The 72089-nt window shown below is 44.5% G+C and overlaps 1 protein-coding gene across 1 annotated transcript; it reads left to right on the forward strand.

Moving 5' to 3' along the window:
* Positions 1-2573: 2573 nt before the first annotated feature.
* On the forward strand, positions 2574-57120 carry LOC147706468 (solute carrier family 2, facilitated glucose transporter member 3-like). The gene is made up of 10 exons (XM_086932979.1): positions 2574-2745; positions 11978-12076; positions 35788-35948; positions 36066-36306; positions 46134-46296; positions 52574-52761; positions 53428-53532; positions 53854-53955; positions 54358-54561; positions 56386-57120. Exons 1-10 carry the CDS (start codon positions 2722-2724, stop codon positions 56620-56622), a joined length of 1524 nt encoding a protein of 507 aa, XP_086789105.1. The 5' UTR covers positions 2574-2721; the 3' UTR covers positions 56623-57120.
* Positions 57121-72089: the final 14969 nt, after the last annotated feature.

Below are 72089 nucleotides of genomic sequence, written 5' to 3' on the forward strand. Positions count from 1 at the left end.
AGGGGTCCTTGCGCTGGGCGCGGTCCAGGCGTGGACGGGCGCAGACGGGTTTGCCTTTGGCGCGCCTTCGGCGCACAATCAGCGGGCCTGCTTCGCATGACCGCTTCGCGTGACCACTGCGGGTTCGCGTGGTCCCCGCCATAAATGAAGAAGTGGGGAGGGAGGAGCAGCTGGGAGGCTGGAGCGGGGCGGCGAAAGGGAAGGGTGAACAGGGTACAGAATTAAAAAAGGGGCGGGGACGCAGGGGGAGCAGCGGCGGGGAGCACAAGGCGGGAAACCCGGTCCCAGAGCGGCGAAGGGGGAGAAATTGACAACAACAAGAGGTGGCACAACAGAGCACTGGGCAAAACAAGCAGGCGAGTACAAAAACTGGGCACAGAAAATATATCACAGGGCACAAATCATAGGGCACCAAATACAGAGCAGCAGAAAATACTTAAAAAGCGAGGAAGGGCGAACTCACGGTAGCAGCGGTGAGGCACTGGGCGCACTAGCGGGGGGCCGTGCGGTGCGTGGAGCGACCGGCCCTGAAACCAATAGAAAGAGGAAGGAAACTGAGTGTGCATGAGGGGATAGGAGAGCGAACAGATGAAAGGAAGTAAAAGATAAAGAGTGAGAGAGAAGGAGTCTGCAAAGAATGAAAGAAAGAGAGCTTGAAAGAAAGGTAGAGAAAGATGGGGGTGTTTTGTTTGTGAGAATATGCGTAAGAGAAAGGGAGTAGTGTGCGTGTGTGAGAGGGAAAGCACAGCAGAGACACAAAAAGAGAAAGCAAAAAAGAGAGGAAATAAAGAGTGTGTTTTTGTGTGAAACTCTGCGTATGTGAGAGAGAGAGGGAGACAAGGAAGAAGAGAGGAAACAGTACATGAAAGAGAGAGAGAGAGAGCGAGAGAGATAATATCCTATAAATCGTCCCCAAGCTTCCAGCAAGTCTATCTCCAGCGTCATTTCTCCTATTTAAGGTCAGCCTATGGATTCTTGAGTGTCCTACCTTGTTCCTACCACACTGCCAAGTGTCTCGGCAAAAGTTGGCTTGCTGCAAATTAAATAAATACAAGGAGAGGGAAGCAAACAGAACACAAGAGAGAGAGAGAGAGTGTGTTTGAGATTCTGTTTTCGTCTAAGAAATGGAGAGAAAAGTAGACCACAACAAAGAGGAAACCGTGTAAGAAAGGGAAGAAAGAGAGGGAGAGCCTATCTTTGCTGGACTCACAAAGCAATTTTCTGATTGACTTTTCCCTTGCACAACAGGGGGTGATGCCATGTGCTGCAGACAGACGGACAGACGCAGGGCTGGTTGTCTGCCTGGGGAGCTGTGCCAGAGTTTGGTGCTGAACTCCTGCCAAAAAAGGAGGTGTGCGAAACAAGAGAAGAAACAGAAGAACAAACAGGACCAAGCAGGGAGAGAAACACAAAGAGGGAGGCAGAAAGGAGACAGGATTGGGAAATGGAGTGCGTAGGGAGAGAGGTGGGAGGGGATACAGACAGAGCAGGACACGCCGTTGCACAAGTCTAAAGACACACATCACTTTCTCACAAAATCCCTGCAGCTGCACATCACAGCACCTGCTCGTGGAGACGACGTGCTCAGTGCTTGGCACTCTGATGTCACTGACACCTCCCAGCACACCACCCTACCCTGCTGGTACATAGGAGTGCAGGATGCTAGAGCAAACCGAGAGTGGCAGGAGAAGAAGTGGGAGTGACAGACATCAGCAACAGCCAAGACTCATCTGCAGCTAGCCAACACTCAGCTGCCATCAACCAAGACCCAATCAAGACCAGCCAATACTAACCTTAGGTCAACAACGAATCAAGCAGGAAAAAACAATACAAAACAGGTCTGTCTAACCCTCAACTGAGATCAAACAAGACACCGGTTCCAGCCAACAGTCAACTGAGACCAAGAAAGCCTGGACCAGGAACATTGAAGACACCACAGGGCCCTGCCAACACTCAACAATCAAGAGCGTACTCTAGACCGAACCAGGAAAACCCAATAGACACTATTCATCTAGGATCAACCAAGACAAAATCGAGGCGAGTCAACACACAACTGCAACAGCCAACTAAAACCCAATTAGAAAAAACAAAATAGAAAGAAAACTAACTAACTACCACTTACGTTTAACCAGGATTGAACCTGGCAAAGCTCACACAGAACAACGAACAGCAAACTGGCACCATCCAAGACATAAACACCAACAATCTGAGCTCATTGTGGCCATCCAACACTCAACTGGGACCAACCAAGACAACTGGATCCATTCAACACTCAACAGGCTCTAACCTACACTTATCTGCGGCCAACCAAGACATAACTGGCATCCGTGAGCACACAACCGGTGCAAACCATCACCCATTCCTGGACAACCAAAAACTCACTTGGGATCAACCAAGATACAACCGGGACCAGCCAACTGAACTGGGACGAATCAAAACAAAGTCATTATCAGTCTTGGACAACTGGAAGATAGGACAATATCCGGACTAACTGAGTCCTAATTTTCAGGACTTGTTGGCAATCAGAACATATTGACAGCAGCGTTGAAGCTTTTGGCCACTTAGCATCATCTAAATCACTATTACCAAAGAACACCAAAAACTAGAAGCATCAATCATTGGATTCAAATCTACTCTAAGAAGTCCAGGACCCACCGGTGACCCCCATAGTCAACCTGGACCTGAGACTGGTGTGATTACACCTGCAGACAAAAGGAGGCCATGACCCCCTTGGAGCCCAAGAAGGTATGGTAGTAGCAGCTTCCAGCAATGGGTCCTGTGGTCACTCTCTGCTCGTTCTCGCTCTCCCTTCAGCATTTACCCTTCTCCCTGATTCTCTGCTCCTTGTCGCATAAGAACCCCTGCTGTTTCTGATCCCCCACCCCTACTGAACTCGGCAGCTCCCACTCTCTCTGCATTTCCCATGTCTGACCCTCTATACCATGATTAGTTTTGCGTCTCCCTGCTCTCCTCTTTTGCCTCTGTTGGTTTCCTCAGCAGTTACTGCCCCCTCCCTGATCTCCTCTTCTGCCTCTGTTGCTTTCCTCAGCAGTTACTTCCCCCTCCCTTCTCACCTCTACTGCCTCTGTTGCATTTCTCAACAGTTACTGCCGCCTCCCTGGTCTTCTCTTTTGTCAGTAGGGGTGGGGGATCAGAAACAGCAGGGGTTCTTATGCTGCAAGGAGCAGAGATTCAGGGAGAAGGGTAAATGCTGAAGGGAGAGCGATACTGCCCCCTCCATGCTCTCCTTTTCTAATTCTGTTGCTTTCCTCAGCAGTTACTGCCCCCTCCCTGCTCTCACCTTCTGCCTCTGTTGCCTTCCTCAGCAGTTACCCCCTCCATTCTCTCCTCTTTTGCCTCTGTTGCCTTCCTCAGCAGTTACCCCCTCTGCTCTCCTCTTCTGCCTCTGTTGCTTTCCTCAGCAGTTACTGCCCCCTCCCTGATCTCCTCTTCTGTTTCTGTTGCTTTCCTCAGCAGTTACTGCCCCCTCCCTGCTCTCATCTTCTGCCTCTGTTGCCTATCTCAGCAGATACCCCGTCCCTTCTCTCCTCTTTTGCCTCTGTTGCCTTCCTCAGCAGTTACCCCCTTACTTCTCTCCTCTTTTGCCTCTGTTGCTTTCCTCAGCAGTTACCCCCACCTCCCTTCTCTTCTCTTCTGCCTCTGTTGTTTTCCTCAGCAGTTGCTACCCCTCCCTGCTCTCCTCTTCTACCTCTGTTGCTTTTCTCAGCAGATACTGCCCTCTCCCTGATCTCCTCTTCTGACTGTGTTGCTTTCCTAAGCAGTTACTGCCCCCTCCCTGCTCTTCTTCTCTGCATCTGTTGCTTTCCTCAGCAGTTGCTGCCCCCTCCCTTCTCTCCTCTTCTGCCTCTGTTGTTTTCCTCAGCAGTTGCTGCCCCCTCCCTGCTCTCCCCTTCTGCCTCTGTTGCTTTCCTCAGAAGTTACTGTCCCCTCCCTGCACTCCTCTTCTGTCTCTGTTGCCTTCCTCAGCAGTTGCTACCCCCTCCCTGCTCTCCTCTTCTACCTCTGTTTCTTTTCTCAGCAGATACTGCCCCCTCCCTGATCTCCTCTTCTGACTGTGTTGCTTTCCTCAGCATTACTGCCCCCTCCCTGCTCTGCTCTTCTGCCTCGGTTGCTTTCCTCAGCAATTGCTGCCCCCTCCTTTCTCTCCTCTATTGCCACTGTTGCCTTCCTCAGCAGTTACCCCCCCTTCTCTCCTCTTCTGCCTCTGTTGCCTTCCTCAGCAGTTGATGCCCCCTCCCTGCTCTCCTGTTCTACCTCTGTAGCTTTCCTCAGCAGTTACCCCTCCTCCCTTCTCTCCTCTTCGGCCTCTGTTGCCTTCCTCAGCAGTTGCTGCCCCCTCCCTTCTCTCCTCTTCTGTCTTAGTTGCTTTCCTCAGCAGTTACTGCCCCCTCCCTGCTCTCCTCTTCTGACTCTGTTGCTTTCCTCAGCATTACTGCCCCCTCCCTGTTCTCCTCTTCTGCCTCGGTTGCTTTCCTCAGCAGTTGCTGCCCCCTCCTTTCTCTCCTCTTTTGCCTCTGTTGCCTTCTTCAGCAGTTACCCCCCCCCTCCCTTCTCTCCTCTTCTGCCTCTGTTGCTTTCTTCAGCAGTTGCTGCCCCCTCCCTTCTCTCCTCTTCTGCCTCTGATGCCTTCCTCGGCAGTTGCTGCCCCCTCCCTTCTCTCCTCTTCTGCCTCTGTTGCTTTCCTCAGCAGTTAACCCCCCCTCCCTTCTCCCCTCTTCTGCCTCTGTTGCTTTCCTCAGCAGTTAACCCCCCCCCCCTGCTCTCCTCTTCTGCCTCGGCTGCTTTCCTCAGCAGTTGCTGCCCCCTCCTTTCTCTCCTCTTTTGCCTCTGTTGCCCTCCTCAGCAGTTGCTGCCCCCTCCCTTCTCTCCTCTTCTGCCTATGTTGCCTTCCTCAGCAGTTGCTGCCCCTCCCTTCTCTCCTCCTCTGCCTCTTTTGCTTTCCCCAGCAGTTGCTGCCCCCTCCCTTCTCTCCTCTTCTGGCTCTGTTGCCTTCCTCAGCAGTTGCTGCCCCCTCCCTTCTCCCCGCTTCTGCCTCTGTTGCTTTCCTCAGCAGTTGTTGCCCCATCCCTTCTCTCCTTTTCTGCCTCTGTTGCCTTCGTCAGCAGTTGCTGCCCCCTCCCTGCTCTCCTCTTCTGCCTCTGTTGCTTTCCTCAGCAGTTACCCCCTCCCTTCTCTCTTCTGCCTCTGTTGCTTTCCTCAGCAGTTACCCCCTCCCTTCTCTCTTCTGCCTCTGTTGCCTTCCTCAGCAGTTACCCCCTCCCTTCTCTCCTCTTCTGCCTCTGTTGCTTTCCTCAGTAGTTGCTGCCCCCTCCCTTCTCTCCTCTTCTGCCTCTGTTGCCTTCCTCAGCAGTTGCTGCCCCCTCCCTGCTCTCCTCTTCTGCCTCGGTTGCTTTCCTCAGCAGTTACTGCCCCCTCCCTGCTCTCCTCTTCTGCCTCTGTTGCTTTCCTCAGCAGTTGCTGCCCCTCCGTGCTCTCCTCTTCTGCCTCGGTTGCTTTCCTCAGCAGTTGCTGTCCCCTCCCTGATCTCCTCTACTGACTGGGTTGCTTTCTTCAGCAGTTACTCCCCTCCCTTCTCTCCTCTTCTGCCTCTGTTGCCTTCCTCAGCAGTTACCCCCCTCCCTTCTCTGCTCTTCTGCCTCTGTTGCTTTCCTCAGCAGTTACCCCCTCCCTTCTCTCCTCTTCTGCCTCTGTTGCTTTCCTCAGCAGTTGCTGTCCCCTACCCGATCTCCTCTTCTGCCTCTGTTGCCTTCCTCAGCAGTTGCTGCCCCCTCCCAGCTCTCCTCTTCTGCCTCGGTTGCTTTCCTCAGCAGTTGCTGCCCCCTCCCTGATCTCCTCTACTGACTGTGTTGCTTTCCTCAGCAGTTACCCCCCTCCCTTCTCTCCTCTTCTGCCTCTGTTGCCTTCCTCAGCAGTTACCCCCCTCCCTTCTCTCCTCTTCTGCCTCTGTTGCTTTCCTCAGCAGTTACTGCCCCTCCCTGCTCTCCTCTTCTCTGTAGGGCATGGCCCTGCTTTAGACTGAGCAGGCTGCCAGGGGAGGGGCGTAGCATGTGAACCCACCAGTCAGGTATTTACGGTATTATGCCTAATGAATATGTATGAGACAGTGTATGTGTAAACAATCTAAGTGGTTATAATTTTAGCACTAATGTTCTAAATAAAAACATTTTTTTCCCACGGTGGGTGTCTTCTTGTCCCCCCGCGCTATGAGAGGCAGCTGCCGGGCGTCTAATTTTGCCCTTTTGAATTCGCATTTTTGAATTTTTGGTCGTATTATAAAATTATATATTTAGCCCTTGTATTGTCAGTACAGCCACCTTTAAACGGGAGCATCTGGCAGCAGTTCATTGGCAATCTGAATCTGAGTTATTAGCAATAAATAAAGTGCATGCAAACTTTATTGCGGAGTCTGTCCTGCAGCGCTTCGAGTTATGGAAGGCGCTAGGAGAGGGCGTCAGGAAACTGAGGTGTCTGTATCCGTTTCCCCTGGCACCTTCAGCCAATCTTGGCCTGTTAGCCAACAGCACTTTGCATGCTGGGATTTTGTATCCCATATTTACTACGTCACAAAAGGCAACAACAGGAATGCCCCATAATGCCCAATAACAAAAACAAACAGGGAGAGTAGGGTCAAAGGGAAAACAAGTTTAAAGACCTACTACTGGTTCCCTTCCCCAGCAACATCACATGAATAACAAGCAAGAACCCAGGAGGTCTATAGGCCAAGCAAAATGCTGGCAACACTGGCAAGTCTATCTCTACGTCAGTGTGTGCTACAGTCACCATATAACAATGTGTAAAAAATGAAGAGAGAGCAAGAGACACATATGTGAGAAAAAGAGTGGTGATATCTAAATTTGAAAACTGGTCAAACCAGATCCAGTACACAATAATTGTGGATAACCATCAAACAAACCAAGTGATCGGTCCTATCATTTGGCCGTCCACACTATGACCTGGCGGGTCCTTCGATCATCTAGACCTCATGCCACACAGTAAGTAGTCAGTACTGGATTCGGTCCACAGTGAAATTTGAACCACTGAATTGCGGGTCAATTAATGATGGTTAGTGAAAAGAGGTGAAAATAAAGTGCAACATACAGTAAAGTGGTGCGTGTAAAATAGGGTGAAATGTCTAAACAAACGCTTTAATAGGAACCAGACACATCCCCTAATTAAAAAACAGGAACAGCGCAAACAACAGTATGAAACAAACGACTGTCGCGATTAGGGCCAACATGTTTCTGCCATTCGGGCAACACGTCCCTTGGCTTTCATCAGGGCCACTGCTCTAAAATAGTTGCTACTGTTATATGTGAAATAAATGATAATGCTGTCTTATCAGTGAAAAAGGATATAGATAATACGAAACAAGATGATAATCGTAGGCACGATACAACCTGTACCTACAGTTATAAACTCATCCTCCTTGTGCTCACTTCACCACCCCATGTCAGACCCAGCCATATGGAAATCAGTCTTCACCCTGTTCCTCATGGGACCAGTGTAGCCTGAATGGTCAAGTCAGGCCTTACCTGGACTAGAAACAAGCATCCTGGGACAAGTTTCAGGGTAACACCCCTCATCAGCCAGGCTAGCTTGAATACTCATCAATACGTGGCATATATCCTCTCCACCATATATCAAGAGAGGTAGAATTTAATGGATGTGTAATTCGGTAGCTGTCATAAAACTCTAAATAGGGCCCTCAATTTCTTATGCTTGGATTTCCAGACATTTCTGCGGTGCCACCTTCTTGTGCAATTAAACATTTCCAAGTATATCATATCATCTATCATATCTAATATTGTATCATATTGTGTTGTATTATGTCATATCATATCATATCATACAATATCATATATCATATCATATCATATCAATCATATCATATCATATCATACCATATCATATATCATATCATATCAATCATATCATATCATGTCACCTCACATCACAGCAGATTTCGGCGTTCGACAGCAGCCAGTTCTCACCTTTGCATAATGGAGTTTTTTTCAAATGGAGTGACCAATGAATGAGCAGCGAGTAGACTATATATATAATCTTTTCAACAATACATATGTAATCTATAAATATATGTCCATCTGTAAATGTGTGTATATGTGTGTGTGTCATCTGTGTTGGGCCTAATACGTACAAGTAGCTACTTCGGTCATTTTAAAGAACACACTTGTCATGGAAACCTCCCCAGTAAATTTTATTGCATCCTATCCCCTCTCCCGTGCTAATTATCCCTGATAAGTGGGTTTTCATCCTCTTAAACCTGCTTGGACTCTTGTGTGTTGGACCTTTTTCTTCATCTCAGTGTTTAGGCCTCCAGAGTCTCCACCAATCAATTCATGTTCTTGCACCTTGCTGAGGATGTGATGTCATGCTTAGGGGGTCAAAGGGCGCTCATTGCAGAGGCTCTAGGAAAATGCTACTTGCATGAAGCGGCCATCTTTTCGTTTCCTAGTGTCCCATGGCAATGACAAGATGGCCGCCTCCTGCAGGGCGGGTCCTTCTTTATTCATGTTCTTGCACCTTGCTGAGGATGTGATGTCATGCTTAGGGGGTCAAAGGGCGCACATTGCAGAGGCTCTAAAAAAATGCTCCTTGCATGAAGCGGCCATCTTGTCGTTTCCTAGTGTCCCATGGCAATGACAAGATGGCCGCCTCCTGCAGGCCGGGTCCTTCTTTATACTCTTTTCTGACTGATAAACTGCCAGGGACCTACCATGGCTTACTTCCCACTGAGTTCACTATCAACCCAGTCACATAGAAGGGAAGACCCTCCGATCTTACCCCCCCCCCTCTCCCCCCCCGGGCTGCTGAGACTACTTGTAGAATCTCCAGTGGAAGATCTTGATTGAAAGTGCCAAGCCTTGGTCCAAGATTGGCCCTTTAGCCACCTTGGAACCCTCAGTGATTTGAAAAGGAAGATGTAATTGGTGGCAGCACACAGGTTCTACCGTATCATTTTCACTGTAAATGTCAATTAACCCCTTCGATGCTGATGACGAGCTCAGCTCGTCATCAGCCACGGTGGGCGTGTGCGGATGACGAGCTGAGCTCGTCATCTAACGCGGCTTTTAGAAACAAGCAGCGTAGCGAAAAAATAACCACCGCAGCGATGCGGTTAAAAAGGCAATCAACGCTGGGTACAAGAACTTGCCTGAAAAAAAGGACCCACCTGGGAATGAAACCACTGCTACAGGGGACCTGTAAGTAGGAAGAGTCTAAAAGGTAGTGATGCCGGGGACAGAGGAATTAAGCAAATATCAAACACACCGGAGACCCCTGGAGCCAGAGTGGGACGATTCTCAAGTGCATTTTTTTAGTTGAGAGAATTTTTATTTGTTTGCTATTTTCCATTTTTGGAGTCATTTAAGTGAGACCCTGGGGTTAATTGATAGCCACCTGGATAGTGAACCTGACATCTCCCTTTTTACCTCTCAGCATTTGTTCTGCAGTTTTCCTTTACATGAGGCATATAACTTTTGGCACTTGCATTTAACTGGTGGCTTCATCCCTCCTTGTCTCATTCGTTTCCTCAATTCCCAGGCAGGCCTCCAGGATGAATACTAAAGGGATGGTGAGAGGGAGAAGTGCAACATTTGTTATTCGGGGGCATTTACCTAAAGTTGTCCTGGGGTGGCCAGGAGACCCTCAATTAGCCCGATGGTGGGGTTTCCTCTGACAGGCATCAACCTGTCACCGAGAGACCCTGGGGAGAAAGGAGATCCTGCTGGAGAAACTCCTCTAGGACCCCCCCTCCCCCCAAGAGCTGAGGGCCGAGGTTCATTTTATGAGCAGCAGTGTCTCCTGGGACAAGATTTTTGTGACACACTCTGAGGGCCAGATTTACTGAAGCTTTGTGGCCAGCGCTGGTGCAATACAAAGTAGTGGAAAGCGACAACAGCAGTCGCGGCTGGCATCTGTGGGGAGTGGTGAGCAAGTGGGTAAAAATAAAAATAAAAAACACTTACCTTGAACACAGCCTCCTCCTCGCTGCAAATTCTCCTCCTGCTGCTGCAGTCCGACGCGGGGCCCCAGTCAATTGCCTTAACCAATCCTGGCGCTGCTCTCATGTTGTTACCTGGGAACAAAAGGGGTTAGGTCCTTTATGTGGTGAGGGCTAGACCTAATATCAATAGTGAACAACACAAAGTACCCAAACCACAGTGACTCAATACGTTTTTTTGATACAGGGTAAGAAACCAATTTATTGTTGCTTCCCTAGACACCATTATTTTGTGTCAATCATTTTATATTTTTTATATTTTCAAAGAATTGCTGACAGAAAAAGACATTGATTGCAAATATTTACAAGGCTAAACAAACTTTAACAAACATTAAAGGCAAAGACTATTTACACATTTAGAAACCATTATGTCACACATTAGAAAGTATTCTCACATCAGACATTAAATAAAACAATTATTGAAAAAAAATTACAAACATTTTTATCACAAACAACAAAAAATTGCAAACACTGAATGAGAGAAACTAGGGGTTGGGAGGATAGAATATAAGTAATTAAATGACTTATATGTATTTTAATGCTGGACCAGCCGGTCCTAGCTTTTGTACAACAATGATACTTTGTATCTCCCAAACAACACTGCCGACGCGTTTCTAGACCAGACTGGAGTCACTGGTCTGTCATCAGGGCTGTATGTGTCTTGTATCTGTAGGATACAAAAGCAATGTTTTGCTTAGTCTAGTGTGTGGGCTCCTTATTGCCATGAAGTAGCTATAATGACGGTGTGTGCTACATACCAAGGCTGCTCAATGTAGAATTTGAGAGGAGGTCTTTTGGAGGTCCGTTTAAATGAATAGCGTGGCCGAACAGAGAAGCCTAGAAAGATTTTAAGGATGTTTTTTAATTACATGATTGATTCAACTACTAACTATCGTTGCTTAATTGCACAGTAGAACAACATCCATTTGGGTCTTAAATCAGCATCTATAACTAAATGTTCTAAACTGTATCAACAAAATCCCTTGAAGGTACCTTTACCCTCTCATACTTTTTGCCCAAACCCTCAAGGGTATATTGGGTTGCTCGCTTCTTTTGTATCTTCTACTATAGCAACAACCATCTGTGACACTCTTCCTGCTTCTTAAGGCCTCCTCCACTGCAAACTGAACTCTTCACTCCGGAGGTTGAGATGGCAATTTTTTCAAAGGGAATAACATGGTCCCTTTATCCACTCCGCGCTCCATTGTGGTCAGCCTAAACTTGTGACGTTCCCCTGGTCTACAATAACCAAATGAATGTGACTGACTCTTTGTGCTTTTAGTCGCAATACTTATTTAAAAGTTTAAAATTGCATATCTCCAGTTCTACTGATTAGAGTTTTGTCATTTTGGTATCATTGTATTTATTAAACTTTACAGTATTTTCGTAAATCGGTTTGGAAGTTTCTTGTGTTGTGCGTTCTCTTTATTACTGTTTGTGTGCTACATATTGCCTTTAAGTAATGCCTAATTGCTTTTGTGCCAAGCTACCAGAGGGTTAAGCATAGGTTAATATATTGACTTTTGTGGTTCACCCTGACAAGGATTGTCACTGCTGCCTGAGTGGGGCTTCCAACCCCCGTAAATAACCCAATGTCTTACCCTTTTGAGGTGGATTTGACAAATGTAGCATGTATCCTGTTCTTCAAAGATAGAGGACTGAACATGAGGGATGCACACTTTTATGATCCAAGGTAGGACTAGATAGCAGCTCTTATCAGAAAGCAATTTAATTGACATGCAGGATTCTTGGTTCAATAGTTGTGTGTAATTTATTCACTTAATGCCTCATTCTCTGTGGTTCTGTGTTGATGATCTCTGTCATATACGTCTTTCTGAGTCCCTTTGTTGATTTAAAATTGTAGTCCTTCTATTTTTCAGATATGTTACTGTGTTTGGTATTTAAAAGTCACAACACATTTTTTCTCTTTCTCAGAAACAGATCACCTGGCCACTGGTCTTCTCCGTGACGGTTGCTGTGATTGGCTCTTTTCAATATGGATACAACACCGGGGTGATCAACGCCCCTCAGTCGGTGAGAATGGGGAGGTGGACATTCTTGGGATTGTATGTTACAAGGATTGTTAAAATTATTTGTTTACAGCTCTGTTGGTGCACCTCACTCTAGATCTGTACTTACCCTATGAACTCAGGGGCCAATTCACAGAACTAATCTGAGATAAAATCCTAATTGTACTACTTTTGATATTCACATAAGACCTTGAGTATTAGTAAAGTCAGGACTCCTAACTTTACAACTACTAAACTGAGACAAAATCCTAATTGTACTACTTTTGATATTCACATAAGACCTTGAGTATTAGTAAAGTTAGGACTCCTAACTTTACTTCTACTAAACTGAGACAAAATCCTAACTTTACCACTTTCGGTTTTCACAAAAGGCATTTAGTAGTAAAGTTAGGAGTCCAAACTTTACTACTGCTAAATGCCTGCTGTGAATACTAAAAGTAGTAAGTTTAGGATTTTATCTCAGATTAGTTCTGTGAATCGGCCCCTCTGTCCTTATAGATAAGCCACTGAGTGCAGCCGATGTCCAATGAGCCTCAGTCCAGACCCGCAGCAGCAGCTCCCCATCATTCCACCTCTAAACCTCAGGCCTAACCTGCAGCATCCCTGTGATTTCAGCACTGAGATCCAAACACAGCCCTGCCAAAGCAGGTCAGTCCCCTCCTGCAGTACCACTGATATACCAGCACTAAGACTGATCCACAGTTCCACTAATGCCCCTCAGTTTGGATCTTCAGAGCCCTATTATTTGAATATTGAGACCCAAACAAAGATCTACAATGGCTCAACCAAAAATGATGGGCCCTCCTACAGAATTGGCTCAATGGGGGGTCCCTGAATGGTTGCCCCCCCCTAAACTGCAGGGGCCTGCTCAGTAAAGCAGAGTGGTTTTCCTGAGCATTTAACTATTTCTTATTCCATGCCATTGCACGCATTATGCAAGGCATGCAGTGGCAGGGCATAGAGGGTGAGGGGGCCCCCTTCAAAACATGAAATCCTGGGGGCCTCTGTTACACCCCTGCTACTCTAATAAAGCACCTCAGTCTTGACCAATAGCACCCTCTGCTATTCCCTCGCAGAAACTCAGTCACATGTCTGTCTTGACAGCTGATCTGCAGATGTTCCATTAATGGGACATTTACTCAGCACTTGACCATGCCCTTCAGTCCTAACCCTCAGCGCCCTGTCTTATTTAAGTACTGGGTTCCACGGATGGCTCTGTCAATGCACCTCGCGTCTGATCTACAGCACATCTGCTATTCCACCACGAAGAATCATACACGTTTCCTCAAACCAACCTCAATCCTGAGCTGCCGCTCCTCTTCTATTTCAGTACGATGACCTCACACCGCTCTTCTCAGTGCACTTGCAGCACTCCTGCAGGTTCATTAATAGGGCCCTCAGAAAGCTCTGCCAATGCACTTCAAACCCGAGCTGCATTATCCCTACTATTGTAGAACTGAGATGCACATGTCTCTGCCAATGCATAGTTGCCAGGACCTCTAAGACTTCCGCAGTTCTTTTGCTGCCTGGCTTTTAACACTACAACATAGTTTGAGAATAGCTATTATTGGTAAGGCTGAAAAGTCTCAGTCTGCAACAGGTGTTGACTAAAAAGTCAAGACCTGCTGAAGTTGTCCATACAAGACAGGTCTAATGCTTCACTCTAAGGACCTGCATAAATGAATGAATAAAAGAAAGATTTGTGAAGCGCTCAGCTACTCAGACAGTGTCCTGCACTAAAGACAACCAAAGGTCACATTACTACATCGCCTGAGGCCAAAGCGGGGACACTAGTCTTTAAAGCCTTCCGGAATGGAAGTTTTGGGAGATGGTCTTCAAACAGTGGGGAATCGACTTCCATTCCTAACTTGGCAGCACCGAACAAGAGCAGTATGTGCACCTAACTATCCTAAAATGTGGTACTCTAACTCTGAGTGCTGACAAGGACATGAGGGTGCAGGAGGGATGATAATGATGGATCTGTTTATCAAGCACTGGGGTCACACAACGCCTTCAAAAGAACCCGCTTCCTAATTGGGAGCCAGTGCAGTTCATGAAGACGCCTAGTGACAGATTCACATCTATGAATGCCCAGAATAAGGTAAATTTTGCACTGTCTGCAGTCTTTTAATCTATTTATCAGGGATGTGCAGGTACAATATGTTTACATAGTCCTACCTGGCAACTACTAATGCATGGACAACTGTCCTGCGGGCTCCCAGAGGGAGAAGATCAAGGTACTTTATAATGAAAAGCAGCAGCACAATCCAGGTGCCTGTTACTGAAAGGATCTGAGAGGGAAAAGAGAGCCTGTCGTCAATCCTGACTCTAAGGCTCTTTTTTTTTTTTTTTGGTCCTCATACAGCATGTTGGGCATTCTTGATGGAATTCCTCCAGCTCATCTCATCTGGCCAACCTGAACCAGCCCTAACGTCGGCCTACGAGGATGAGAAGTTGGGAATTCCCCCAAGCCAGTACTGCTACCTTGATCCACTCCTGTTCACACCATCTGAAGAACCATATGTTACTTAGGAGAAAAGGACCGACAGAACCCAAGCCAAATCATAGGACCTCATTCACCGTTTTCGCCAGGCTACTAGAGCCGCCCATATCTTATCTCGGCTTGTAATGTCACAGGCCATATCTGATTCGCTTTTGTAGATAATATGTTTCAAACATTCCACAAATGTTGGGGGATCTACAGCTTTCCAGCCCCTACACATCTCTCTTCTCGCCAGGATTGAAACATAGAAGATGAATCTGGACGCTAGATCTTTCAAGCAGTAATTTGTCGTCAGGCCAAGAAAAATTGTCAGAGGATTAACCTCTACCTGTTAAAGTAACACATCTTCAAGGAATTTTTATACCTCCATCCAGTAGCCGATAATCTTCGGGTAGTCTATAAACATATGGAGATCATCTGTGGTGGTATGACTACACCTAGGGCAAGGATATTCAGAACCCGTCACCTTAGCTAACTTCCCCGAAGTTCAATATACCCTCTATGCCGTATAAAGATGGTTTCTCTTGAGGAAAGCTGGTTTAACTACGGTTTATAGCATAGTAAAGGAATCGCCGCACATGTCTCCCAGATTATGAATATTAGTACCAAGGACATCACCCCAAAGTTTTTGAAGATCAGATTCTGCTGCTTTTCCATCTTCCAGCACGGCCCAGTACCAAAACGAGATTTCCCGTTTCCAGCCTCCCCTTCTGGAAACCAAATTGAAACTCAGGCTCGCTGCTTCAAGATCCCAGGACTGCGTTGCCCACCACCCCGACACTTCATAAAAACGTAAACCTAGTGAGCGTCCCACCGGTTATACCAGAAAGAGATTCCCAGCTCATCAGCTGTGAGGCCTTCTGGAGATTGCCCCAGAATTGAATGCCTGCCGATTTCAATGGCTGGGATAGTTGATCTCTAAGACAAACCGTGGTTCCTGGGGAGTCTCAAATTGGAGCCTGACATGCATAGTAGGGAATTTAAGGCGCTTCCTAATGTAGATACAGTTTTTTAGTGCAGCCCCCAAGATCTTAAGCCTGACTTTTTAAAAAAAATTGGGGTCCCCCAATTTAAAGAGAAATAATTCCTGCCCCTGGGGAGTATCATGTAATAGTGCCCGAAACAGTAGACCCAATGAGGACTGGTCAGGCTTATTAGCCAAAATTCTGAAGTTTTTAAAATGGAACGCATGACAGTAGTTAAGTAGGTCTGGTAAAGCTAGACCACCCATATTTAAATTTCTCCTAAGCTTTTTCCACCCAATTCGAGGGGACTTAGTGTTCCAGATAAATGAAGTGATTTTTTCCTGAAATTTTGTAATGTCGAGAGCATTAAAAGATAATGGGATCGAGTTAAATAAAAAGGTTATGTTTGGCAAGATTATCATTTTTATAAGATTTACCCTCCCAAAGATGTTTAAAGGGAGGCTAGACCACTGCAGTAACAGGCTACAGATATCTTTAGGGACCCTATTCCAATTGATCTTAGGTATATCTTTAATTTTCCGCGCTAAATGGATCCCAAGATATCTCATTCGGGACTTGGTCCCCTGTGTTTCAGTGCCTTGATTCCATTCCATGATCTCAGTCTTGTCCCTGTTTATTCCATAGCCTGAGATCTCCCCGAATAGTCCAGCCTGCTCTACTAAACTAGGGATAGCTTCTGCGGGATTAGTAGTGTACATGAGCAAATCATCCGCCTACAAGGCAAATTTTACCTCCAGATCCCCCATTTTAAAAGGTTTAATCAGAGGGGCGGACCTGAGCCAGCAAACAAAAGGTTCAATATAGAGATTAAACAACAGAGGTGACAGAGGGCACCCCTGCCTGGTACCTCGGGAGATAGTCACCCAGTCTGACAGCGCTCCGTTGACTAAGATTTTTGCTTAGGGAGCAGAATAGAGAGATCGAACTTCTGAAACAAAATTGCTGGGTAATCCAAAGCTAATAAGGGCTTCCCACAAATATGACCAGCACACCTGATCGAAAGCCTTAGCGGCATCAATGGCAACTAGCGTTAGTGGGAGTTTCTTATCTACTGACACATCTATTGCCATAATAGCTTGAAAAGTTAGTTCGTTCAACTGTCTACCAGGGATGAGCCCCTTTGATCCTGATGTATTATTGTTTTAATAATTTTAGCTGTCCTAGCTGCTAACACCCCAGCAAAGATTTTATAATCCGTGTTTAAAAGAGAGATCGGTCTATATGACTCAATCTTTAACGGATCTTTGTTTGCTTTCAGAATCAAAGTTAATGTGGCTTCAGACCAGGACTTCGGAATAGCCTCACCCAGCATATATATCCTGTTAAAGAGATTTTTTAAAACAGGCACTACCTTATCAGATAGCTCCAAATTTATCTCAAGTGGAAGCCCATCTTGGCCGGCAGCTTTACCTCTGACCATTTTCTGCAGCTGGGTTTCTACTTCTACCTCTGTTATACTGGACTGTAAAAAAGTTCTATCAGCTTCAGACAACTGAGGGAGTTCAAGCTGGTTTAACCACTATTTGGTTTTCCAAGACCTGAAGTTGATGTCTTCCTTATACAAATCCTGCATAAATACTCTAGCCTCCTCCCTGATCTGACCATCTCCAAGTAAGATGGTACCTGAACTTCTTTGAGATATACTTTTTATCAAGTTTCTCGCCCTATCTGCCCTGGCCTTCCAGGCCATAAGAGGACCACATTTTTCCCCATTAGAAAAATTCTGAAGCTTGCTCGTATCCCACCTTTCTTTTAAGATCCTATCGAGATTAGCCTGGAATTCTGCCCGAAGTCCCTCTTATTCAGTTTGCAGATGTGGCACCAAGCTCTGGGAGACAACTGAAGCCCGCTGCAGCTCCTGCTCTTTTTCTTGATCTTACAGAGCCGCTCTTCCTCCCCACTTCTCATTGTTTTATTATTCCTAATCATCAGCAAGCTAAACACACCTCTTAAAAGAGCCTTGTACGCCTCCCAGACTGTCTGATCATTTGTGGTACCATGATTGTGTCTAAAATAGTCCTCTGATTGAACTGCTAACTCAGCCTTAACCTCCTCCTTTACCAGCAGAGATCTATCTAAGGTCCACCTTCTCTGGCATCTTTTTTGCTTAAGATTAACTACCAGTTGAATGGTCTGAACGAATGGCTGAAATATAAGAGATTGATTCTACTTCCGAAAGAATGGACTGATCCAGCAGGATAAAATCAATTCTAGAGTGGTGCCTGTATTTCTTGCTGTAGAAAGAAAAAATCCTTTTACACCCATTTTTTACCCTCCATACATCTAGTAGACTGAATTCTTTTAAAATATTTTTAAGCTCTGAGTATGATCTACGGGGGTAATATATTTTGCCTTGGAGGTACGATCTAATGACTCGTCAAATACCAGATTAAAGTCTCCCCCTAAAATAACAGGTGCTGATGGATCCATAAGGCTCTCCCTCAACTTTACAAGGGCCCCTGGATTGTCTTGGTTTGGCCCATAATAAACTGCGCACACCTGGGGGAAACTATGTATTGCTAGAGTAGCCACCAGATTACGGATTGGTCCGTAAAAAACTTCTCGACCTTAATGCCTGAATTGCTTCTAATTATTATTGCCACTCCCCTGGTACTGCCCCTTTGCTCAGAGTAAAGGCCCTCCTGAACCCATCTACATTTGCCGAAGCCCAGCTTACACTCGTGAGCTTCTAAGTGGGTTTCTTCTAAAAAGCAGATATGGGCCTTACACTTATTAAGAAATTCACACACTCTAGACAGTTTCCTCCCCTCTCTTAAACCATTCCCGTTCCAGTTTAAGAATTTAATTTTGTTAACACTATTCATTATTTAGGACTCCCTAACAAACAAAGTTCTTTACCCAGTCTGATATTATACTTCCTTTTGTCTTTAAGTGTATGAGGACTAATTTTCCTTTCTTTCCCGACCTTGCTCCCTACCCCCCTCCCCCACCTCCCCCCCCGTGAGGAACCCCCCACTCTTGCCTTCGGGGACCATTGTCGCCTGTTTAGGACCACCCTCAATCCAACACCAAAACAAACTCCTAATATGTGTAAAATTAAACATTATAACAAGTAACTAGAAAATGTGACCCCCCCTAACCATTGTGGATGTATCTCCATTTTTTTTATAATCCCCCCCCATTTTTTAATTTTTTTACTCTTTCATGTCTCAACTCTTTTCATTTAATAATTGATTTTTTTTTATTCCCTCCCATTTCTCTACCGTTTCTCTGCCGTATAGAGGCTGGAAAGCGGGTGGCATAAACAGATATCTCCCTCCAACTTAATAGGGCCTAGTGGGAGTTTTCTTTAATTAGAGTCAAGAAGGTATCAACTTCTTGAGGAGAGCTGAAATTATGAAGCTTATTTCTCCACATCACCTTCAACAGTGCGGGAAACTTCATCTGGACATGTGCCCCCAGGTTCCTCAGCTCGGGCATTATGGAACCCAGCTCCCATTGCCTTTGAGCAGTTATTTTACCCACATCGGAGCGGATTTGATAGTTCACAAAATTGAATTGGAGTGCCATATCAGTTAGCGCTCTTCCCAATATCATCTCCTTAGTCGCGTAGGTATGAAAATTTACTAAGATTTTCCTGGGAGCTTTCTTATCGGGATGGAGCCTAAAGGGATTTCTATGGGCCCTCTCGATTTCTTTCTCCAAGTCTATATCCTGTCTATCTTTTAGTACTCCCTCCCTAATGAGTTTACAGATGAAGCCTTTAACGTCCCCGTTCTCTGCCCCTTCCGGAATTTTCAAAACTCTTAAATTGTTCCTTCTGGTTTGCATCTCAAGCCTCTCAATGTCCATTTAGAGCGATCTATTCTGCGACTTTAGGCTCACAATATCCTTTGTATTCCCCTGAACTACTTCCGTAAGGGCCTCCACATCAAACTCTAGAACCCCAGTGCGTTTGCAGATGTCATCTAATTTGGACTCCAGGTTTTCACACCTCTCATGGATTCCTTTTTGATTAGCTTAGGAGATCTCGAATTTAGAAAGAAGATCCCCCTTAAGGGACTGTAGCAAAAGTTTCAGCTGTGATTTCCCCCTATCCGGATTCTCAGAGCTAAGAGAAGTCTCTCCTGTTCTAAGCTGGCCTTGACAAATTTGATTTTGACCATCTATATCATCGCCCAAAGGAAGATCGGGTAGAGGGCCTGCCAGGTTATTAGTGCCGCAGTCTGCACCTTCAGAACAGTCCAAGTGCTGAGTTGGCAAAATAGCGGACGATAGAGGTGAGGATCCGGGCAACACCGGATCGGGGGAGGCATTCTCCTCTTCAATATTGGGATCACAAGTTAAGGGGGAGTAGCGATTTTCAATGGGAGTAGCAAGGAGGCACAGTTTGGGGGGAATATTGATGGAGAATTCAGCCCCTTGGAGATAGCCACCTGCTTCATTATTTTGAAATATGATTTAAGTGATGGCGTCATTTTGAGGGAAGGTGCAGGGTCTTTAAATGCCTTACGTTTTTTAGGTACCCCAGCCTTCGTACTTTTTTTTTTTCTTCCAAGGTGTAAGTGGAACCACCCCCCCCCCGTATCCAGCAACTCGCCCATGGGCCACTTGCAGGTCTTTATGCTTTAATTCAAGTTGGGAGCGTAGCTGATACCTATTCCTCACCAGGGGAGCTCTCCCTCCCCCTCCGCCATGGGCAGAGCCCGTCAGAGGGGAGACTCACTTCCCACCTGCAGGCTGCTCTGCTTTCGCCACGTACAACCCCTACCCCCCGCCACTGACCGTACTGCAGCTACCCCTCGGCCCTCCGGCGCACGAAAGTCGATTTTTGCAGCAGCCGCCTGGATTCTCTTCCAGAGCCAAGCGCAGCATCCTCCGTATCCTCCACAGACCTCCTCGAGTTCCTTGGAATCCACTTCCACCTCTTTCCCCATACAGCCTCCAACCCGGGTCCTAACGCCTGACTCCCAATCCCGCAGCTCCAACGCTAGACCGCTCCTCTCTTCCGCAGCCTCGTAGTTGTGGTGTCCTGTAGATGGGGAGTGATCGCCCTAGGGGTATTAATCTGGGACCTACACTCCGGGGCATCTAATCCTGACTAGGCCTAACACGTGTTCCTAGAATAAACTCAGCCGGACACTGGGAATAACTTTGTTGCTTGGTCTGCGCGCCTCTGAACGCCTGCGTGCGTGCGAGACCTCTTTTTATTAACCGGAGTCACATGACCAGCACGCCCCACGCCCGGGGCGCCAGGGGCGGACCTCCAGGAACATAACATTCCTCCTAAAATAAGGAAAAACCAAAACACAAACCAAATCACACTTAAACATTTTCATTCCAGTCTCAGAGACCTTTAGGACCGATACCTTCAGCGTCCTTTAAGCGCAGCGCCACCTTACTGGCGGGTCTGCTCAGCTATATGCATATTTAAATGAGAACAGTCTTACGTGAAGTAGTCTCTCAACCAGCCGGAGGGGGTGGGATTGTCTCTTAATCGACGTTGCGACCCCCTGTGACTCAGCATTTCTGCTCCCGCCTCCGACTCGTGACTTGGCGCCTCTCTGTCGGCCCACTCCGGATCTGGGGCCTCCTCAAAGGACTCCACGTCACCTCCCACTTCTTCACTGGAGGCCTGTGGATTGTTACTTTGTCTGACCTCGTGACTGGGTGTTGATTCGACAGTTGGTGAGTTAGTTGCAGTTTCAGTTTGTTCACCACCCTGCCGATGCTCTGACTCCGGGGCTGCAGGATGAAACAGTTTGAAGTGAGACACATTGCGAGTCACCCTCTCTCGTCCTCGGATTGCTGTGAGACGGGTGCCTTTCACCCCAATCACTCGCCATGGCCTTTTCTCGTAATTGAGTCTAAACTTGCCACTAGTGACGCGATTGCAGATAAGCACCACATCTCCTCGTCTAAACTGGGATGGCACTGCCCGTCGTCTTTGACTGATTTTGGCAAACGTGGTGTTTCTTCTCCTCGCAACCACCTCTTCATTTATCACTTCAGGTGACCACTGTGGATGATGAGGGATTGAGTCCGTTATCACTCTTCCTAGGAGAAGATGTGCTGGGGCAACCCCCGTTGTGGAGTGAGGGGTCTGGCGATAGCTTCGAAGAAACGTAAAGATGGCCATTTCCACGGACTGTCCCTTATCATGAGCAATACGGATGACTTTGTTCAGTGTCCTCATAAACCTCTCGGCTTCCCCATTGGCTTGAGGCCACCGAGGTGTTATGCGCCTGTGGCGTGTCCCAAGATATGCCAAGTATGTAGCCAAGTCCTGTCCCTGAAATGGCGGTCCATTGTCCGTTCGAAGTTCCTTCATGGCACCATGAGTGGCAACAATCTTTTCCATTTTGGGTATGACACAGTCTGCACTGGTACTTGTTACGATTTCTACTTTGGGGTACTTCGAATGGTCATCTATCATCACCAGAGTGTGGCTTCCATCCGGGAGACTGCCAAAGTCCATACTGACCCGCTCCCAGGGTCCTTGTGGTCGGGGCTCTACAATGATGGGTGCTTCCCGGGAGGCTTCTCCCGTGACTTGGCAGGCAGTGTACGACCTCACCATGCTCTCCACCATGTCGTCCATGAGGGGGAACCATACTTTGGTTCGCAGCCGGGCCTTGGTCTTGACCATCCCCTGGTGACCTATATGGGCTAGTTGTATTACTTGTCCCGTGAGAGCCGTTGGTATTACCAGGCGATGTCCTCGCAGTAGGCATCCTGCTGTATCTTCATTAAGTTCAGCTCTAACATGGTACAAACTTTCCATAATTTTTTGAGCCTCTGGGGTGAGCACCTTCCAGCTTTCCTTGGCTTTCTGCCAGTTGGCAGTCCGAAGGAGGTCCTTGGCCCGCTGTATGCAGGCGTCTTGAGCCGTGGCGCTCACGACATCCTCCAGGGAGATGGGACGCGGGCATGACCTGGCCACGACCCACTTCACATATGCTTCTGTCTCTTCCGCCTCATCCATTTCTTCTGGAGTCGCGGGCCTGGGATGTCGCGATAGGTAATCTGCCGGGTTCTTCGCTCCTGGTTGGTACTCAATATTGCAGTTGTATTCCTGCAGTTGCAAAATCCATTTTTCTATTCTCGGGGGTGGTTTCGATGAGGTCCCTGAGAACAGAGCCACCAGCGGCTTATGGTCGGTCACCACCGTAAATGGCTTACCATATATGTACAGGTGGAAGTGGCGACATCCCCAATGAATTGCGATGGCTTCTTTTTCAATCTGTGAGTACATTTGTTCAGTGTCCGTGAGGGACCTGCTGGCGAAGGCAATTGGTGTCCAGTCTATTTCATCTCTTGGCCTTTGCATCAGTACGGCCCCCAACCCCGCCGGTCCGGCATCTACCGCGATGAGTGTGGAATTTCGCGGGTCAAAGAACGCCAGCGTGGTGTTGCTAGAGAGGGAGCTCTTGATGTCCTGGAACGCCTTCTCCTGTTCCGGTCCCCAGCTCCACGGAGTGGAGTCCTTAGTGAGCTCACGCAGCGGGAGGGTCAGGTTGGCCAAATCCTTGATGAAACGACCACAGTAGTTCACCATGCCAAGAAAACTTCTGACTTCCGTGACCGTCGTGGGTGGTGGCGCACCCTTAATGTCTTTGACTTTGTCAGGATCGGGGTTGACGCCGTCAGCTGAGAAGACATACCCAAAGAACCCTAGTTTGGTCCTTAAGAACTCACACTTGTCTCGGTGCAGCGTGAGTCCCGCACTGTGGAGCCTGCGGAATACATGCGCCAACCGGTGATTGTGTTCTGGAATTGTCCGGGCATGCACCATGATGTCATCACTGACGTTTATCACCCCTGGTATGCCAGCAATCAGTTCCTGAATGACATTTTGGAAGACTTCAGCCGCACTGGATATCCCAAAACTGAGTCTGGTGTACCTGCGAAGTCCAATATGAGTGGAGAATGTTGTGATGTTTCTTGACTCTTTGTCTAGCACCAGTTGGTGATACCCCGCACGAAGGTCAAGTTTGGAAAACCAACAGGCTCCAGCCATTTCCACTATTAAGTCATCTATCGTGGGGGTGATATGGCGCTCCCTCTTGATGGCAGCATTTGGGAGGCGCATATCCACGCAGATCCGGACCGCTCCCGGCTGTTTAGGTTTCCGCGTGACTACGATGGGCGAAACCCAGGGGGTGGGGCCTGATACCTTCTCGATTATTCCGGCTGCTTCCAGCTTCTGCAGTTCTTCTTCCACTAGTGGTCGAAGATGGAATGCAATGCGACGGTGTCGCAGGGCCACAGGTTGTACGGTGGGGTCCACGTGCAGATGTATTTCGCGACCTTTGAGACACCCAATTCCCTCAAACAGATCTGGAAAGTCCATGATCAGCTGATGCACCGACTCTTCATGTACTCCAAATGCAAATGTGACCACCCCCAGGTCTTCGGCCGGTCTACAGCTCAGGAGCATGCCTTGACCCTCTTCCGACACGAAGATGTTGGCTCTTGTGACTTTGTCCCCATGGCGGACTGTCGCTTTGAACTTCCCACGGATCCGGAGCGGAATGTCTTGACCATAGGCATACACCGTGATGGGGGTGGGGCTGAGTCTCGGAGGTGTGGACATGCTGCTGTAGAGAGACGCACTCATGAGGTTTATAGATGCGCCGGTGTCTACTACCGCCATGATGTCCTGATCCGCCACCTGGATGGAGCATTGGGGCAGTGTTCTGGTGCGTCTGGTGGCGGTGCCGATCATGTGCACCTTGTATACGGACCGCTCCTCCTCGTCATCGTCATCCATGTCGCTGGTGCTGGGCTCACCTTCTGCGACAGTGTGCACCGTCTGGCGTGGCTTGCGGAACCTCTTGGACCGGCATACTTTTTCGAAGTGGTTCATTTTGCCACATCCTGAGCATCTCTTGCCCCGTGCTGGACACTCTGGTGCCGGGTGTCTCGGGCCTCCACAGTAGCCACACGACTGTCCTGATACCCCGCCTTGAGGGGGTGTCGCTCTTTTGGGCCATTTGGACGGTGTCTGGACCTGTATCTTATTGATCGGTTCCACCTTCACATTGGCTTGTAATGCAGCCTCCATGTGGGCCGCCCTGGCCTTGGACAGCTCCTTTGTGCGGCCAAGAGTGAGGATGTCGGGTAGGGGCTTCCCCGATTCTTCCAGGATTCTCTCTCGCAACTTTGCAGAGGCACACCCTTGAATTATCTGTCCCCTGATCTCCTCCGTTACGTCCTGGAACCCGCAAGTTAGTGCCAGTTTCTTAAGTCTGGTGTGGTATGCATCCAGCGACTCTTCCGGCAGTTGCCGTGCTTGTCGAAAGATGAACCGCTCGTAGTCCTGGTTCGCCATTGGCTCAAAGTGTGCATTGAGAGCGTTAATCAGGGTATGATGAGTCTTGGGGGTCGCCTCTGTGAGGGTCCGAGCAATGGAGTGAATGTCTTTGCCACCAAGGTGGAGAACCATGGCGCGCTTCTGTTCTTTATGGACCTTGGTGGCCTCGAAGAATAATAGGAGCCTGTCCACCCACTCCTTCCATTTCGGAGCGAGAGTGGAGGGCGCACCCTCCACCACAAACGGTTCAATGGGCGGAATGGTAGCCATCGCCCAGGACGCGCTTGATCAGGCCCGTGTCCGGCTGAGGTGAGGTCCGAAGAGGCACCGGACGGGGAGATCCTGCGGGGGAATGGCCTTGCGCGACCAATGGTGCTTCGATGCGCATCAGGGTAGCGTCGGGCAGCGCCGCTCACCTCCAAAGGGCCAGGGGTAGAAGTCGTCGTCCCTCCAGGCGCGCTGTGCGGGGGTGTGTGTGGCAGCAAGGCACGAGCACCACGAGCGAATGGAAGCGCTCGCAGCCGCCTCACCCGAGAGTAGGCACACACACGCCCGTAGCGAGGGGTCGGCAACCACCCTCGTCGCCAACTTTGGTGTCCTGTAGATGGGGAGTGATCGCCCTAGGGGTATTAATCTGGGACCTACACTCCGGGGCATCTAATCCTGACTAGGCCTAACACGTGTTCCTAGAATAAACTCAGCCGGACACTGGGAATAACTTTGTTGCTTGGTCTGCGCGCCTCTGAACGCCTGCGTGCGTGCGAGACCTCTTTTTATTAACCGGAGTCACATGACCAGCGCGCCCCACGCCCGGGGCGCCAGGGGCGGACCTCCAGGAACATAACAGTAGTCTCTCAGCCTCGCAGCCAGAGCAGGAGAGATAAAACAAGAAAACACGGAGATCAACCACTCGCACATACAAACAATACCAAAATGCTCCTCATCCGTTCTCACCGTGAAGGTCACTTCACTACAAGAAAAAGAGTTTCGCTAAGACGGGCGTTTAGCCTGCTGCATCGAGGGCTCCTGCAACCGGCGTCAGTCCGCCGCCATGTTCCTCTTGAGACGGATTCCATCCTGACTAAGGTTCTTAGCTACTAGAGCTGCTGGTGGGAAGGTGGAAGATCCTTCGACCAACAAGCATTGACCCACTGATCAATTGCTGGCCCAAAGAGAAGAATCTCTCTTTTATCTGCATGCATGGTAGATGGCTCTGTTTCAACCAGTTCCATGCATATACCAGACATGAATGAAAGATGGGACCTATGTCTGTCATGGTGGAATCAAACATAAAGAGCAACTGGGTATCATCTGCATAGGAGACATTAATCATCTCGTAAGACTCAATAAGTTTGGCTGGAGGTGATATGTAGATATTAAACAATGTGGGGCTAAGTGAAGAGTCTGGTGCCAGCCAGATATCATGCTGTCTTTGTTCCAGAAAAGATTTTATCCAACTCCAGCCCCACCCTGTGATACCTAGTTCCACTATAAACTGGAGGAGAATTTGACAGGAGAAGGTATAGAACGATGAGGTTAAATCAAGAAAAATAAGGGCAGCACATTTGCAAGGTGAATTTAACGATGTTGGATACCTTAAGTAAGGCTGTCTCAGTGCTGTGTTCGGGTTGGAGTCCCTATTGAGTAATGAAGTAGACAATTCTTCTGAAAAAAACAAATAATTGAGAATTGTCCAGTTTTGCAAGCATTTTTGCACAGGTCAAGAGGAGACTCCATGCCTTTTCCAGGACAAGAGCCCACACACAGCACGCCCTTTTGCTTTCTCCTTTGACCTGTCCTAAGTGGAATGAGTATATATAGATGTCATTCCAAAAGCTGCTCCATATTCCCCATAGTGAGCTGCAAGAGGCTTGCTGTACCTTACTCTCAAGGCCCAAGAAAGCTGAAATGTTTCTGGGGTTAGAAGTGTTGCCATCAGGGGGATATGGCCATGCAGTGGGTGCAGAACTGTCGCTTTAGGGTGGATCCAAGACTGATTCACATATGAATGCTCCATGTCTGTAACAGCACCGTGAGCCAAAGAGATGGACCAGAATCTCCCCAGAGCAATTAGCAAATGTTAAGGGTAATTCAAACCAAGACTTTATGTTTTTCCTAGTAATTTACACTGGTATGGTCAGAAGGTGGGTCCCATGCTTGCCAACTCAGAGGGACTTAAAGTACACCTCCCTGATGAAACCAAGCAAACCTGGTGCTCTTCCAGGTGTTTTCAGGTGTTTTGTTCTGCACCCTCTCCCATTGATCCAGGACCAGGATATTTACATGTCTATACATTAAGCACTCGGGTCAGTGCATGGCCCAGGATATTTCTCAGAAGCCCACTACAGCTTCCACCGGACACTGTCCCTGCCAGTGCTGCTAAATGCCAATACTTACACTACCTGCAAACCATCAAATTCCTACAAAAGTAACTATTTGATCTATTCCACATCACTCAACGCTATAACAATAGCCGAAATGCACTGGTAAAACTATTTTTAATGTGTATTGAATTGTTAAACATGCAGCAGAACTGCTTTGAATGAAATTACACAAACACCACCACCATGTGGTGGAAAGTCATTAATATGTGCTGGTGATAAGTGCTGGTGCCAAGCTCTGGGAAACAAAGAATAATATTGGGGGTGGGGATCTGCACACCGTATGTTTACAAATTAATGGATATTCTTTTATCACCTTCGTTAGTTTTAGCGTGCACTCTAGTGGATAGGGTGTGTGCCCAACTCCCTATATGGTAACACAAGTGTAATTATGAGCCCGAGGAAAACCAGGGACTGCTAGAGGCACAGCAAGTGGGCCAGAGGCCTTTGAAAAATTCCTAAGCACGTATATAAGTCTCTAATTCTACTATGTTTGCCAATCACATTTATTTATGATATATTTTCTTCTTTTGCATTCTCTTCAAAAACATGAAACAAAAAATTACATACATTATTCCACATCTGTATATTCACGAGCCGCTGGGATACTACTTGGACTTTCACTTACAACCCTTAGTTCAATCCTGGGTTACCTATGTAAAGGACACAACCGACTGTTTAAGTAAATTGGAGAGACACAAACATCTTTTTTCTCAAGACATTTGGCTTTGTACCATCGACGTTGTTACATTATATACATCTATTGCACACGAGGAAGGTTTGGAGGCAGTTGAATGGCGGTTACTACACTCTGAAATTGATCACTCCAAAGCGACTTTCTTGCTAGAATTACTACATTTTTCCCTCTACAATAGTTTCTTTTGTTGGCAGGATAAATACTACATCCAACGCACTGGTACCCCAATGGGATTTCCAGGAGCGCCCTCATATGCGAATACCTATATGGCTTATTTTGAGGACCAATTCATTACTTCAAATCCAATCTGGCAAACACATGCTGCAATCTTTTTACGGTACATTGATGACATTTTGGTCATCTGGACAGGTACCAAAAATTTATTGGAAGACAGCATCAATCAATTGAATGGACTGAATCCCAGAATAAAATTCACTCACGAAATTGATAAGGACAAAATCCATTTTTTGGACATTGAGATAAGGAGAACTAGAATGGTTTAGAATCATCTGTATATAAAAAACCCACACATGTTAACAATGCTCTTTTCTTTACGAGTGCTCATCCATATAGCTTGAAAAAACACCTTCCTATATCGCAGATGATGCGCATCAAGAGGATCACATCGGATGGAGATCCATGTCAACGTGACATCCAACGACAAACACAAGAATACAAGGAGCGTGGGTATCCGGATGTAATACTCAATGAAGCTGTTCAAACCTTATCACAAAAAACACGTGATGAACTTTTAACACCTGAAGTTAAGACCCCAATGAAATGAGAGGTATTTGTAATAAAAAACTCAGTGCAAACTTCTCAGATTAAATCCATCATCAGGAATCGCTGGGAACCTATTGAGAATGAACCAGATTTTCTCACAGTATTTCATGGTTCTCCACTTTTTGCACACACAAGGACGAAAAACTTGAGGGAACTTTTGAAACCTTCCAAAAGAAGTGGCAGATTAAAAGTAAGAGGTATGATGAAGTGTTACAACTGCGGGCAATGTGGCAACGTTATCACTGGCGACCAATTTATGCATCCACACACAGGTCAAAGCATTAAACTAAGAAGCAACTCAGACTGTACTACAGAAGGAGTCATATACGCAATTAAATGTCCAGGCGGGTTGGTTTATGTGGGACGGACCAGAAGGAAAATTAAAACTAGAATAGTGGAACATAAAAGTCGCATTAGGAACCAAAATACCACTTCTCCATTAGCCAAACACTGGGTAGAAGCAAAACACACCATTCCCCAATTGAGATACACAGTTTTAGAAAAAGTGGAATGTATCCAAGGAATAGAATGTAACACTCTCCTGGCCAGGAGAGAAACCCATTGGATAAAGTTGTTAGGCACTGTTTTTCCTGCAGGACTTAATGATCATTATGAATTATTATGTTTTCTCTAAATGCCATACTGTTTTCTTTCAGATTGTAAGGGAGTACACTGGGACTCTTCCCATATAGATTCACCTACTCACGAACTTGAACTGCATGCCTTGGTACGCTCTAGCACCTTTCCACTACTTTAACAACTTAAGCCTCACCCCTTTTTCAGCTTTTTGGTTAGCACTTCTGCTTGTAGACATGTCTTTTAATTACAAGTTACATACGTCATCGTACCGCCTTGAGATATTTCAATAGAGAAGGAAGTAGAACTGTTTTTATTCGAGTATATTTTTCACTTTCACAAGGGTGTTACTTTCATCCTCGGGTACTTCTTTCCATATTTTGGATAATTGGCCTTTACAGCTTTCCGCTCGGATTACACGCTGTTTATTATCCAGTTCAGCGGGGCGCCATAGCAAGTATATGTCATGGTTTCCTTTACAACAGAAAGTCCTCTTTCTGTTTTTAGTTTTTCCGATAGATACGGGCGAGTTCCGCACCATGTGACCTGATGGGCAGACTCGCGTTCATTGAGAGATTCAAAGTGTTGGCATCGATAATCCCAGGTTAGTGTACGGACCTTTGTCCGACAAGTAGAACAATTTTTTATACCTCTATTGCTTTAGGTGTTCGCGTTACACCTATGCCATATCTTTTCAGGTTGTTTATGACCAAGCGGCCAGCAACGGTTTGAGCTCGCTGATTACACAGGTGGTAAGCGGTTTGAACAGTTTACAGCGCACAGTGATTACCTTAGCGTTACTTCACTGGGATACTTATCTTGGCTCGTTTTTCATTTAGGTACTAGGATTGTCGAGAGTGCAACAGTATCTTGGAATACACAGCTTGGATGTATTATTGTGAGAACATAAGTACGCTTACACGTATTACAGAGCTCTTCTATCTTGATTTAAGCATGGGGCTGCACGATTAATTATTTTTCCAATTTCATCACGGGTTCTTATTCTCCTATGGTAACTTTCACTCTTATATCTTATTTATTCAAGTTTACTCGGTTTCTCACTCTTATTACTTATAGACTGCCCCACTCCTTTTTCCTCACGAGAAGGGTACATTGGTTACTTTTTAAGGGCATGTTCTCCTCTTCTAAGGTACTACCTCCCAGTGGCACTCCCCAGCTTTGTGCATATGAACATTGTATTATCAATGTGAATATTGGAAACAGTTTTTTCTTTGTTGCTGTTTTATAGATCCCGTATAACTTGAACTACAGGACGCTGACATTTACAAGACATTTGAACCTTCATCTACATATTATTAACCCCCTGACGAAGGGTTGAATGTGCAACCCGAAATGCATTGGGATTCTGACATTAATTTTGTGTACTGAAATACACGAGATTTATTCATTTACTTTTAAGTGCTAAAAATATGTGATTTGGGAATATGGCAAGTGAATATTTTCAATCAGTCATGTATGCGCAATATACAGATGTGGAATAATGTATGTAATTTTTTGTTTCATGTTTTTGAAGAGAATGCAAAAGAAGAAAATATATCATAAATAAATGTGATTGGCAAACATAGTAGAATTAGAGACATATTCCTGCTTGGAATTTTTCAAAGGCCTCTGGCCCACTTGCTGTGCCTCTAGCAGTCCCTGGTTTTCCTTGGGCTCATAATTACACTTTCTTTTGTTACCATATAGGGAGTTGGGCACTCACCCTATCCACTAGAGTGCACGCTAAAACTAACGAAGGTGATAAAAGAATATCCATTAATTTGTAAACATACGGTGTGCAGATCCACCCCCCCAAATATTATTCTTTGTACTCACAGTGCTCCACTCGTGGATCAGCACCCACATAAAAAATGTATGTCTTGGCAAGACATTTCTAATCTTACTACTAATCAGGCAGAAACGAAAGCTTACACATCGTAAGAAGCACAAACGATTTATGCATTAGTAAAAGAGGTCAGAGAGTATGGTACATCTACGGGCACTACAACACAGCAACTAAAACAACTTGAATACCTAATGAAAAAGGAAGTGAATCAGCGATTACACGCCACAACTTTGATTGAATATCATAAAGTTAGACGTATACCCCGCGGCTTAAGGATTGCTCTTCACCCCATGCTTTTTAAATTCAACAAATCTTTCATGGCACGTTGGAATGCTATTCTTAATAAATGCTCGCTTGATCTCATTTTGCTCATCATTGAAGAGATATCGTCTCAACTAGGAGAACTAATGTTCGACATCAACAAACTGAAGGATTATATTAGTCAACGGATGGAACAAGAGGATTTGAACCAAGTATTAGAAAAGATCAATAAGAATCTGGACACACATGCCAAGGAGGTACACGAAAGAAAAACACGAAAGTTCCGACGGGACACGATAGATTATAAACTGGATGAAGTTTATATTTGGGCCGAAAAGTACGCACAGAGGAGAGTCTATAAAAAACCTGTGGCCACGTTGTCTGAAAAAAGTATTTTTGAAGATGAAGATTTATCACTTCCGAGGCCACCCTCCTCTTCTGTACATATTACCACGACAACTACAGATGACACAACAACTGCCTCTACAAGCAATGTACCTTTTTTAGGGGGAGGCCCTACAGCCAAAACCCCACCAGACAAGACAACAGCCACTCAAGACGAAACACCAGGCGTGGAAAAACCCAAGGTCACAAAGGAGCAAGGAAGGCCCAAGAGGGACTTGAAGAAGTGAATTCCTTGGTCATCAACATCTCGTCCAAACATTTCACAAAAGAAGAAATCCAGGTACTCAATAAAGGAACATCTTTCGTTCCATCCTACTCTTCCAACGCATTAGAGACGGAAGTGGCTCTTTTTAAATTCATGCGCAAATTGAGATTAAGGTGGTTTTTCACCATCGATCCAAGCACAGAGGAGCTGACAGAGGAACAGGAGAAATTCAGACCTAAGAGTAGATTTCTTTCACCAGTTTCACATAAGACATTGGACAACTTCGAGACACTTGTGAAAAAAGACTTAGAAAAAATAAAATATGGAACAATACAGCATCACAATTTCAGCTCTAAGGAACGACGGATCTTAAGCAAACTTAGACAGGATCCAACAATTACGTTTCACCCGGCTGACAAGGGGGGAGCCCTGGTAATACTCGATACAGATTTCTACAACCAAAGTGTGTGTGACCATGTACAGGAAGTAGACACTTATCTCCCCATGGAATAAGACCCTACCAACGAATTATTGAGAATACTGGGCGACTATCTTCAGAGAGCTTTTGAATCAGGCATCATCGATGAAAATACCAAAACGTTTCTTTTCAATTCCTCACCTAAGGTTCCAACACTATATATGCTACCCAAGGTGCACAAGCACAGAACACATCCACCATTCAGACCCATAGTAGCGGGATGCGGATCTATTCACGAGCCGCTGGGATACTACTTGGACTTTCACTTACAACCCTTAGTTCAATCCTGGGTTACCTATGTAAAGGGCACAACCGACTGTTTAAATAAATTGGAGAGACACAAACATCTTTTTTCTCAAGACATTTGGCTTTGTACCATCAACGTTGTTGCATTATATATATCTATTGCACACGAGGAAGGTTTGGAGGCAGTTGAATGGCGGTTACTACACTCTGAAATTGATCACTCCAAAGCGACTTTCTTGCTATAATTACTACATTTTTCCCTCTACAATAGTTACTTTTGTTGGCAGGATAAATACTACATCCAACGCACTGATACCGCAATGGGATTTCCAGGAGCGCCCTCAAATGCGAATACCTATATGGCTTATTTTGAGGACCAATTCATCACTTCAAACCCCATTTGGCAAACACATGCTGCAATCTTTTTACGGTACATTGATGACATTTTGGTCATCTGGACAGGTACCAAACATTTTTTGGAAGACAGCATCAATCAATTGAATGGACTGAATCCCAGAATAAAATTCACTCACGAAATTGATAAGGACAAAATCAATTTTTTGGACATTGAGATAAGGAGAACTAGAAATGGTTTAGAAACATCTGTATATAAAAAACCCACAGATGTTAACAACGCTCTTTTCTTTACGATTGCTCATCCATATAGCTTGAAAAAACACCTTCCTATATCGCAGATGATGCGCATCAAGAGGATCCTATCGGATGGAGATCAATGTCAACGTGACATCCAATGACAAACACAAGTCAAGGAGCGTGGGTATCCTGATGTAATGCTCAATGAAGCTGTTCAAACCTTATCACAAAAAACACGTGATGAACTTTTAACACCTAAAGTTAAGACCCCAATGAAATGAGAGGTATTTGTAATAAAAAACAAAGTGCAAACTTCTCAGATTAAATCCATCATCAGGAATCGATGGGAACTTATTGAGAATGAACCAGATTTTCTCACAGTATTTCATGGTTCTCCACTTTTTGCACACACAAGGAAGAAAAACTTGAGGGAACTTTTGAAACCTTCCAAAAGAAGTGGCAGATTAAAAGTAAGAGGTATGATGAAGTGTTACAACTGCGGGCAATGTGGCAACGTTATCACTGGCGACCAATTTATGCATCCACACACAGGTCAAAGCATTAAACTAAGAAGGAACTCAGACTGTACTACAGAAGGAGTCATATACGCAATTAAATGTCCATGCGGGTTGGTTTATGTGGGACGGACCAGTAGGAAAATTAAAACTAGAATAGTGGAACATAAAAGTCGCATTAGGAACCAAAATACCACTTCTCCATTAGCCAAACACTGGGTAGAAGCAAAACACACCATTCCCCAATTGAGATACACAGTTTTAGAAAAAGTGGAATGTATCCAAGGAATAGAATTTAACACTCTCCTGGCCAGGAGAGAAACCCATTGGATAAAGTTGTTAGGCACTGTTTTTCCTGCAGGACTTAATGATCATTATGAATTATTATGTTTTCTCTAAATGCCATACTGTTTTCTTTCAGATTGTAAGGGAGTACACTGGGACTCTTCCCATATAGATTCACCTACTCACGAACTTGAACTGCATGCCTTGGTACGCTCTAGCACCTTTCCACTACTTTAACAACTTAAGCCTCACCCCTTTTTCAGCTTTTTGGTTAGCACTTCTGCTTGTAGGCATGTCTTTTAATTACAAGTCACATACGTCATCGTACCGCCTTGAGATATTTCAATAGAGAAGGAAGTAGAACTGTTTTTATTCGAGTATATTTTTTACTTTCACGAGGGTGTTACTTTCATTCTCGGGTACTTCTTTCCATATTTTTGATAATTGGCCTTTACAGCTTTCCGCTCGGATTACACGCTGTTTATTATCCAGTTCAGCGGGGCGCCATAGCAAGTATATGCCATGCTTTCCTTTACAACAGAAAGTCCTCTTTCTGTTTTTAGTTTTTTAGATAGATACGGGTGAGTTCCGCACCATGTGACCTGATGGGCAGACTCGCGTTCATTGAGAGATTCAAAGTGTTGGCATCGATAACCCCAGGTTAGTGTACGGACCTTTGTCCGACAAGTAGAACAATTTTTTATACCTCTATTGCACGATTAATTATTTTTCCAATTTCATCACGGGTTCTTATTCTCCTATGGTACCTTTCACTCTTATATCTTATTTATTCAAGTTTACTCAGTTTCTCACTCTTATTACTTATAGACTGCCCACTCCTTTTTCCTCACGAGAAGGGTACATTGGTTACTTTTTAAGGGCATGTTCTCCTCTTCTAAGGTACTACCTCCCAGTGGCACTCCCCAGTTTTGTGCATATGAACATTGTACTATCAATGTGAATATTGGAAACAGTTTTTTCTTTGTTGCTGTCTTATAGATCCCGTATAGCTTGAACTACAGAACGCTGACATTTACAAGACAATTGAACCTTCATCTACATATTATTAACCCCCTGACGAAGGGTTGAATGTGCAACCCAAAATGCATTGGGATTCTGACATTAATTTTGTGTACTGAAATACACAAGATTTATTCATTTACTTTTAAGTGCTAAAAATATGTGATTTGGGAATATGGCAAGTGAATATTTTCAATCAGTCATGTATGCGCAATATACAGATGTGGAATAATGTATGTAATTTTTTGTTTTATGTTTTTGAAGAGAATGCAAAAGAAGACAATATATCATAAATAAATGTGATTGGCAAACATAGTAGAATTAGAGACTTATATACGTGCTTGGAATTTTTATAAAGGCCTCTGGCCCACTTGCTGTGCCTCTAGCAGTCCCTGGTTTTCCTCGGGCTCATAATTACACAAGCTCTGGGAAACGCCGGCACAAATTAGGCACATATTCTCTAACCATGTCCAATGGTATGACTCTCTCTTGTCCTAGTGCTTGAATCCTCTTTCAGTCCGCTTCATGCACCACAGTTGTGACTCTCCTGCTATTTCAGTACTGAGACCCCAAAACACTCCTGGTCTAATTCTCCACATGCCCCATGTCTCTGGGACATGGAGCTCCTAAATCTTATGCATTCTTCATTCTCTTCAGATCATTGAGCAATTTTACAATGAGACGTACATGGCCCGGTACAACAAATGGATAGACCGCAACTTCCTCACCTCTCTCTGGTCTGCCTCCGTTTCTATCTTTCCCGTTGGTGGCATGGTCGGAGCCCTCTCTGTGGGACTGTTTGTCAACCGCCTTGGCAGGTGAGTGACAGATGGCTGTGTTGTGCTGATGTATGTATTCTTCAAACTCTCTCCCACTTCTGGGGACCTATAGTTGTCCTGTGTTCACCCATCTCTTTTTTACTCTCGTCTTTGCAGAAGGAACTCAATGTTGTTGGCCAACATCTTGCCCATTATTAGCGGGGCACTGATGGGCTTCTCCAAACTGGCCCACACGTATGAAATGTTCATCGTTGGACGCTTCATCATTGGCGTTTACAGCGGACTCAGCACAGGCTTTGTACCCATGTACGTTGGGGAGATTTCACCCACCAGCCTTCGTGGTGCCTTTGGGACTCTCCACCAGCTCGCCATCGTGATTGGCATCCTGATCGCACAGGTAAGAAAGCAGGCTTGGTGTTTATGAAATTGGGAAGGCATTTTATAGCAAGACAGGACAAATAAATGGAAGTCTAAGAATTTGAATTCAGTGCGAAACTTAGGCCCTGGATGGGAGGATATGATTTGACAATGTTTGGTAGGGCAGTGTGTGATGTGTTTGGTGTGGTTTACTGAATGCAAGGTCACAGTCCTTGCGGGACCTGGTAGGTTGAGCAATCAGGAGCAAAATTATTGATAACTTTGACCCTCACAAGCCCATCTGGATCTGTGAGCCACATGCCTTCATTGGAGCTGCAGCAGGATCCTAAAAAGCCCTCAACATACGTGTTATCAACGCATATTTACAGTCCGGAAGCGCTTCATATCAATATTCCCTTGATAATTCTATGACCCTTATACCTTAATAGAAAGGAGCTTACTCAGACTCTAATCTCTTTTATGCCCTCCCCATACACATTTATCGATATAACCAGATCCAGTTGGGCATTAGTCCACCACCACATTGGCTGCACACAAAATTAATTTTGGGGTACACCTCGAATGCTGTTCTTCTTCAGTCTATCTTTATTCATCTAACTATGTATCAGGCACCATTCCTCTTGGGTAAAGATAGTGCCTGAAGGTCCTTGCGCTAAGTTGCAGGAAAAAGGGATCCAGAAAACCAAGGGGCCATTCCATGCTGTTGTGTTGTGGAACAAAAGAGTAGGAAAATCCCCTTTTTGCACGATTTCCCCCATTTCTGGACTGATGCTGCTGTTTTTTTACTGTGTACAATGGGACTCTGCTGACCAAGGCCCAGTGGATATGCTCTAACCCTAAACATGTTGAAATTGGCTATAATCCTTGTTGGCCAATGTAAGTTAACTATACATCCCTAGTATATGGTGGAAAGTGCACCCAGGACATGTCAGTTAAATATCACAAATGGACTGCAGCACCCATTGTCCAACCCGTTACAGTGACAGTGCAAACAAGACTGAGGGCCTGCCACTGTAGCCTGACTGTGCAGTTTTAAAACAGAACATTCTCACTGCCAAAATAACCCCTTTTTGACAGGCCTCAACCCTCCTTTTAAATATTAACATGTAACCCGTACGCACACCTTATGGGAAGTAAGGGAGAGAGTATGCTATTTAAAAGTAGGACATGTAAATGTTTAGTTTTAAACATGTCCTTCCAAGGAAAAGAGCCAAAACGCTGTTTTCACTATAGCTGGGTGTTCCATATGAAAGCATTAGAATACAGTATTACATTTAATAATGTAATCATCAGCTAGGTAACAGCTTTAAAATGAATTCTTGTGGTGCTTAAACTCTTTATGACAAGCCAAATCCACTGATAAAGTCAGATTTGTAATACATATATGAAAAGTCACTTTTCGAAAGCTACCTTTCCACTTCCCAAAAGCCTCTAGAAGCCCATTTACATGAGCTTCAAAGGTCACCCAGGAGCTGAATAGCCCTCTTGATGAAGGATGAACTTGTTCCCAGAGCTAAGACAAAGCCCTTGGATGTGGGGAGGTGTTCTGTAATTCTGTTCCTCTTGCAGGATGACCAGTTGGGCTGTACTCAGGAACTTCATTAACTTCGAATACGCCTTACTTGTCATAGGCAAAGGTTAGCTGACACCCTGGCAAGGCACTCCTTTTTCTACCCAGTCAGGTCTCAGTGGGAGGAGATGCCCCAGAACTGGTTTGAAGTGACCACAGCGAAGGGTTGAGCATTTCCCTGGCCACACCTCTGGGGTCGGCAGCTGGCAAGTTCTAACTGGACCTGCCCTGGACCCTGCTAGTGGTTTCTGCTGCTTTGACACCCAAGTGCTGTTCCTGAGGTCCTGGGACCCTCGGTTGTGTCAGAGTATTCCACCATCCTGGAAAGCCTAGGACTTAGAAACCTTTTGGTTCCAAAGACCTTTATTATTATTATTCAGCTTATAGAGAGTCTCTTTACTCCAACAGAGTGTCCCCGCGCTAGAACACCAACAACACCTCGGCAGCTGGCTTGAAACCTCTCTCCCCCCAACCTAAAGCCCCAGAAGAACAAGTAAAAAGGCCTACTTTCAGCCCCCCGGAGAGTCCAGAACAAAATCTCTGACGGGTGCGTCCTAAGGTCAACAGGTAGGTCATTCCAGGCCTTTGCCACAAGGAAGCCAAAGGAGCTCCCTCCAGCCCGTACCTTCCGCACCTTTGGAGAACTGGGACAAACCTGCCAACTCGATTCAACGGTGCGTTGCCACTGGCCCAAAGATTCAGGTTGCTCCCACTCAGAGGTTTTCTACAGCAGCAAATCCATGTCAGCGAGACATTGCAGAGAAGATATTTGGCCTCGTAGAGCCCTGTTTGGCTTCCTCCAGCAGCCTTGCCCTCCTGGAAAAACCAAAACCCCAAAAAAGGGACTATGTTCAAACGTAGAAATCTTCACTGGGCGATGCAGCCAAATGTATCTGACTGATGTAGACCTTCCTTGGATGCGTATTTTGAGTTTTTCCAGCTTGAAGCTTCCCATCTAAAGTCAAAGGCTTCACCGGGGCTGCATCCAACAGCTATCTGGCCTTCTGGATCCTTTATTCGACCACAGCCTGCTGCTTTTTCCCGCTGAGGATTGTTGACTTCTATTTCAGAGACTAAGTCCTAAGATAAAACTTCTGTCCGGGTCAAACCTTGTTTCTCTATCTGACATGCTCCTTTGCGGTCTGCCTTAAATCAAGTCTAGGTACTGGTCAAGAAAAAACAGATAACCATGTTTGGCACTGGTCGCTTTTTGGTGCTATTTTTAATTGAAATATTTCATTCTTAGCTCCGTTCCCCTTTATTGGATTTTTGTAGTTTTGGTGTTAATTTGTTAATTAAATTACTCCCTATTTTTGTAAATGATAGTGAGATTTTTATTGCACTGTGTTTTCGACTTTTTAACTGTTTTGATACTTTTACATGATGTGCACATTTCCTTAAGTTACGCCTGGCTGCTCCGTCCCATAGCTACAGAGTTGAGCTCAGGTTTAAATTAATGAAACCTTTACCCAACCTAACAAGAATAGGGACATTATTGATTGTGGTGGACCGCCATCCACCACAAATAATAATCCTCTGTCTCACAAACAGGCAAACTCCCATCTCTGGCCACTCTGCTTCATCTGCGTTGGTCTCCGTTGATCTCATCAACCAGTTTTTGCAAATATCCTGCTTCACCGAGCGATCTGAAGCGCTGAGCTTTATACTCAATTCAATTCAATTCAAAAATACTTTATTCGGTAGTTCATTTGATAGGAACACCATAAAAGTTCATAAAATGCAATTTACAAAATTAATTATACTCAGACATTATGCCTGATTGGAACCCTCAGGCTGCATTTCCTGCAGATGTCCCAAACTAAAGTTCCCTCTAATTTACACAGCACTCAAATGCACACAACCTGCGTAAATAATGCTTACCATCCAACATGTCGCTGAAGATTGCACTTGGAAACTTAACGAGAAGGCCATACATCATACAGCTGCAGAATGAGAGATGCTGGCTGGCACTGACTGGTAAAAAGGGCAAATAACAGTTTTGCCCTGTGGTGCAGACTGAAAGATGGCATATTCACATGGGTTTTATAGATTGAGGGATGGAGCATAACATTTGCAAGTAAAGTGTGTGATGCCAGGGTCCTTGACAGATTTAGCAAAAAACTGATGGAGGATTGTTACTTAGCAGCAGATGGTATTGTACGACATTACTTTATACTACACATTTATAAAATCAATTACATTTTGTCCCCATGTCTGGAAGGAATACACAACCCACAGCAGAGCAGCCATTGACATTCATGTGATCCAGGACACTGGTAGAACGCCACATTTGGTTTAATCAGAAAAATACTAACTTTCAAAAAGTGCCATTTTCAGAACTGATATTATTAAGGAGAACAATGGTCCATAGGGTTAAGTTTTTCACAAAACAAATGAAAATATAGACTCAGATCAGTACTATATTAGCCAGTTTTTTCAGTGCCCAGCCGGGCCTGAAAATTTTATTTCAAGTATAAACAAAATAAAAAGACCATCAGAGAGGTCTAATGCGAGAGCTGATAGGGTACAAGCCTGTACCTATCCAAAGTATACTCGAAAAGAGTTCGAGGGAGAGAGGGTAGACAAAGAAAGGAGGGTAAAGAATATCAGGCAAAAAGAACATGGGAGCCAATTGTCCCTTGCATCATTAGCATATTCGCAAGGCAAGTTCAGACAAACAGTACCTGTAACAGTATTAACACAATGGGAAAGTTACAGAACTGAAAAAGTGTCGACGGCGTTTCGATCCCTGGCTCCTAGTGAACTGAGATCATCATCAGGACTTTAACAATATATTGCCTGTATGTACTTTTTAAGAGACCTGTTAATAATGGAGATTTTCAAGAATGGGAAAAAAGGAGAAAGGAAATTCTGTTAAAAAAGGATTTAGGCTAAAACCGACTCGATTTATTGCAAATCGAGTTGGTTTTAGCCTAAATCCTTTTGCACCCTGTCGGAAAGCATGAGATTGATACACTGGAATACCTGTAGTCAACATTCACACCTTGGCATGACACAAATGAATACTGTGTGCATAGTTTCTGAAACAAGTGCTGTATTTTAACAGAATTTCCTTTCTCCTTTTTTCCCATTCTTGAAAATCTCCATTATTAACAGGTCTCTTAAAAAGTACATACAGGCAATATATTGCTCCTAGTGATGTGAAGGTCTCGGTTTCTGAAACTCTGTCCTCCTTACCGGCCATGTCTAAAGAGGTATTTGACACTCTGAGCCTCAAAATTAAATCTGGTTCTCCCTTAGACCCGCTGAAGCCGGAGTTTTTTACTCTTCTCCCGCCCCTCTGTCGTGAGCCCATTTTGGATCTGATCAATCTCTCGCTCAGTGAGGGCGTGGTTCCTTCCTCCTGGAAGCAAGCTGTGGTCAGCCCTATTCTGAAGAAACCCAATCTAGACCCCTTGCTCCCGGAGAACTACCGGCCCATCTCCCTCCTGCCTTGGACCGCCAAGGTCACTGAGGCACATGTAAACTCCATCCTGTCTGCCCATCTCTCTCGTAATAATATTCTTGACGAGAGTCAAAATGGGTTTCGCTCTCATCACAGCACTGAAACTGCGTTGCTCTTTATGACCGAGCATTTGCGGTCAGTGCTGGACGCGGGGCAGACTGCGGCGCTCCTATTGTTAGACCTGAGCGCCGCGTTCGACACGGTGTCTCATGACATTTTGATGCGGCGTCTGGAGGAAGTAGGTATTGTGGGGAAGGCTCTTCAGTGGTTCCACTCTTTCTTTTCGGACCGGTTTTTCAAAGTAGCCATTCCACCTGGCCAGTCCTCTTTCCACTCTCTGGGTCTGGGAGTCCCTCAGGGCTCTGCCTTAAGCCCCGCACTATTCAACCTGTATGGGAAACCGCTGGCTGCTGTCGTCAGGCAATGTGGCCTTACCATTACATCGTAAGCCTGCACCTATCCAAAGTATACTCGAAAAGAGTTCGAGGGAGAGAGGGTAGACAAAGAAAGGAGGGTAAAGAATATCAGGCAAAAAGAACATGGGAGCCAATTGTCCCTTGCATCATTAGCATATTCGCAAGGCAAGTTCAGACAAACAGTACCTGTAACAGTATTAACACAATGGGAAAGTTACAGAACTGAAAAAGTGTCGACGGCGTTTCGATCCCTGGCTCCTAGTGAACTGGGATCATCATCAGGACTTTAACAATATATTGCCTGTATGTACTTTTTAAGAGACCTGTTAATAATGGAGATTTTCAAGAATGGGAAAAAAGGAGAAAGGAAATTCTGTTAAAAAAGGATTTAGGCTAAAACCGACTCGATTTATTGCAAATCGAGTCGGTTTTAGCCTAAATCCTTTTGCACCCTGTCGGAAAGCATGAGATTGATACACTGGAATACCTGTAGTCAACATTGACACCTTGGAATGACACAAATGAATACTGTCTGCATAGTTTCTGAAACAAGTGCTGTATTTTAACAGAATTTCCTTTCTCCTTTTTTCCCATTCTTGAAAATCTCCATTATTAACAGGTCTCTTAAAAAGTACATACAGGCAATATATTGCTCCTAGTGATGTGAAGGTCTCGGTTTCTGAAACTCTGTCCTCCTTGCCGGCCATGTCTAAAGAGGCATTTGACACTCTGAGCCTCAAAATTAAATCTGGTTCTCCCTTAGACCCGCTGAAGCCGGAGTTTTTTACTCTTCTCCCGCCCCTCTGTCGTGAGCCCATTTTGGATCTGATCAATCTCTCCCTCAGTGAGGGCGTGGTTCCTTCCTCCTGGAAGCAAGCTGTGGTCAGCCCTATTCTGAAGAAACCCAACCTAGACCCCTTGCTCCCGGAGAACTACCGGCCCATCTCCCTCCTGCCTTGGACCGCCAAGGTCACTGAGGCACACGTAAACTCCATCCTGTCTGCCCATCTCTCTCGTAATAATATTCTTGACGAGAGTCAAAATGGGTTTCGCTCTCATCACAGCACTGAAACTGCGTTGCTCTTTATGACCAAGCATTTGCGGTCAGTGCTGGACGCGGGGCAGACTGCGGCGCTCCTATTGTTAGACCTGAGCGCCGCGTTCGACACGGTGTCTCATGACATTTTGATGCGGCGTCTGGAGGAAGTAGGTATTGTGGGGAAGGCTCTTCAGTGGTTCCACTCTTTCCTTTTGGACCGGTTTTTCAAAGTAGCCATTCCACCTGGCCAGTCCTCTTTCCACTCTCTGGGTCTGGGAGTCCCTCAGGGCTCTGCCTTAAGCCCCACACTATTCAACCTGTATGTGAAACCGCTGGCTGCTGTCGTCAGGCAATGTGGCCTTACCATGACATCGTACGCCGACGACACGCAGCTGGCGGTGACACTTAGTGGGGACCCTGAGGTGAATGCGCCCAGATTCCGTGCAGGACTTATAGCTGTGGCCAACTGGATGCGTAGCAACTGCTTACAGCTTAATGCTAAGAAAACCGAGGTCCTGATTTTAGGGAAGCAGGCGGAACTTTGGGGAGACCAGTGGTGGCCTCCCGAATTGGGGGTGTCCCCCATTCCAGCGGCCGAAGTTAAAAATCTGGGGGTCTGGCTGGACTCTAACCTCTCTTTCACCAGTCATACAAAGAAGACAGCAGCTACCTGTTTTGGTATTCTGCGAGGACTGAGACCTATCCTCAAGTTCTTCGACCCTCCCACGCGGCAACTGGTGGTTCAGGCCTCTATCCTTTCTCGGCTGGACTACGGGAGTGCTCTGCTACTTGGAGTTAATCAGGCTGAGGCTACCAGGCTTCAGAGGGTGCAGAATGCTGCTGCACGGGCCATTGTGGGCCTTCCGAGACGATGTTCTGTCTCCACTGTTCTGACTTCCCTTCACTGGCTTCCGGTCAGACAGAGAGTCAAATTTAAGGCTCTCTGTCTGACATTTAAAATCCTGAAGCTTTCCTCCCCTCCTGCCCTCGCGAGCCTCATCTCTCCGTACGTCCCCACGCGGTCCCTCAGGTCTGAATCTCACCATCTGGCGATTAAGCCCAGGTTCAGACTGAGTAGGATGGGAGGACGTTCTTTTCGTGTGCTGGCGGCTGATCTATGGAATTCCCTTCCTGTACACATTTGTGCCCTAAATAGCCTAACTCTTTTTAGGCGCGCCATTAAAACCCACCTGTTCGCCTCTGTTAATTGATTCTTTTTCCTTTTCAGCTCTGACCTGTTATGTTATTGTACCTGATCAGGCGCCAGGACGCCCCTTCGCTGGGGCAGCTGTGCGCCGAATAAAAGTTATTAACATAACATAACATAACATAACATAACATAACATAACATAACATAACATAACATAACATAAACAGAACTGAGTTTGGCATAGAAAATACAAGCGAAGGGAAAAAAAAGTACCATGCCAAGGATGACAGGTCTACAAACCTTCAGATAGATTTCATTAAAAAAAAAAACATAACATTACAATTTGGTGCACCATGATCACATTTTGTCAACAAAGTTGTTTTGAAAAAAAAGTTCTATAAGTAATTTTGAAGCAGTTCCAAATGTTTCATAACAGTCCATATTGATTTGTGCGAGGGACCTTTAAAACAAAAATTGCAGAGTTCCTTGATTGTCCCGATGTTGGATACTCTTGATTGTCCTGATGCCGGATACTCTTGATTGTCCTGATGCCAGATACTCTAAATGATGATGGAAAATATTCTTCCACAGGTCAAGTAAATTGGGATTAAGACAAATGAAGTGTTCTATTGTTGTGTCATGTATATGGTATAGATGACAGACTCTCTGGTCCTTGGTCATATTCTGCCATGCAGTTTCAAGCTGGAGAATTGAAATGTATAGTAGTCGATTGTATATTGAACATTGACCCCCAGATTATTGTGATACAAGAATATCGAAGAGAGAATATTGAGGGACAAAATATCGAAAGGGAAAGTGCATGTAGAGAAGTATAGATTTAATATTCCTAACTCCACATTCAAAGACCTTGAAGATATATATATGTACCACGTAGGTACGTATATGTGGAGTTAAGCTTAGAAAATGTAAATACTTATATTTCCATATTTTTGTTTTCGATGGTGTGTCTTCAATATTGTGTCCTATCGATATTCTTGGGTCCGTATTCAGAGTTCACACCTTGTGAAGTAGTATTTTTCTCTTTTTAAAGTCAAAATCTGCTCACAAGTTGGGCTGGAGAAAGGGTGAATTTCTTGAATGAGTGCATCAAAGTATTCCATGGGTAATCTTAACACAAATGGGACAGTGGCAGCTTCCTGAAGTACTCTCTTTTTGTGACTTGAGCCATGTGTAGATATGTTCCTCTGCATCCAGAGACTTGAAATTATTTTGTTAATTAGCCCCCCTAGGGTATTTATGGAGTTCGAGGATCACCAAAAAGATATCAGAGGGGAAAGATAAAAAGGTTTTTTGCCTGATTGTAATTTAGGAATGTAATGCTTCTCTTGTTCTCTCCAGAATCACTCCTCCCACCGAGCTCTGTAATAGGCAGAGGAAGCAGACAGTCAACAATGGGTTGTTGTTGTTGTGAATCTTGAAGCAATTATCCACACTTGGAAAAAAAATCTGATGACTTGTTAAGGAAAATACAGTTATAAGATAGAGCAAATGAAACAAGAGTGTTGCAGGAGAATAGGATAGTGGATATGTATACCTGGTGTAGAGATGAGTGTGAAACCTGGAACAACAGGTACTAGTCCCCCTGTTGTTGAACCAGTATTTTATTCTGTCAAGGTCGATAAAGTGAGCACCAGGAGCGCTGTTCTTGCCAAATGTGAGAGCTTTGGAGTATCAAACAATGCCAATAATACCAATGTATTTACCTAACTTCATCACTCTCCCCCTTTCCTCCTCCTTTTGTCATTGTTTCCCCCCAATTGTCTCTCTCCCACCCTCTCTTCATCTGAGCTTCCTCCTTATACTCCATCCCTTCCGTTATCCATTCCTCACTTTCTTACACTCTCCTCCTTTTTTGCTTCCACTTTCCCTTCCCCTCACTTCTGGTGACCTTAATCTAATCCCATGCTGCCTTGCACTTCCCTTCCCCTTCCCCTCTCCTTCCCTTCCTCTTCCCCTTCCCCTTTCCCTTCCCTTTCCTTCCCTCCCCTTGCCTCTCCCCTTCCCCTTCCCTTCCCTCACCTTACCCATTCCTCCCCTCCTTACATCCCCTCTGCTCTGCTCCCCTCCCCTTCCCCTTTCCCCTCCCTTCCCCTCACACTTTCCCCTCCCCTCCCCTCCCCCTACCTCCTACCTCCCCTCTGCCCCCTATCCTCCCCTTCCCTCTGTTGACCGTCCTCTCCGCAGATCTTCGGTCTGGAGGTCATCATGGGCTCTGAGCGCCTCTGGCCCCTTCTTGTGGCCTTCACTGTCTTTCCGGCCTTCATACAGATCGCTCTGCTCCCCTTCTGCCCGGAGAGCCCTCGATTCCTGCTCATCATGAAGAAGGAGGAAGAGCGAGCGCAAGCCAGTACGTGAGGTTTTCAGTCTCTTTCTATGGGGAGGGCCCCTGTCAAACTCCAGGCAGGCAGAAAGGTGGGCCACAGCTGAAGACAATAAGAACAAACTGTTTCTAGAAGAGCGTCTCCCCCCTCCTCCGCCGACTGCCTCAAGACTCGTGTTATTATCGCTTTATTTTTCCTTTCCTGCTGAGTCCTTGGGTCAGGGCCATGGGTGATGACAGGCTGCAGGAGGAGTGGTTGGCACAGTTGTCAGTGCTCATGATGGTTTGGTCCATCATCTCAGGCCGGGCAAACCATTATGCACCCTGTCTCCATCCCGAGCTGAGTTGTCGGGTTGGAGACAACAGGCACAGGTTCCCAGTCTCACTGGGAGCCCAAATTCAGAGCGCTCAGGCCAATCCTGATGTTGCTTCTAGCAGCATGAGAGCAGCTTCAGGATTGGCCGCAGTGGAGTCTAGGAGCCTGTGCCTGCAGGTGAGAGGAGCAGAAGAGCATGATGGAGCCAGCTACAGGTACTTTTTTCTTAATTTTCTTTTTATTCTGTCGTCCTCCGACCCCTTCTCCCCTTCCCTCCCACCACTCTTCGACAACACCAACCGCTACTATGAGACAGAACTGTTTAATCGAAATGGGGAAACTTTGCCCTAGTCTAAATTAGATCTCTAGAGCTCAACAAAACGGTACCAGCTACAAACTCAGTTGCTTGCTGATAAATTCTTAGCGATATCCGTTTCAGGAGATTATCGGAGGTGGTGGGTTTCCTGACCCCGGTCAAGAGTCGATTGAAGGTGGAAGGACTCTGAACCAGTCAGATTATTAAGGGTGTTGGGGCACTGGACCCTTGTCAGGGGATTATCCAGGAAGGCAGGCTTATGGTCAGGAGATTGTTGAAGGCGGCGGACCCATGGACCACTGCGCAGTTTACTAAAAGTGGAGGGCTCCAGACCGCCGGCTGCAGATTATCGAAGGTGTATAAGAAGACTTTTGAAAGCAATGGCGCTTTCCTGCCCGGAGATTACTCTGAGCGGTGGAGCTTCAGTTACCTGTAAGAAGAGTATTTTAATGTGCTGGGCCTCTGGACAACTGTCAGTATATTATTGTAGGAGGTAAAGGTATAGGCCTTGTTAGGAAATGTTAAAGGAGGTTGGGATTTTGACCACTGTCAAGAGAATAATGAATGTGATGGTGGGGTGCACCAATGTCAGAATATTATTTAGGATGTGGGACACCTGTTATGTATCAGTAGGAGTGGTATGAGTCTGACAACTTTTTGGTATGTTAGAAAGTGTTCTGGGGCGTGTGATAATTCTTGATAATCATTCCTTTATAGCTTTTGATTAAACATTTCATTAGAAGTCATACAGAAAACAACAAGACACACCTGCACAACTGCGGAGCAGCCCTGTAAATGACATAGTTACCTACTGACACATAGTCGCAAATTATAAGAAAGAGAAAGCGAAAACCAGCAGTGTTGACATTAGGAACAATTCTCACCATATCTTGGACATACCCAATCTATGATTCCACAGTCAATATCAAAAGATAAGCAGTTGTCATGGGTGCCTAAAAGTCCTTAGGACTTGAGATCTTTGGCAATTCGTCTGCATAGGTCTCTAATTGGTTTCTGCAGTAGGCGACATCTCAGAACCATTGTTTCAGTGTTGGATACAAATTTTCCCCCCCAGTTAATAGCCACCCATATCTTAGCTAGCGAAAGAGTAACAGCAACCAGCCTTTGATTGACAGGCTGCAGAGGTTTAATATAATCCAACAGACATGTGCGGGGGAAGCAGGGTGCTGGTTCCAGCGTCAAAGCCGTCAGTGTCTGCGTAATTTGTTCCCAGGACTGATCGATTTTGGGGAACCCTAGGATAAGTGTAGGAAGTCAGCACATCTTTCACATTTGTCCTCAAGTCTAAGCCCAAATCTGACCAGCTGTGTAGGTGTATAGTACATCTGGTGCAAACATTTGAAATGAATAATACGCAAATTTCCATTGTTAGTGAGCAGCCCAGCCAATGCACAGAAAAAGGTCCAGTCAGACTCGGTGAGTGGTGTATCTAGCATTCCATCAGCCTGTGCCGCTTCGTAGAGAGCAGTGATAAGGGTGGACCTGGTCAACAGAGTCTGAAGCAACTGCAAATTGGGGGGATCTGGGGAAAGGATGGCTAATGTACATGCAGGGCATCCTGTAACCTCACATGTGTAAAGTGCAAGAAGGACGAGAGGTGACTCCTCTGCGGCAGATCCGAGAGGATAACAAAGTGATCATCCGGATATACATCCCCCATCACTTAGAGTCCCTCCACCGATAAAAGCAACAACACCTTCGGCTCAGGCGTAAGAGACAGAGCAGGGTGATAAGCCAGTGAATGCATTGGGCAAGGAGCGGATGTTTACTTGCTCACCTGTAAAGTGCTTGCCAAGCCCCCAGAGTACAGTTGATGGTACTAATGCTAAACGGTAGCAACTCTATCCCGCCCTCACATGCTCAGCGATGAGAGCGGCACAGGATAGGCATCATCATGCTTGATCACCAAGTGTGGAGTATATCATTGGGTGTGCACTCAGTACTGTGCATGCTGAGCCTGGGTGCACAGATAGTAAAGGAGGTGGTTCGGGCATTGAACCCTCCCCGGTCACAAGGAAGTGTGAGTTTATGCCATGCTGTTCACCTCTGTTTCCCAGACCAGCAATATTAGGGTGGATGTAGTGTTTTGAAGAAGGCCTGAGTGAGGGGCATCGGTATATTAATGAACACGTGCAGAAGCTGAGGCAATATCAATATTTTTAACACTGCTACGAGATCTGCTAGCGATAAAGGCAATCTTGACCACCTCCGTACTCGATCCTCCAATTTGAGATCATCCTGCCGTAATTATACCTCACAACAAAGTCCGGATCTCTACGTACCTAAACTCCAAGACACTTAATCGGCTATGAACACCACTGAAGAGGAAACTCCATAGGGTATTGGACAGTGGTAACAGTAAAGGGTAAGAAATATGATTTTTCTTAATTGATGCTCAGCCCAGAGTGCTGCTTGCAAATTTTCAGGTATGAGCTAGGTCTAATGAACCTCTGGATCACTGACATACAGCACCATATCGTTGGCATATAACGAATCACCAGCGGGTAGTCTAAAGTGCAAGGCCACCGCTGTGTGCCCCTGTCTGAGTAATGAAAGCCAGTGGCTCCGGAGGGCAAAGAGGAACAGCAACAGAGGCAGCCGTGCCCCATTCCCCTGTAGATCTGTATATGGTCTGAGGTGAGACTGTTAACAAGCACCCTGGCAACTGGCTCCGTATATAACAGCTGCTTTCTTTCTTTAAAAAGTCTAAGGCTGCTTATGAAGTTGAGAATATCTTCTGCCCGTCTTTCAAGTCAATGTTCTGCCTTGTTGGGTATATCACAGCTTACCCTACACCATTCTGTTGTAGCTTCCTCTTCACAGGTAGAAACTTGTGTGATGCACCCTGGACTGCCGAGGTACAATCGGGAAAAAAGCAAGCTTATTGCCCTGATGTTGGATCATTTTTTTTTCCTGCAAAGCGGAGCACTGTGCCATGATCACGATAATTCATCAGCTGCTCAATGACAGGGGATTGGGGCCCCTCGAAGGTGGCCGTGTCCCCAGAAATATGTGGGCATGCTCCACAATAAGCATATGAGATCAGCACCAAAGACATCACCCAGCAGTTGTTCACAAATAGCTCCATCCTCACCATGTTGGTGGTTTCTGGTAACCCAATAATGCGTATATTGTTTTTGCAAGAGCACACCTCAAGATCTTTGTTTTTAGCCTGGATAACTGCATGGATGTCCATGCTGAGACAAGTTTCTCTCGTGGTCTGAAGTGTATCATCAGTCGGTGATATATGCTGCTTAGCCTCAGTTATGGAAACCACCTGTTTGTCAAGTTTTGTTGCCATATGATCCATTCTGAGAGTCAAGGTATCGATGTTGTTATTAATAGATTAAGCTCTGCGGCATGGCCAACAGCATAGCCTTCAACATTTTGCCTGCCTGTGGCGGCCCCTCTTGTTCAGATTTCGATAGTGTCTCCCGTGGGGTCAGCTTGCACAAGGCTAGGTGAGAATTCTGCTTATCTGTCTTCCCATGGCGGGAGTGCAGGCCCACCCAGAGGGGAGAGAACAAATTACTGGGTGACAATATCTGGGAAGCGTAGCAACTCAGGATATAGTAGGACAGGTCAGTATGGCAGCAGGTGGGCCCAATGTTCCTAGTCAGCCAGTCCCACCAGTGCAGCCACCACCAACCCGCTCAGTACAGTTCCAACAACACAACCATGAGGACCACCGAGTACAAAAGCAGCAGGTAAGGAGGCATGGACACTCAACACGTGCACGTGGTGCCCAAGGATCGCCCTATATCGCCACACTTTGGCTGTCAGGGCCGTCCAATACCACTCAGGGCCCGCAGGAGTTCATTCTGCAACGCCCAAGGCAGCATTGTGTTCAAACCCCCAAATAATGCACTAACCATTGCACACGTCCTCTTGGCCCAAATCCTCTTCAGTGCTGACCTCAGATGCAGTGGGCTCCTGTCTGGGCCCTCAGCAGCACACTACAGGGAGTCGGCCAGCTCACCTGCATCTCTCCTGGTCAGAGTAATAGGCTGCCAAAATCCTACAGGGCAGCTCTACGCACAGCTCCCCCTCAATCTTTGTGCAGCAAGAATGTGCATCCTCCGACGTTTACCAGCAGTTCCATCTTCATGCAGCCCATGGCCCACTGGTGCTGTGTAAGACCTGTGGTGTCTGGAGCCCGGCTATAGGACCCAGGCTACGCGGCACTCTTCACCAGCACCTCCTCCACTCAGTCCAACAGCAGGACACCAGCCTCTGTGGGCTCCTCCAGTGGAAGCCAGGTCCACTCTGCAGGCCCCCATCCCCGTGCTTCCTGTGTCTCACAGAGTAGTCTCCCACAGCTCACCTGCCAGGTCCGGGAAGTCGTCAGTCAGGGGAAGTCTATCGACAGCGGCACAACTTACGAGGTTTAGCTCTGTTGTCAGCAAGCAGAATGATTTGTCTTTCAGCACGGCACCACCGCCATGTGGTGAGGCTGCAGGGAGGCTAGGTGGGTCTATCAGAGCTGCATCGCCTCGAGGGCATGTTTATTTTGTTGCCTCCCGTACAGAAAGTCAGCACAAACACAAGGCATAGCTTTCACGGCTGAGATGGGTGCATAGATGCAGGATATTGTATGGATATTATGTTCTGGTCCACAGGGCTACACCACGGTGTGGCCATCTTATGTTGGGCTCTCTAGAGCCCTATTATTGGTAATCATTAAGAGTACTGGGGCTCCTGGTAGCCACTGGTAGAGGGTGGCTGTGCTTGTGATTGCACCTGGGAGATTATGGAGGGTGGTGGAGTATCTGACATCTACTGCCAGATTATTGAAGTTGGTAGGCTTCAGATGACTGTTTGGAGATTGTTTTGAGTGGTGATGTTTCTAATTCTGTTGGCAAACTATTGAAGGCAGCCATCCTTCTGTTACCTATGGGGTGACTACTGAGTGTGGTAGAGTTGATGGTGCTTCATGGGAGAATGTTTGAAGATGGTGGTGTGTCAAACAATAATTAGGACATTTTTTGAGTGTGTGAGAATGCCTGAAACTTGATGGTAGATTACTCAGAGTGATTGTAGTTATGAGACCTATTGGCAAAGTTTGAGTGTGGTGAGGTAGCCCATAATGTTTTGAAGATTATTGAGGGGGATAGAGTTTCTGTTGCCTCTCAGCAGATAACGGAGTATGGCAGTGTGGGTTCTGAGTGCTGTCCTGAGATTAAGGGTGTTGGGGGTTCCCATGACTTATCAGAGATAATCAAATCTGGTGGGCCTTCTGTTCTGACACATATTGATACATTATTGAGTGTACTGGGGTTTCAGAGGCATGTTGGGAGGTTAATTGGGTTTGTTTCTAACACTGTGAGGAAGGCTATTGAGGATTTTTTGACTTAAAATATGTGGTGGATGACTGTGGAGGAGGACTAAGCTTTCAATAGGGCTTCTGAAACTTCTTGGAGAATATTGATGGTGCTGGGGCTTCTGTGAGCTGTTTAAAAAATAGGGGGGATTGGTATTCTGGTAATCATGGTGATATTATTATGGGTGGTAGAACTTTTTATAATATGACATTGCATGTTAATAAATTGGCTGAGACATGCAAGATAGAGTTAGTAGGAAGGGAGAAGTTGATATTCCTTGCATGAGAGCCTCCACATCAACTTATCTTCATTCTACCATCTTGTCCTCAGTACTGCAAAAGCTTCGTGGCACAGACGATGTATCAAAGGACATCCTGGAGATGAAGGAGGAGAGTGCCAAGATGTCACTGGAGAAGCCAGTGTCTATAATCCAGCTCTTCCGCCTGAGCAAGTACCGGAAACCCATCTTTATCGCCATAGTGCTGCAGCTTTCTCAGCAGCTGTCTGGCATCAATGCTGTAAGTCCTATCCAAAAATATACAACGCATTTCTGGTCCTGAAGATCTATTCCTCTTGCTAGATTGAGGCACACCAAGCCAAACACACATCCATACATCCGCTGAACACTATCTGGGATTAGCCACTTAGTTTAACCTGAATGCATACACAGAATTTAAACAAAGACTATTCCCCTACCTCTAAAAGGTTGGCCAACATTAGTGATATAGCCTCAAAAGAACAACAGTACTGAGTACCCTACCTGACAGCAGCCTCCTTAGGACGACTGACTGTAACATCTTTCTAAAAAAGGCACAGTTGGGACTAGTGCAATATCAATGTAAAGACAGAATGTTAGGAAGCAGGGTGAGCTTTCGGAAGAAATAACATGCTTTTTTCTTGCCAATCCATGGTCTTAAGATCTCTAAGTTGTAAACCTTTTACATGTAAGATTGGCTCTCGTTTGTTCATGCCTATAACTCAAGCAGTCTGAATAGTTTGTAGACAATTGGCGATAGGATTTGATGGTGCACTTCTGAGATATGACACAATTTCTTCCTTGACATCAAACTAGTGGAGTGGTTACATTATGGCCGTGTTTCAACTCAGAAAATCTATTGATGAAAAATGTAGATTTAGGTTCTGGTTTTCTTGAAAACCTTCATATCTTCTTTCTCTTCTCTAAGGTCTTCTACTACTCCACAAAGATCTTCACAGAAGCCGGTATTCTCTACCCAGTTTACGCAACCATTGGTGTCGGAGCTGTCAATGTTTTCTTCACTGTTGTCTCGGTGAGGCCCATTTGTAAATCACTCAGTATCTTTTCCATTGGGCAATGATGGGGAAAGGTTGGGCAGTTAAAGAAGAAGAGTTCCATAAGTACAATGAAAAATGGTGCATTAAAAGAAGGGCATCCATAAAGTAATCAGAAAGACTGCAGCGCGAAGAGATGAAGAACGCATTTTCAGAGCTACTTAACTGAGTCAATACATTGTTTTTTCCAAATTGGAAACCTGGCAGCTATGCATCAATTAATGGTATTGTCTGGGTTGAGATAAGTTATTCATGCTGTATACACCTGTTTGTCTTTTTCCTAAATATTTACATTACAGCTGTTTCTGATTGAGCGAGCAGGACGCCGTACCCTTCACTTGACAGGACTTGGTGGGATGTTCTTCTGTGCCATTCTGATGACCATTGCACTCAAACTCAAGGTGAGGCCTTCTAGATCCTCTCACCAACCTACTGACCCAGATACAGAGAAGGTCAAGGCTAGGAAAGGTGGTACACATGACAGACCTGAGAAAGATGGTTACATGACCAAAACAATGTCCCACAAACATTAATTGCCATATCTTGTGCTAGTGCGTTAAGGCCTCACCTTAGACTCGATGACGTGGTACTTAGAGATGATACATAGAGGGTTCCACGGGAAACATGTTGTTGGTATGATAGTAAACCAGTTGTTATATATATGTTTAAATGTGTGTGTGTGTGTGTGTGTGTGAGTGGCATGCATACACACATGTGATCACCTATTGTTTTGAATCTGTGTTTTGCTTCCTCCATATTGAACCCTTCCAGTGCCCTATCATTGCTTTACTTTATCTCAATAGGAGACCATCTTCCAGATGAGTTATGTCTGCATTGTGGCGATATTTGGCTTTGTGGCGTTCTTTGAGGTTGGACCTGGCTCAATCCCCTGGTTCATTGTGGCAGAACTCTTCAGCCAAGGTCCACGGCCAATCGCCATGGCTGTCTCTGGATGTTGCAACTGGACAGCCAACTTCCTTGTGGCCATGCTTTTCCAATATGCAGCGGTAAGCCAGTGTTCTCCAAAAACTGGAATGAGTTCTCACTTACTGTGAATGTGTATTTATTGTTATCTTAAACCTGTAAAACTAAGGGCATCTAAGCTTTGTGTCACTATTAGTATTTCCCAAGAGGAATAGGATAGCTCAGCCTATATCCAGTGTGGTGGAGCACATGCATAATGACTGTGCTCAATTTGTGATCAGTGTGGGTGCAGCCGATGAGTTCAGGGAGAGCCGTGTTTACAGCCAGTGTGAGTGCAGCCAGTAAGTACTTGGAGTTCATGTACCTGGAGACCAGATGAACTAGAAGCAATAGTGGATGTCAGTGGGTTTACAGCCTTTCTGTAAAGGGAGAGCCCAGTTGTTCAAAGAACATGCAGTTCTGTGGAAACTTAACAGTGGTGTCAATGAAGAAGCGCCTCAAGTGGTCTGCAAAACTGCATCAAGTTTGCCCTTGACTTGTGGGTCATGTTGGGAAATTAATTAAATAGCCATGAGGTAACTTTGAAGTTGCTATATGTGGGTCTCTTCAGAAGATCTTCAAAGCTGCCATGAATGAAGGGTGGCAAAAGTAACAAATGATGGACAGAATGCAGAGTAAAGCAAGCATTCACCCCCCGTCACAAGGATCTGGGTTTAATCCATTGTTCTTTTGCTCACCACTCCACCCCCAGTTTGGACCCAGCCATATGTAAATCAGTCTTGACACTATGTCTCATGGGAACAGTCCAGCCCGAACTGCCAAGCCAGCTCCTCCCTGGACCGGAAACAAGCACCCTGGGACCAGTTTCGGGGCTTCTCCACTCATCATCCAGGCCAGCTTGAATCCAGTGGTGCAGTGAGCATGGGACACATGTCTGGGCATACCCTTCCCACTTAGGGCGACAAAAGCAAAAGGAACAAATGATGGATGGAATGCTTAAAAATGCAAGCATTCATCCCCAGTGTTTGTTTCCTGTCTAGGGAAACATGGCCTAGCAGTTTGGGCTGGACTGTTCCCATGAGGAACAGGGCCAAGACTGATATACATATGGTTGGGTCCAAACTGGGGTGGCGTGGTGAGCAAAAGAATGATGGATTAAGCCCAAATCTTTCTGACTGGGGGTGAATGCTTGCATTGTTCCACATTCCCCCCATCAATTGTTTCTTTTGCTCGTGAATGAAGAGTGATCCTTTTGATGAAATTGGTTAACTGTCATTTTTGGGTCAAAAATTGAGTTTCCTTCAAAATGTTCTCCATAATAGCCATGGATGTGCTGTGTGATTAGCATCAGTTGTGGGTTGGGATTAGTTTAGGTAAGAGGTGTGGCGCTGCGGCCAGGCCGACGGCCGCTGGAATCTGGGGCTCACAGTTCGATCAGCTGCAGGTCAGCCCAGCATCATGTGACTCAGGGCAATACCTTGCTTAATCTTCCCGACGGCCCCCAGCACCAGGATGCCTTCGGGTAACTGTTCGCGCTTTACAAAAATACTGGATCAGCTTGATGCCATTTTATATACTTTATGTGTGTCTCTGAATTTGGATTTACTAAGGCATGCCAAATGAGGATGCGCCTGTGTCTGGCCTACAGAACCCTCTCCGACCGGCTGGCATTATATTGCCCAAGGTTTGGTAAAATTATTGACAGCTAGATTTATGTTATTTTATCTTGTGGGGAATCTTCCAATGTTTTCCCTACTACCACAAATTTTCCCCTATTCTCGTTATTAACATTGGATAAGTATGCGTTTGGCGCCCTTGGTGGACAACTATTATAAAATTTGCATATCCGCTCTGACTATGCGAACATGCTTACATCGTTTCATATTCTTTTCTTTAATCTCAAACAGGACGGCTGTGGCCCTTATGTCTTCATCATCTTCGCTATCTTGCTTCTCATCTTCTTCATCTACACATTCTTCAAAGTCCCAGAGACCAAGGGACGGACATTTGAAGAAATTTCCCGGGACTTTGAAAGATGCCCAGCTGAACCAACTGTGGAGAAAGGTCCCAATGAGGAGCTGACAGACATCAAGAAAGCTGATCCAGCGATAAATGGGGAGCCACCATGTCCTCCACCGTTGTGAGAAGAGCCACTACTCACCATGACCTCATCAAACTCTCAAGAAGAAGCTGTAGAGGCTTGTTTCAATGGCTGGAACTTGTTCTGTTGCAATAATGTTATCACAATGGCTGCTGGTGGAAAAGATGCATGACAACAAATTCTCAGTGACCAATATAACACTTTAAAAATGTTTCTGTTCTGGAGGGTGGGACAGATTTCCTCCCTGATTGGGGCAAATCTCAAATACATTCGTCAAGAAGAGCTTCTGAATGTGATGGGAAATTTCCAATTCCTCTGATCCCCGCGGCCTATTTAAGAAGAGACATGTCTTCCTGGAAGACTCACAAAAAACACCAGTGAGAAGAAACAACCTCAGGAACCAAATTTTGCTTCGGAAGGGTTTTAAGTAAGCAGGGCAGCATTCCAAGAGTGTAGATTGCCCTGTTCCCGGGCAAATTCTTGTTGGCACATTTGAAATGAGGTTTATCTGTTGGAGCAAATGCAAAACAACTAAATTTGACATCGTTGATTGCAGGTGTCATCCATTCACACTTGTGTAAATTGTCAGAGGGCAAGAGATTTGGAATCTCTATACAAATGGCGATAAAAAACAAAGCCACAATTGTTGGTCAACTAACTCCTCTGATATGAAGCTGCAAAGAAAGAGATCTCAACTTGAGTTTTTCAAAAATTTGTATCATTTTATTTTTATAATGTAATGGTAATGGTGTTTATGGATCTTAAGTACTGACAGCGCATGGAACCAGACGTCTTTGCTTTATTACAATGACAGAGTGAGGCATTGATTCAGGAATCCCTACTTCGTCATCTCACCTGTACGAGAAGATGTAATGAAAAGAGCTGATTGAAATTGGCATCAATATAACAGTGAAGTAATATAACTCTCTTAGCACACTTCTGGTCAATAGTCAGATTTGCAATGCCTATTGCCTTATTTCTGGTGCCCTCTGATTATCGATTTAGGGATATATTTTAACTGTCTGTGGTGTTTACGTGTCTGTGTGTGTGTGTGTGTGTGTGTGTAGGGGATGTTTGCGCTAGTGTGCATGTAATACAGTTTTGCATATGCTCCTTGCAGCTGTCTTGATCTCTGAAAATACTCTGTGATGTATGTATGCCAGGCAATTATCCATGTAATATGATTTCCTCTTTAAGGAACTTAGCACAGTACAAACAGTTTGACAACATAAACAACCACTTTTTTTTTTTTATTGAAGCCAGAAATGTTTAACATAAACATATGCATCATTAAACCATTAATACATCTCCCTTAGGGCGAATCATTTTTTTTTATAATACATTAATAATACACAGAGCAAAGATCAATAAATGCATTTACACAATAACAAAAGTCCAAAACCACAACCCTACCTACTTAAGCATATAAAAGGCAGTCTCACAACCCTGTTTTAATCGAAATAAATACCCCATGCCTTGTTGACTTTCTTAGCACCTCCCACCCGTAATGAAAAAGAATACGTTCACTTTTCTTGTCAAATTTCATCTTTTGACCCCATTCCAAAACAGAGGGAATCAAATCTGTTCGCCATTTTTGCAATAAAAGCAACCTAGCTACTGCCATTGCCATATATAAGAATCTTATCATTGGATCTATGAGCGAAAGATCAGGATCATATCCGAAAAGAATTAATTTGTCATTTACAGCCAATTCAATATTACATTCATACTCCAAATAACTAAATAGATCTACCCAAAACTTGTAAATTTTGGGACAACTCAACATAATATGAGACCAATTAGCTAATTGATGATTCATACAGCGAAAACATTGAGAAGATTGGTTGGCATACATTTCTGATAGACAGCATCCTTCGCCAACATAAACAATCACTGCCATAAAAACAAATATGTTCTAGAAATTCTGAAGAGAGATTTAAAATGCACAGACCTAGAGAGAATATTTCAACTTTATTTATTCAACCACTGCACATAGCCTACATTTATTGTGTTCAATGACCATTAAGAAGGCACGCTCAAAGCACAGGTCCGTTGATTTGCATTGTGTTTTGTGAATGCCTTCTAGGTTGTGGTGAATTGGGAGTTGTGGGTGGTGAAATACTTCCATCAATGCTACCTGCATTTTCTGCTGGTCAGGGAGATGCTGCAACGTCGGATATTTGGTAGTGGTAAAAACACAGGAAGGAAAGGTAGAAATGAAAATTGAATTTTTGAGAAAGGTGTTTCCATTTTTTGTGCTTAGTTGTTGCAACATTCCAGCTTGTGTTGCTCGACTGCCCAGAGTGGTCCACGGAATGAAACTGAGATATTGTGAGGCATCTTATCTTCTTTTTGCTATTTACACCACCTACGTTTACAAGGAAGGAAGGCCCTCGCTAGAAACAAGCATTGTGGATTGTAATTTTATTTATTTAAGTTCTAGTTTAAATAATAGCTGAAACCTTTATCCTAAAAGATGAAGGTCTGTGGTCTGGGTCAAACAGAGCATCCTGTACAATTAGCCATGTATTAATGACATTACTGTGTGTCAAAGACACAGCCAAAGAAAATAAAGCTACCTACTACATTTTCCCCTCGCTTCCATCTTCAGGAACTACTGGTATATGGGGATAATGACTAGCACATACATCTCTGCAGAATCTGACATTTTATGGAGTATCCAATGAGAGGTTTATGTGTAGTGTTTTAAGATAGTTCCAGGTGTGTCTGTAATGTATCTGTGTACATTTGTGAAACTGTATCAATATTTCTGTGAATTACCAGTGTGCAGTTCACCTCTTAGAACAACTGTCCCAATACTAGGCCTTACACTGCCCTAATAGAAAAAATGCTGCACTTTGTGCCTTGGGAAATAAAATTCCATTGGAATTATCTTTCAATATTTCTTCTAAACCCTCGATTTCAGTGGAAAGGCAGAAAATGTAATCATGTTACTTGGTAATGATTTAAGCAGCTAAGCAGTACTTTAAGAGAGATATACATTTGAGCCCACACAGGCTCAAATACTGCCGAACCACTTGCGTGACACAACTTGACGCAAAATATAGTGTCTATTACCTTTATTTGTACACTAGGTTCAGTAGTGTTGCATGAATGGCTGTCAAAACTTTAGTAGCTATGGGCATTGATGTCTATTACCAAATTCTGGCAACTAGAGATATGTTTCATTTATTAATGAAGAGGTAACTCAGGCACACTTACATACAATTCACTAGAAAGTTGCTGTTGTCTGAGCACAATTTAGCTATTTTCACTATTATTGGATAAACAGACTCAGGAATATTTCCCTTTTAATAATCTAATAAACCAAATATATCAAGTGGCAGAGAATCTTCAAGCTCTGTAAATTGTTGATCCGAACCTCACCCCACTTCTTAATTCTGATGGTATACATGGAATCTTTTTCTAGTGTGGACTGAAATTTAAGGTCAAGTTGCAAGAAAGCAGAAAATTGAGCAGATGTTACCACCTGCCTTTAAATTTGGTGTATGTCTTCCATTGAAATACAGCATTTCTCAGGGAAAGAAAACCTTACATTTAGGGGTTTCAAAAGTAATCTTTACAATACTTCAATTACATTTCAAGGTCAAAGGAAAGCGTTGGCGAGGATCCAAGAGAGTATTCTGAATATTATTTAGAACAGATTCCTTTCTGTATAAAGGTCAGATCATGGGTTGGATGCTTCGTTGGCCAATGGGGCGCGTGCTCCACCAATTTATTTTACAATCTCACAAATGTGTAAAATTGTGAGTCCTTTGTCCCCTAATAAGACCTTTCTCCAAAAGAAGGGTTCTTTGGATATTTATTTGATATTCAAGGAGAGGCAGTTGCTTAAAGTCAGTCTCCAAGAGATGTGAGTAAGAAAGAGTTATGTAGTGAATTCCACCAAGCCATTAAAAGGTTAAATACATTTGATGAAATGCAGGAAGTTCCATATTTGTTCTTTGCAAGTAATATAGTTAAAGATGCTTCTAGAAGGTTGTACCACAATACTTGTAGGATGTAGATATTGAATCAGATGCTATAAATTGGTCTGGGTGCTAGTATGTTTTCATCTTTAAATGGTGGTGATGTTATACTACACCTTTCCACTGTATTTGTTGTGCCTTAAAATCTACTGGTGCTAATGTGCACAATCCAATGTTATGCAACGGAATTCTTCTAAATGTTGCTGAAATTGGGCACTATGACTTTTTAGAAGTGTAATTGGTAACACAATCTCCAATTTGACATACATTTATCGATATGATGTAAGAAATAAAAACAACAAAAATGTGTACATAACAACTATGATTTTTCAGTTTTTAATTTATATAAAAAAGAGCTGGTGCATGTTCAGCGAGGTGAAGTAAAGACTTAATTCTAGAAACACATTTTTCAAAGGATTTGAGCTCAAAAACTGCAAAGAAAATTACTGATAAAATGAATATTTTATGTACTTTGTTGATTGTAAGGCAAAATATTGTTCTGGGTTGTTGTGGGGGGTATGTCAGAAAGCTGCATTGCTAATATGCCATGGGAACGAATAGAAAACAGAGAAGGGTGGATTTGCTATTGAATGACCTGCACATCAAATGGCGTCCTCTTATTGTAAATACTTCAACCAAATATTACGTTCAACACATTCAATATTGAGTGCATCCTTGGTGTTTGATGCACATCGCCCTAAAGCATCTAGAAGACTTCGTGCCCACAACAACTGCAGCAGAATGTCACAGCAACAAAAGCAAAACACCAGCGCACATCACATGTAATAACTTTTATCCTCTGTGCGGTCTGCACTTTTCTTCCATCAATGTTCTTGTCGGAACAATCGTTATCATTCCCAGAGAGCCATGTTGTGTAGCCAGTTCAAATTTTATTTCTTAAAAGACCATGCTGGAAATCGTATATGGCGTGTGGATGAAAGTGTGGACTATTACGATGGAACTTATCATGGCTCCATGAGTACTGATAACACAGAGGATCAGATCATACATATCTCACACGTTTGAACAAGTTGGACTATACTATTGACGAATCTTATATTGAGAACTACGCACTCTGACAAACCTGTGACTGTAGAAGGGTAGTGCGTAATATGTTGTAAAGAAGCCTTGAGGAAGCCCGCATAGGGCGAAACGCGCGTCGGCTGTGAAGCATGGTCTTTTAAGAAATAAAATTTGAACTGGCTACACAACATAGCTCTCTGCGAATGATAAATATTGTTCCGACAAGAACATTTATGGAAATAAAGTGCCGACCACAAAGAGGATAAAAGTTATTACATGTGAAGTGCACAGGTGTTTTGTTTTTGATGCCATGGGACCGTGTTGAACTAACTCCATGTTTTTTTATAACTCTTCTTATTATTGTATTCAACAAACTACAGAAAACTAAACCCAACATGACAGTTAGAGGGAATCATTAAATAATTTTATAATTCTTACCTAACCTGTTTGTGTACAAAAGGAAAACAATTAGAGGCTAGTCTTTGCAATAAGGCACAAGAAACGGAAAACAATTACCTAATGTAAACTCTACCTTAAAAAAGATCCTTGCAGAGTGACCGCGTAGAGAGAAAGGAGGGAACCTGAAGAAGAAACTCCTTGGCAACAGTAGTTACATTTTCTGCAACCCAAGGACTTCACACTGGTGAATGACCTTAACCTGCAATATCTGTATTGTATCAAATGCATATAGCATGTACATAGACTATACAGTATAAATATACACACACACACACACATAGACACAAAATCGCTATTTCAGAATCGCAAAATGGAGATTACCTGCATATGCCCCTTATCTCGACTCCAATCAATTGGTATTGGCAGTACAGCTCTGAAGTGGCTCACTTCTTCTTTGGAGGAAAGCACCCAGGAAGTCTGGATGCCCTCTTTCTCCTCCAAAGTTCAAGACTTGCTAGTTGGCATGACCCAAGGCTCTGCTCTCAGCCCTACATTATTCAATATCTATCTTATGCCAATAATCTATGCTCCTGGAAAAAAGTAATTTTAGGTAGCAGTCTACTGGAGTTGCATACCAAATTGCTGCAGTTCAGGATATCTCTTGAAAATTAACGTTGATTAATTATTTGATTTTCATTCTTGTTATAGCTTGATAGAAATTGGAGGTGTCATGTGACAATTGAGGTAGGAGGATGGCTGGTTTTACTTCCACTGCAACCCCCTGGATAAACTGGCCCACCCAAGCACTTTGTGGGTAAGTTCAGTTCAGTAGGGGATTCATGTGGGGTGTTATGCAATGCAGCATTGTCTACAATGTAAGCTCAATACACCTGCCTACCAATCCAGTGGCCATCTCCAGCCTGTGTAGCTCACCAGGGCCTGCTGTGTCACAAAGTCACCACTATTGTTACATCGTGCCCCATCAAAATCATTCTTTGATGGCAATGATAACCTCATTCTGCTGGGGCAAATTTCTGGTTTATGTGTATTAAGGGCCTCACTATGATGTTGGTCGGAATGCATTCTGACCTACTCCTTATCAGAATCGGTTCCGATCGACTCAGGTTCGGCGAGTCTGACCGACCAATTACGATGTTTCTGAACACCGTTCAGTCGGACTCCCATTGACTTCAATGGCATCCTGTGTTCCAACCGACAACAGAGTCTACCATTGATAAAAGGGATGGTTGAGGAAAACCTTGAACCCTGTTGCAAGCACTGCACATGGTTGTAAAGAGAGGTCCCATGAGTACCCCCACTGGCCCCAACCGGAGGCCATCAGGTAAAGGGGGCCTGCTACAGGCCCCCAAATCAGTTTCCGACAGTCGTTCTATGTCAGACTAACAATTCGGAAAGGCTGTCCAAATCCGATACCGTAATACGTCGGTCAGAAACGTAGTTCGTAGAGCTGTAGGATTTAGCTCCGACCGACTCAGAGTCTCCAAATGCCGGTCAGAACTGAGTCGGAAAGACCGAACGGTTACCTTCAATCGTAATCGGACGGTTGGAAATGTTTCCGAGTCGGTCGGATTCTGATACGGGTTAGGAAAATCCGAATGCTGTTCAGAGTCTTTCCGACCGACATAGTAATGAGGCCTTAAATTGTTAAGGGGTACATTACATTAATACCTTGCATGCGGCATGAATTTTCGCACTTTGCGGGTGTTTTTAAAAGTGGGCGGGATTCCGACAGCCCCCAGCCATCCTCCGCACACACGCAGCGTGACGCATCATGGCCGGGGGCTGTCATGAGCATGCAAGGGGTTAATACTGTATTTTTTTAAAATACCTACATATGCTACCTACATATGCCCCTAAGAGTCTAGAATGAGGGACAGTATTGAAGACCGCCGATAACTCCAACATAATCAGAAAGACCTTTCTTCCTTTGTCTAGAGTGCCCTTGATAAATTTGGAGACCTCCACAAGAGCTGTCTTGGTACTGAAATTAGGTCGGAACCCAGATTGGTTTGGGTGTAGGAGGTTATTGTTGTCTTTGCAGCCAGTATATGCCAAAGAGCAATGGGTCCTAGCAACAAGAGGATAAAACAAATTAAATTAATAATAAAATGAAATGTATTAATAAATCACAGCAAAATGATATCAACAGAAATCATAAATAAAGGTGCTGCTGAGAACAAACGTTCTCAGAAATGAGACACAAAGAGATGAATGTAACAAAATAAAAGTGAATCAGAATGAATTCTAAGGCACACACCCTGGGCCCGATTCACAGAACTAACTTAAGACAAAATTCTAAACTTACTACCATTTTGATATTCACAGAAGGCACACGTTAGGACTCCTAACTTTACTACTCCTAAACTGAGAACAATCCTAACTTTAAGACTTTCGGTATTCACAGAAGGCATTTAGGAGCCCTAAAGTTAGGAGTCCTAACTTCTGTGAATACCGAAATGAGTAAGTGCCTTCTGTGAATACCAAAATGGTAGTAAGTTTAGAATTTTGTCTTAAATTAGTTCTGTGAATCGGGCCCCCTGTGTATGCAGTAATAGGATGAAAGCATAGGTTTGTGACAGTAGGCGGTGGTGTTTTGATCCCTTAAGGATGCGGGTTCATCATCAGGATTCAGAGTAAAAAGACCCCAGAAGGAAACTATAGCAGGTGTGCGTAGCTAGCTCCGCCCACCAACTATATTGCTTGGATTGAAGGCGAGCAGAATGTGGAAAGATAAACAAGGGGGATTCAGCAGGAATACTCAGAATGTAGAACTGGTATTAATGGTCCCAGCTCTGTAGTTAACAGTGCTTTAAATGGAAAAATAGAAGTGCGGGCACTCTCTCTTTAGAGTGCCTGTTTACCCCTGAGCAAGGGATGGTACTCATCCACTGTAATGTACTGCAGCAGTGATGAGAAGTGCGGGTACTCTCTCTTTAGAGTACCTGTTTGCTCCTGAAAAGTGCAGGTACTCGTCCATTGTAATGTATGCAGCAGTGCTGAGAAGTGCAGGTACTTCCTCTTTAGAGAACCTGTTCACTCCTGAGAAGTGCCATTACTCATCCATCCATTGCAATGCACTGAAGCAGTTTTGACACGTGAAGTTACTCTCTTTAGACTACCTGCTTGCTCCTGGGAAGTGCTGGTACTCATCCATTATAATGTATTGCAGCTGTGCTGAGAAATCCAGATTCTCTCTCCTTCAAATTAAAGAAGTGCAGGTACTCAGTACCTGACAGGAGCTGCCCATGTAAAACACTGGTAGTATGTGGTGGGCTGATAATCCACAGGGCTACATACTGGAGGCCGGATAGTCATGGAGCTGCATTAGGCCGAGGCCTCAAATGCAATGATGCAAATATAACAAGATGATGAAAGGAGTACAGAACTTTTCAATCACTCACCTCCAGTCAATAGATATGGGTTTAATCCATCGTTCTTTTTCTCGCTATGCCACCCCAGTTTGGACCCAGCCATATGCAAAACCGTCTGAAAGCCCAAAGCACTGGTTCAGGTCCTCCCAGTACTGAAAACAAGCATCCTGGGACCAGTTTTGGGGTATCACCCCTCATCAACCTGGCTAGCTTGAATCTAGTGGAACAGCGAGCAAGAGACCCACATCTGGGCATACCCTTGGCGACTTAGGGTGAACATAGCAAACACAACAAGATGATGGATGGAGCGCTGAAACTTTTCAACCACTCACCTCCAGTCAAGAGAGCTGGGTTTAGTCCATCGTTCTTTTGCTCACTTTGCCAACCCACTTTGGACCCTGCAATATGCAAATCATTCTTGACCCGGCTCCTCATGGGAACAGTACGGCCTGAACTGCCAGGCCAGATCCTTCCTGGACCAGAAACAAGCATCCTGGGACTGGTTTCGGGGTATCTGAGCCAGGATGCAGAGCTTAATTGCCTAGGAAATTAGAACCCTGGTAAATTCACTGTGGGCTAAATATATTGGGCTAAATTAGGAAGTGGCAAGCCCCCCTCATCTGGCCAAAAACCAGCTGTGCTGAGATGTGATGCTGCAGCTCTCGTCTGCGTGACCGGTGGACCAGGGCCAGTCCTCCACCACAGTGTGGTATTCCAAGAGACGGGGGCGGGGCCTATGCGGATGGTGCTGGGTTGTTGCTATTATTACTGAAAAAAATCAGACAGGCACTTCATGTCAGAGTCCAGAAGAATGTCAATCCAACAGGGGCACAGCTGGAAGTGAAGGGGAGCATTCAGGGAGACCCTCACCAGGTCCCCACAGATGGGCACGGTGTTACTCTTGAAAGAACTTTCCACCAAAACTCAATAATTATTCAGTTTAAGCAAGTTGAATTTCACCAAAGAAAAGTTTTGTTGACATTTTCGGCACTCACCGTTTGTGAAGAGGAAACATTTTTGGAGGGTGTTTTCAAGGTAAACTCGAGAGAACAGGCTTGGTAGAAAGGATTGTGTACTCTATGCTTAAGGCAGACATCTGAAAAACACTCCTTTTGAGGGCATCACTTTCCTGACTGAAGTGTACATGGTTGAGGGGCCACATTTATGGGCGCCCTCTAGAGGATAATAAAGATGCTGCAGGAGAGCATCCCTCGAGGGGACATACATGACAGTCACAAGCCACAGCTTGACAATGTTCCCATTCCGATAGGCTAAACCTAGTGCTCTAAACAACAGGATGAAAAATCAAACTGGAGAAAGTGCGGGAAGAGAAAGGAGAAACAGGCTTAGTGATGTGAGTTCCTACAGCACCAGCCTTTCAACCTCACAGCTTCATGCTGATGTGATGCCTACACACAGCCAAAGGATGCTGGTCCCCAACGAAGACATCTGGGCAACCATCGTCTGGCCGATAAAATTAACTGTCTGGCCTATGACCACACAACTTGCCAAAGCTGGCACAGTTAGCGAGTAGGGAAGCTGGGATTACTCCCCAGCGTTGCTCTGGGAATGGTGTTCATCGCAAGGCAACTAGGGCTCTCGGAACAGGGTACACGGAGCGCCTTCGCCTGTTCATACTTATGCAGGCGCTTTGTGTGGAAACGAATGCTGGAAGGCTAGAAAGGTTTGTAGACGGGCCAACAAATTAATGAGCCGAGCATTAAGTCTTGCGTAACCAGGAGCGGCCAGTTTCAGATGTTTATCTGAGTGAAATTGGCTCAGCAGGGAACGTCAGTATATATAAGTGGGCCTCGTCAACATTTGGCAGAGGAACAAAATGTGCCTGTCAATGGAATGAGTTTTCCAGCAGGGAGGGGGCCGCTGGAGCACAGACTCCCACAGCCCCAAGAGGTGAATCTACCGCCATATGGAAGACTTCTCTAGAGAGAAAGAGCACAGATCCTGTTTTGGGGAATGTTCCTGAGGGCTGAAAGTGGGCCGAGTAAGGGGGCATATGTTAAAAAGTGGGTTTCTTGCTTAATAATGATGAACATCAATCATGTAGATTGAAGAGATGAATTATTCTTTAAGTTATGCAGGATACAACAGTTCATCCATTCAACTGTCACAGTCTCTCTCTTCATGTACTACCCAGGAACCTAATATAATTCTGTGTACTGAATTCTATTCCAGAACTACACTAAGTCACAGGCAGAACCTAACTAAGATAAAATAAATAAATAAATAAATAAATAAATAAATAAATAAATAAATAAAAACATTAGAACATATCTCCCTCCTTTATGGAAAATTTACACAAAGCAGGAAACTGATTTTTTAAAGTTAACATAATACAAAGAAATAAGAATATCCTACAAAATTAAGTACAACAAAACAGTGTTAAGAAGCAGAAAACATTCTGAGTGGTATATTTCTGTAAGTATGAAGGACTACGAGTAATCCTAGAAGATTTTCGTACAGCAGGAACATTTTTATCAGACAGAACTCTGGATGAATAATAATTTCTATCAATGAGAACTTTTGATGAACAGTCAGGAATTTCTTCACCTCTGTAAACAGCAACACGGTTCAAATTCCATATCCTATGGTCAGATGTTTTTACAGCATTGCTAAATACTTTGATAACTTTGCATGGTTTAGAACATTTTGAACCAGAAACACAAAATCCAGGTTTCTTAATCAACACAAAGTCACCAACAAAAACTTTGGTAGTTGTTACAGCATGTCTTGAATCATAATAATTTTGACTCTTTAAACACTTCAAATCCTCCTTCTCCTTCCATGAGTTTGAATCTAACACACCATTTTTAAGTGAAAGAAATGTATTAACCCAAGGAGGTTCAAGGAAAGTGTCAGCTTGTCTGCCACGAAATAAAAGAAAAGGAGACTTCCTAGTAATAGAATGAGGTTCAAATCGATATACACATACTCTTTTTAAAACCTCATCTTTCCAATTAAGCCTGTTTTGTTTTTCTAAAGAAACAGTTTCTTTTAACACACAATTGAATATCTCAACTGTGCCATTTGATTCAGGGTGATATCATGCACATTGTTTATGAATAATTCCACAGTTACTAAGAAAATGTTCCATATCATTTGAGACAAGTTGAATACCATTGTCAGTGAGTAACGTCTGAGGTATCCCTTCCCTTTAAATGAGTGCTTTGAGAAAATCAATCACCGTACTAGTATACACATTCTTAGTGAACAAAATCTCTGGCCACCTAGAATAGAGATCCATCGGTACTATAATATAAGAATCATTACCATCACCATGAATTAGTCCCAATATATCCATTGCAATGTCCTTCCAAGGACCACTAGGACGAAATCTCGTTTCCATAGGTTGTGTTCTTATTTTAAAACTCTTCTCCCTTAAAGGACACTGAACACACTCTCTGGCCAATCTTTCAATTTGTAAATCAAGACCAGGCCACCAATAGCTAGAACAAATCCTTTCCTTAGTTTTTGAAATTCCCAAACTAGCCTCATGAGCCAAATCTAACAACTCTTGCCTTAAAGACAAAGGAGGGACCAATTTATGTCCTCTTAAACGTAACCCATCACAGCAAGAGAGCTGATCTCTAACATACCAAAAATCTTTAACCCATAGAGTTGAGTGGCAATTTTGTGGGTTTGATTGAATATGGTGGACGGTATGCTTCTGGGAAAATGTATGTTTCCAAGAAGGGTGATAGCATTATTAGTTGGTGGCATCAGAGAGATCTTGGGGTCATGCTAGATCGTAATAGCAGTCCTCCCATCATTCTTAAGGAATCTGTCATAAATCCTAATAGCAGTCCTCCCATTATTCTTAAAGAATCTGTGAAATTTGTAAATAAGTCCTTAGTTACAGATAATCAAACCTTGCTATAAACCCAATTAATGGAAGAATTTCCTCAAGTTTTTGGTGAGAGGTTAGGATGTCTCAAAGGATATTGTCATAAGATAAAATGAATCCCTGGGTCAATTCCTGTTTCTAGCAAGGTTTGCAATGTTCCTTTCACTGTAAGGGATGAAATGTTGAAAGAATTAGACAAATTAAAATCGCAGGGAATCATTGAGGAGGTTGAAGGGACTTCATGGCTAGCTCCGGTTGTGGCAGCTAGAAAGGCAGATGGGTACCTGAGGCTATGTGTTGATCTTAGACAACGTAATAAATGTGTTTTGGTTGACAAATACCCTCTCCCTAACAACTCTGAGATTCTAAGCATGGTGCGGGATGCAAAGCTTTTCAGCACAATTGATCTAACATCCGCATATCATAAGATTTTATTAGATGAGTCTTTCAAAGATGAAACCTTATGGTACTTTTAGATGTGTCAGGCTTCCCTTCCGGTTGGTGTCTGCAGCCTCCGTATTTCAAAGGGTTATGGAGAAAGTATTAGTGAATGTTGAAGGTGTCTCTGTGTATCAAGATGACATTCTAGTATATGGGTGTGATGAAGTTGAACATGGTAACAGAGTTTGGCAAATCTTAGAAAGACGTACGTCTAACAACCTCACCATCAAGCATGAACAATGTAAATTTGGTCTTGACAGAATTTACTATTTGGGACACACAATAGCAGCTGAAGGAGTGGTTTCCAAACTTGATTTGATTGACACTATAACAAATGTGAATACTCCCATCTCAAAGGAAGAGCTCATGCGTTTTTTGGGTATGGCTGAGTATTATAATAAATTCATTAACATTTTGCTGAAGTAATTTTCACATGAGAAGTTTATTGAAGAAAGGAAACAGTTCTTATGGAATGAACAGTGTGAAAAAGAGTTTGTTGAGATTAAAAGAAAATTAAAAGATGCACCTAATCTGAGAAATGTTGATCCTACAATGAGTTCTATTATCTCTACCTATGCTAGTGTAAAGGGTCTAGGTGCGGTCTTGTATCAAGGTGGGACCGCTCCTGAGAACACTATAATGTTTATCTCTAGAAGTTTAGAGAGTGCCGAATCCAGATATTCAGTGATTGAGAGGGAGGCCCTTGCTGTCTATTAGGCTATCAAGAAACTAAAGAAATTTCTGTGGGGAACTTCCTTTTGTGTCAGAACTGATCATAAGCCTCTGTGTGAGGTCTTAGTTAATAAAGGTAATGATGCCATTTCTCTTAGGATCTCTAAGTGGATCATTGGGTTACAAAGATATGATTTTTCTGTAAAACATGTTCCTGGATCTGATAATTTTGTGGCTGACACGCTTTCGAAGTTAGTTCCTGTTGATGGCTCTGATCTTTCTTCTGACTCAGCTTTTGATAATTCACATGATTTTGTTCGTGAAATTGATTACACAATTGTTTCACATAAGAGATGGTTGGATGCGTGTAAGGAGGATACAGTTATTCAAAATCTTTTTAAACGCATTCAAAGTGGTTAGGATCACAAAGACCAATCTGATTCAGATGTGAAAGATTTTTGGTGTGTTAGAGATCAGTTCTCTTGCTGTGATGGGTTATTTTTAAGAGGACATAAATTGGTCCCTCCTTTCACATTCAAAATCATGTTTCTCATTGTCATCATCATGAGTAATTTCACTAACACTCTGTTTGGAAGCATTGATTTTACAAGCACTTACAAAGTGACCCTTTTTATTGCAAAAGGAACACGTAACATTTAAAGCTGGGCAGTTCTTGCCATTTGCCCAATGACCTGACTTATTACACCTGAAACATTTATTCTCCTTTTCAAATTTAATATTAGATCTATTGAATATTTTCTTTTTTGATTAACCTTTAACTAAAGGCTCTTTAGACTTGGATGACACATTTGTACTAACTAAGGAAATATCTTTACTTACATCCTTATTCAAGTATTTTTTGATATCCTTTACACATTCTAGAGAACGTTCAATTCTTTTAGCTATTAGTAAAACCTCATCTAATGTGGGTTCATCTCTAAGCCATAGTTCATCACATATTTTCTCTGAAACATACCCAAGCATAAATTGGTGGTGAATCCTTTCTTCAATAAGAGTATCAAACTTACATGTAGAAGCTAGGCTTCTAAGATCAGTCACATAGTTTTCAATGCTCTCCCCTTCTTTTTGCATACGCCTACCAAAATGATAACGTTCCAAAATTGTACTAACTCTTGGTAAGTAATGAGCATCAAGCTTGTAGATACATAACTCAAATTTGTTTAAGGTTGTTGCTATACTATCCGGGACATAAGCAAGATGATCAAATACTTCCTGCCCCTCCGAACCCAAACAGTGCATGAGTAACGCTGTCTTTCTTTCAATACTTAGTGAAGTGCCACAAACACATGCATAACGTTCGAACACCTTATTCCACTTAGACCATTTTATAGATGGATATCCAGGTGATTGTAGGAAGAAAGGAGCTGCTGTTACATTTTACATGTTTAATGAAAAACAAAACAACAAATAAAATTTGAAAGAGAAAAAAATGTATCTCCTATGTTGCGTCAGTTTCAAAATGTAATTGTGAGAAAGGGATGAACTTTTTAATGTGTGCACATCACAGTTGATACATGCAAAACCACAAAATAAAGATGAAGATGAGAAAGCTTCCTTAATGTGTGCGCATCATAGTTGATGTGCGCATCACAGTTGACGTGTTTATTACTGTGTGGATCGCAGTCGACGTGTGGAATTCTTCAATGACCAAATGTGCGCAATAAATGTGTGCGCATCACAGTGAATGTTAAGTCCTTTAATAATGATGCAT

The sequence above is a fragment of the Lissotriton vulgaris genome, chromosome 7, assembly GCF_964263255.1.
Source record: "Lissotriton vulgaris chromosome 7, aLisVul1.2, whole genome shotgun sequence".
NCBI lineage: Eukaryota > Metazoa > Chordata > Amphibia > Caudata > Salamandridae > Lissotriton > Lissotriton vulgaris.

Excerpts from the sequence above, each read along its gene's own strand:
- LOC147706468 (XM_086932979.1), top strand. The coding sequence starts at position 2,722 with ATGACCCCCTTGGAGCCCAAGAAG. Across the intron at positions 2,746-11,977 it reads CCCCCTTGGAGCCCAAGAAG|AAACAGATCACCTGGCCACT; the intron begins GTATGGTAGTAG and ends TCTCTTTCTCAG. Across the intron at positions 53,956-54,357 it reads CCATTGCACTCAAACTCAAG|GAGACCATCTTCCAGATGAG; the intron begins GTGAGGCCTTCT and ends TTATCTCAATAG.